Below are 72,089 nucleotides of genomic sequence, written 5' to 3'. Positions count from 1 at the left end.
TTTTGAGATAGTGTGGAGAGAGAGAGATCGACGTGAGTGAGAGAGGGGGGCGGTTTTTCTGTGATCTAGGGTTAGGTTTTGCCTCTTATTTATAGAGTGCAAGATATAATCCCATAATTAAATAAATAAAAGATTTGGAAGAGATTTGGGAGAGGAATGACGTTAATATTGGTGAGAAATGTGGGGATTTCGAATTCCTATGCTATTTATTAGAATATGATTTAATTTGGATATTTCACGGAGTAGAATAAAATATCACGGAGCATAATAAAAATAATAAATCTCCCACTAAGAATAGGAAATAGGCGTGCTTTATTGATTCCTCCACAAAGAATCAATTTCAAATATTATTTAAAATAAGATATCGCAAGATCTCCTTAGATATGGTAAGATATGCTAGGATATTTGAATTTATTTATGGAAGAGAATAAACAAGGGATCAAATAACATAATAAAATAATCACTTCTCCCATAATATAGGAGATTTTTGAAAATCTCCTTGAAACCATCATAGGGGCTGAAAATTTCATGAAATAAATAAGGAATATTCGGACTTTGGATTTAATTTGGATAATTATTCCAAGCAATAATTAAATCCAAGAAAAATAGAATTTCTTTTCTACAAAATAGGAGGGTCGAAAATTCCATGTAAATAAATAATGCTCCTATTTAATTCTCACTCATCCCTTAGGAAAATAATTTACAACAATATTATTTCACCCCGTATCAAAGTATTCACATATTCGCATCACAAAATCCACCATTCAAATTTTACCGCCACGTCACATTTTCAACGACTTTAACCATTCCACGGCCACGTCATATTTTCCACAATATTGACTATTCAATAGTCACGTCATATATTCAACAAGTTTGACTATTCAACTCTATCTCAACTCAAAATCGCAATTAGGTCACAAGAGATCATGCAATAAATTACTCATAATTAAATCCACATATTTCATAGCATTAAAAGCATTTAATGCGAAATTTTTCACGTCTCAAAAATTAGGGTTCGAAAAAGTGGGATGCTACACTTTCTTTCTACTCAAAGCTTGAGTAGCCAATGTTGCAAAGATACCATCAAAAGAAACAAACACAAAATAATGCAGATGTGTATACAAAAGCACGTTAAATTCACGAAAATAATGAAATAATATGGCTATTTAAGTTACAAAAGTGGAGGGCTTATCTTGGAGTACTCCAGTCTATTTTGGTATGACCCAATCTAAGTGACATATTTTTTTATGACAATAATTAACTCACTAATCTCCTTAATTTCTACTTTATTATTTCTGGGTAGTGATAAAATGCAAACCCATATATTGTACAAACTTCAAACTTTTTCAACACAATATCAACATAATGTCAACACAGTATAAAATTTCAAGATTCTGATATCAATACAATATCAATACAATGTCAACACAATTTCAACACAACATCAACCGTTGACATTGTGTTGACATTTTTTGTTGCTATTATTTCATGATCTGTTGATATTTTCTAACGGTCCAGATCATAGTTTGGAGTTTGTACAATATTTAGAGTTTGCATTTGATCACGTCCCTATTATCTCTTTACTTTATTCTCTTTTTTTATTTATTACTTTAACCTCTTTCTTTTTTATTTTCTCTTTACTTTCTTACTTAATTCATTCTTTTAGTTTTGTAATTTAATAATACCACTACTTAAATATCAATGCAAAAATAGATGTCTCATTTAGGCCGGGATGGAGGGAGTATCATTTTCATAAAATTCTGCTTAAAAAAAGTGCATCACTTATTGTGGATTAAAGAGAAAGGGTGAAAAAATCCATAAAGAATGAGAGAGAGTTTTCACTATATAAACTTTTAAAGTACCTTTATATGCTCACAAGTAACAATATCGACTGCAATGGGACGAAAATAGGACGAATTTTGGAGCAGGATTAGCAAATGGGTCGAAAATGAATTACCACTTTTGTCTGATTTAAGTTCTTAATACGTATTCTAGTTACGTTAATTCCCTTTTCAGAATTAAAAAAAAAATTGTGTCTGATTTTCAGGTACTTTGATTTCTCTATGAGAAATTTTCTGTTTAATTATTTCACTGCTTACATTGTTTTAGTAGTTCACTGTTCTCATTCCACATCATTGAAAATCTAACGTCCTTTTAGTGATATATGTAAAGCCATTGCACCTAATATTGATGTTGTATGCATGTAAATTTAAAGCAGAGTTATGAAGATTGTTGTAAATATGGTAGAATTGTCATTATAAGAAACTATGCAGGGATGGAAGTATGACTATTGATTTATTGATTACTTCGAAGATTAGACCACTTCTTACATATGCATACCAACTGGCATTTGACGGCTTGATAGTTAGGATATCTTTTAATTAGAACATCTGTAGATGCTTATTTTAATAAGATTTAGGATTCTAGAATTTGAACATTTAGGTGACTTTCTATCTTTAGTTGATGAGAACAAGACAAACACATAAATTCTGGTTGTTTAATATCCTAGTTGTTGTGCTAACAGAAAGATGGTGGAGTTGTTTGGGGGTTACTGATTTAGTGGTCGATAAGTTTACCCTAAATTTGTTCAAAGACTGATAATAGAATTAAACAATTTAAAATTCCAACTGGAAGGTTTCTTCTTGGCATTTTCTTGACAGCTGAAGTCTATTTAAGTTTACTATATGAAAGAATCCTTATTACTAATAATCATTGTTCAAGCAATGAAGTACCTTCAGGAAAGTTTCTATGTTTGGTGCATTTTGCTTTTGTCAAAAAGTAGATATTATGTCTAGACTCTGACGGCTGAAGTTATGATTCGTTTATTGGGTCCATTCATGTAAGAGAACATTCATGCTTTAGGCTAAAGTTAAAAAAATTCTAAAGGCAAGCATGTCCTTTATATTCCATTTTCTTCAAAGTCCCAGTTTGTATATTACTGGAAATTCCATACTCCATAGAAATAAGTTTGAGAAACCAAATATCATGATAAAAGAATCTGTGGAATCTTGTATTTCGAAGTTAAAGTTAAAAATATTTCAAGCACAAACTTTCAGCTCATCATAGAGTTCTTTTTCACGTGATTTCAAAAGCACAACCATTTCTTCTTGAGTTATTTAAGAAACTACTCCCTCCGTCCCCACATAATTTTACACAGTTTGACTTGGCACGAGTTTTAAGAAATGTAATAGAAAGTGAGTTGAAAAAATTGGTTGGATGTGTGTCCTACTTTTAAAGTATTGGTTTTATAATAGAATGTGAGTAGGAATGAGTTAGTGGAATATAGAGTCCACTATCAAAAATGGTAAAAGTGAAATGGGTAAAATTATGTGGGATGGACTAAAATGGAATATTGGGTAAAATTATGTGGGACGGAGGGAGTATCATATTTGTTCTTTAGGGTCAGTGTAAGGTGACCACTTTCCACGAGCACGAAAACTGGTCAACTCATTCGATGACTCACAGCTCTTATCATGTACACTAGTCCTAGTAGGGACGCACCCTAGCTAGTAGGGACGCACCCTTACTAGGACCCGAATTCGATTAAACTCATAGTAAAGACTCACTCCCCACTAAGAAATCATCAATATCATCATCTCAACAACCTCAACATCATCATCTCAACAACCTTAACATCAACAACCTCAACGGCATGTGAACCGAGAATGTTGCCACAAATCGATCACCAGACCGGCCAAACCTAAAGACGGCTCACGATCCCCAATGGTGTACACTAACCTGAGTAGGGACTTACTCCCCTGTTAGACACAACCATCTCCATTATTTCCCTTACGCTACTAGTTGCTGGCCCAAGTTCAACAGAACCATCTCCATTATTTCCTTGGCCCAACTTGGCCCAAAAAAAACTAAGTAAAGGACTTCTCTTCTCCATCTTCTCTCCGTCGTCTACTCTCTCTAAAAAAAAGATCCTCAATTGAAATCAACTGTCACTTGATTCCTTCTATTTTTTTGTTTTCTCTTTCAAATTCAGTCGACATCTCTGATCCGAAATCAAAAGAGAACTCTCCTCCATTTCTCCATGTCGATCTCGCGGCTCAGTTCCCTCTTCTCCGTCGCTGCCGAGTTCGGTCCGAGCAGCTGCGGTCAGCCACCGTCAGTCCATCTTTCACGTTTCCCCTTCCAAATCAAAGGCTCGTCGTTCATGCTCTGTTCCCATCTCTCTCTCGGACTTGTTGACGCCACAAAGGTCGCCAGGCTCCTTGTTTTTCTCGGTTTGGCGGCCCCGAAAAACAGCACCGCTGCCCAACTTCTCCACCTCTCTTCCTTCCGTCATCGCGCGGCCACTGCCGGAGTTCATCAGCCGATTTGGGTGAGATTTACTATTGGAGTTGATGAATTTGTTTGAAGGCTACCGCTCTCTAACCCTCGGTTTCTCTTTGGACTTTGAACGAAAAAAAATCTGACTTTGGTAAACTCTAATCTAATTCAGTTCTTCCATACTTTCTCTTCGCAGGATTTAGTTTTGAAAAGTGGGAGAACGTGTGATGATGAAAACTGATCTCAGAGGTAGAATACATATATCATATATGTATTGTAGGTGGTTGTGTGACTCATGGCAGATCATGGTCAGATTTCTTGGTAACAGATTTTTGGGGAGGAATATCTCATGGGTTTAGAGCATTTTGGGAGCCCTAGTGGCACTGAAGATTCCCTACGGATTTTCCTACACCATCCCCTACTCCACCCCTCACATACATAAGTAATGGCTCCACCATCATATTTTATGTTTGTAAGGGGTGGAGAAGGAAATGGTGTAGGAAAAGCCGTAGGTGATCCTCACTGCCCTAGTGGTTTCCATATCAGTATGCCCCTTCTTTCTGCAATGGTTTGGCCCTAATGGATGCCCTATCAATTAAAATCATTTTCCTTTTATTTTTTAATACTCCCTCCGTCCCATGTTATTTGCACTTTTACTTTTTGGCACGTCACAAACTCCTTACACTATTTATAGTTTAAGTTAGAATTAATGCATTTAGTTAATATGTTAGATTAAGTTAAGAGGTCCTTTATCAAGTGCGAGTAACATGGGACGAAGGGAGTATTATTGTTTTTTATTTTTGTATTTAATTACTAAAATATCAAAATATATTACTCCATTCGTCCCCCAAAATTCGTCACCATTTGATCCGGCACGGGTTTTAAGAACTGTAATAGAAAGTGAGTTGAAAAAGTTAGTGGCTTGTGGGTCCTACTTTTATATATTAGTTTTAAAATAAAATGTGAGTGAGAATGAGTTAGTGGAATGTGGGGTCCATTACCAAAAATGGTAAAAGTGAAAGGTGACACATTTTTAGGGACGGACGAAAAAGGAAATAAGTGACAAATTTTCAGCGACGGAGGGAGTATATTAAACACTACAAATTTTAAAAAAAACAAATACATTACTTAATTAAAAAAAACTACACTACTAAACTAAATTACTAAATTAAAAAAAAACCTAACTAGTCATCTAAATTTAACCTCTGGCTCAAATTCTTGATCATCCTCTCAGTCCTACGTCGGTTATTCGGATCGTTTTCCTGATGAAGGTTGTTTTGTGCGTCAAGTATAAACCTATACTCAACCACATCACGAAAACCACCGAACTCCTCGATCCCTAAGGCCATGAGCTGAGCAGACAGAGGTGGCGTAGTCTGCGGGGGAGCCGATCTAGACGCGGCCGCCTTCACCTTCCCTTTAGCCTGGGCTTTAGCAACCTTTCGGCTAAGTGTTCAGATCCACAGGAGATGGGCCACTACTCGTGTAACTGCCAGCGCGGTGTTCTTCGTCCGCTTCGCAGCTGAGGATCCAAACGGTATCCCTCCGTTGAACTTCCTCTTGTCCTTAAAGATCAGCCAAACATTTTACAACTTGAACTGCCCGTACTCCGAATGGTACTCGGCCATCGACTTCCGGAGGACATCCTCCATGCTCTCACCGCTGCCCCTTCCGTCCCTGTTCCTGTTGTAGATATAGCTGAAGTTGTTGATGTGGACCTTGATCCGATCTCAACACTTGCGCAGCTGGTTTCACCTCGTTGTATCAGGCCTCAATGCGATCACATATCCTGGCCAAAGTCTGGTTATTGGAGCTTATCGAATCCTCCGATATACCGACCTAACACTGAGCCACCTTTACGTACTCCTCCAACTCGTAGTCAGTACGCCCCGTTGCGTAATCTTCGTTGGGCTCGTTGGATGAGAGTGGGACCTGGACGGATGGCGCCTTTTCCTTCCTCGCCATCTTTTTCTTCTTCCTCGGAGGCTCGAGGCAGGAGGTTGCCCACAACTGGGTTCCATGTCCTCAACCCGATACACGTCGGTGTTGAAGAACGGTTCGAACTCAGAGTCAAGAACGGTTCCATGTCCACAGCTCGGGCGCTTGCAATGGATGCCCGAGGACGCCCGAGCCCGATCTCTGGCAATCGGGCACTCCATCAGGCATCCATTGTGGATGCTCTTAAAATTAGAGTCAGGCTTCTCCAAAATTTGGACTACGAAATACATTTTCAATAAGGGAATTGGCTCAGAAAGATAGAGAAAGAATAATTGCTATAGGCCCAAAAATAAAATCCTTCTCTCGACAAAAGAAGAGAAGGCGATAATTTTTTTTTTCTGGGTGAACAAACGATGTCCTTCCTAGAACAAATAAAAAGGTAGAAAAAAGTCGGGGTATTACACATATCTCACATTCTTCAAAGTTAGCAAGATAATCATTCTCAAACTTCAAACACAGTACCAATTCCAAGAATTTTACACTTCTTGTCATTATCCATTGAAACAAAAGCATTTTCAACAAGTTTGACGCAAGAAAAATCATTTTTTAAAGAAGAAATGTGAAAGGTGCATCCATAATTAATTAGCCAAAAATTTTGAGTAAAGAAGTACTCAGAAGCAGAACTAACAGAAAACAGATCATGATTCATTAAACACATTCCATCAGAACCATCATCTTTGGCAAGATTAGCAACATGCTCTATTTGGTTGTTATTATTGTGGCTTTTAACATTTTTTGGGCCTTGTACATTTATCTATACATATATAAAAAGCGAGTTTTGGCCTTTTCTTGAAATATTTATATGTTTTGTCCTTATTCTGAAATATTTATAAATTATGGACCAATTTGAATATTTTAAGTAACTCATGAATATTTATTTAGATATTTTAATGAGCATTTGACTAATTCTTAAAGCACTACAATGACTCATTGGTGGTTACAAATATTTAAATAGAATAAAGAGCATTTAACAAATTTTGTAACCTATATTGTCTTGATTTAAAATTATGATGTTTTAATTCCATGATCTCTCATTTACTAATTTTGTACCTATAAAAGGCATAGAATTGTGGATGAAATACAATATACACACTAACAAAACATTCTTCATTCTCTCTCAAGCTCTCAACATTTTATTGCACATTTTAGGAACATTGTTTTGCTCGATTTTGGGGCCCCGTCAAGTTTATAGGTGCCTAGCAGGTTTGAGATGTTATATACGTTAGGAGGAAGTCGTTTTCATCTCTGGGAAAAATATGTCAATCCGAGAGCACTAACCGTGATGTAATTTGTCTTGCGGAAAGATGGTTTTTCTTGACTAATTTTCATTGTAATTTCCATTTCATTTATTGTTGTTTTTTTCTTTTGATTACAAAAGTTAGAGTACCGCGTGTATATGGTTCCAGAATTTTATCCCAATATTTCTTACAGTTCTTAGAGAGAGAAGAATTGTAACATCCTTAACTCAAACATACATAGTATTTATCTTCATCTTTACATAATTTATTATTTTTAGTAGAGAAATATGAAGGATTGTTTTAAACATATTTTTCAAAAATGTCAACACTTAATGTAGTCTCTTTATCATTGTCTAAATAATTGTGTTTGTCTCAATTCAATTTTAAATATGTTTAAGTTAATGTCTTTAGGTGTAAAATGAATTGAGGAGTACATATTTATTGAATTTTTATTACATAGTAGTATATTTTTCTATTTTAAATCGTATATAATTATATTGTTTCTTATTTTAATTAATCGATTAACAATTTAAAATTGTATGACAAAAAAATATTCCGTCGTGCATCGCACGTGGGTTAAGACTAGTTTTTATAATATCCCACTTCCCACAATCAAAACACTTCCTTTTAACTTTGGAGTCTTTGCTTTTTGATCTAGATCTGCCCCTGCCTTACTTTTGACCATTCCCATACAAGTTCCTGCCATCCGCTCTAGATTTAGACCTTTCTCTAACGTCTAAAGGCTTAGTTTGAGAAGATTTAGTGTCAGAGTTTTGCTTAATTTCCATTTCCTTTTATTTAAAGAACTGATTATAAGGTTTAGAGGGGCACTATCCATGTCATACTTAATGGTAGCCTTTTTTTTTTAATTAACTCCTATATGAAGGAGAAAACTGCAAATAAACTCTTATAAATAGGAGGAAAATTACAACTGATGTCAAAAGGGCTCGAAACCGACACCTCATACATCATACAATAATTCTAACCTCTTTGCCGCTTGGACAAAGGCTCTGGACATACTTAATGGCGGCCTTAACATCACTGAAAGTGTCAGGGATAACATTCATGAGGGCAATGCTAGTGTACTCTGCTGGGGTTTGGTGCCCCTTGCACAGCGGAAAACTTGTACAAAACAAATAAATCAGACGCGGATCTATTTGACCGATTATGCGATTAATCAATTCACATGTTAAACAGATAATTGCATGCTAGAGCGCAAATAATTCATACTTGGAAAATATAAATCCTAAACATGATTTCTACGATTTAGAGTTACCGATTTTGATTCTCCAAAGAATCGACAGGGTGGGCTGATCTTATCAAAATACTAGGACTCGAATAAAGAAGACAGAAGATTCCTCACGGGGGAGGAGCTAAAAATCTCACAGATGAGAAAAATCAAGAAAAATAGTCCCCCTCTCTTATTTGAAGGAGGCGCTATTTTCTATGAAAAAAAGTGATTTATGTCTCATTTATTCTCCTGTTTATATTAAGTTCCTTTTGGGCCCAAACATGGATCTATGGAAGGTTTTGGATATGGGCTCCTCCAATTAGCTTTTTACTAATTAAATTGAATCCATAATTTAATACAAGCTTATATTAAAATATTACGAGCAGCCACTACAGAAGTAATATTGACCTCCCCATCCAAATCCGAAATTACAAGTAATCCGGATTTCCGTTATTTATATTATTTATTTCTCGAGCATAAGATATAAATGTCCATTAATTAATAAATGTCTACTATGGACTTAATTAATTAATATCTTATTAATTCCAAGAGTGGACTTAGCAAGAAACACTTATTTATTATTCATAGAGTAATAAAACTCCAACTGGCCAGCTTTCCGAATAATAAAACCTTGTTCGAGCTCCTCTTTTATGACATTCTCAAACGAGACTCACCTTGCGCACGATTCAACATAATAGCAATCATAGCACCGCTAGATATTAATCATCACTGCCAATATATCAGGATTATTGGGTTGCAAAAAACCCGCACCATTTGATAAGTCAAAGTAGTGCATAATTAATATTGTATGCTCAATGCTAACATATGTAGATTAAGAAAGAGTAAAGGCCAAAATTGGTCCTGAACATATGCTCATTTTATCTTTTTGGTCCTAAACTTTATCTTTTGAATTTTTTGGTCCTGAACATATGGAAATTTGATTATTTTGATCCTCCGTTAACAATTCTGTTAATATTTAACGGTCAACGATTTTAATCACAATTTTGACCAACTTAAGCAATTTTTAATTATTTGATTATCAAAATTATTTTTTAAAATAAAATCATAAATTATTTATTCCAAATCCCTTTCATCTTCTTCCTCCACTTTCTTTCAATGGCAGGGAGGGAGCTGAAGATTTTCACCGTGAACCCATCACTGCCTCTCCGGCACGTCGTCGCTCCGCCGCTGGGCCTGATCTTTTTTATCTTAACCCCCACCGGCGCAAAAATCTGCGATGGCAACCTTGTATGGGCGACTTGTGCCTGCTTAATTTCCTTATATGGGTCAGAATTCAATTTCAATTTGAAAGCAGAGTCTCATCCACATAAAAAACCCAGGCGAAATTCGATCGGAGATGGCTCAGTGTCTTGAGGGAAAGCGAACGGCAAAACGAAGGACAAGAGAAGGAGCTGTTTCAATAGAATCATAGCGCACCAATGGAATAATTCCTTTTGGTCCAAGGTTTAAAATTGGGGATTTTTAACTATTGAAGAAATGCTTTTCGTGACGTGAACAGAAAATCTCTGTTTGTTTTTTTTTTTTTTGTTTTTTTTTGGATTTCAACTTTTTTTATGACTTCAATTCGTTGCTATGAAAATGGCGTGCGGGGGATAAGATAAAAAGAGGAGGCCCAGCGGCGGAGCGATGGCGTGCCGAAGAGGCAGTGACGGGTTCACGGTGAAAATCTTCCGCTCCCTCCCTACCATTGATAGAAAGTGGAGGAAAGAGATAAAAGTGATTTGAAATAAATAATTTATGATTTTATTTAAAAAAATAGTTTTGATAATTAAATAATTAAAAATTGCTTAAGTTGGTCAAAATTGTGATTAAAATCTTTGACCGTTAAATATTAACGGAATTGTTAACGGAGGACCAAAATGATCAAATTTCCATATGTTCAGGACCAAAAAATTCAAAAGATAAAGTTTAGGACCAAAATGATAAAATGAGCATATGTTCAGGACCAATTTTGGCCTTTACTCGATTAAGAAATAGTATTTATCAAGACCTAGTCTTTCAGTAGATAGCATAAAGAAACATCTTGCTGTTAGATCTGTTCAGTGCTATACCACACCAATGTCATCTTATTTCAGTAACGTTTAGAAATATGCGGACTGACATTGCAACCTTTCACGATAGGTAGCCAAAGCCTATCTAGGTTGTGAAATTCTTCTTTTCTTTTGCAAAGCATTGCATAGAACTGACCGTGTTACCTTAAAGTGGACGTCGCCCACAACCGGTCTACTAAGCAAAAGACTTAGGCTTTGTTTACTTCTTATACATTTAAATGTCTATAAAATATCTTATAAATGCAAAAGCAAACACAATGTAATAATATATTGATTCTATTCGTGCGAAACTGCTCAAATAATAATGAATCGGGTTAAAAGTGGATTGTAGAGTTTTTCGTATACAAGCAAGATTCTATTCGCGTGAAACTGCTCGAAACATGCTTTTCAGTATACCAAACCTAACAATCTCCCACTTATACTCAAAACATGCTTTCGAGTATACCCACTGTCAAAAACTCTCCCATTTATACTCAAAGTAGGTCTTTGTACTAGATATATTGAACTACCATTCATTTGACTAAGTGAAAGAAAAATCTGCTTGGTTGTTCTCTGATTATATCTTTTTCACCATAATGTCTATGCTACTTACTTGATCTTTAATTAATTTCATCTCCATATGTGATTGCTTAGCTTAATAAACTTGTGAGTCACTTGAGTTAGCCTTCACTAGAGTAATCAACAATAATACTCATAGGCATACTCAAACTTACGATTAAAGCTATTGGGAAGATATTCCTAAGGTAAACACATATTCAGAGGATGACTTACTCGATCACTGATTAGTCATAAAACTAAGACATTGTAACCCCAAGGACATTACATGAATGACTGGTAAACTAGAATATAGCAATTAGTCTTTCTCAAGCACTATGGTATACTCTTTACCTCAATCAAAGTCATTTGCCATGGTTAATATGATATACACTTGTCATGCATAAGCACAACAAATATCAAACTTAGTACACATTATAGCATACATGAAACAACTATCTCCGAAACTAGTCTCATAATTCTTGATTTCACTAAGTGTCACTGACACTTGACTAGAGATAAGACAATTCCAACTTGAAAGGTAAAAACCTTTTCATGGAATTTCTAATGCTAAAATATTCCAAGCAATGTACAGATATAGGATTCTTAAGAGAATCTCAACATTCTTTCTTGCAATCTTAAACACTTAGATGCTTAGAATATAATTAGTTTCTCTTAAATTCTTTATCTTAAACTGGGTAGACAATCAGTTTCCTACGCCAGACGCCAATCTTAGTTGTTTGCAACTTTTGTAGATTTCATCGTAGAGTACCAATAATACCATATTTAATGCACTTTCAACTTCCTTGTGCTTACAGCACTGATATGGGCAAAAGTCATATTCCAGACATTTGACAATTTTGATAAAACACATATACTCTGATTTAGATGATTGCCTAAGACCACGAAGGTCTTTATAAGCTTTCAATCATGCGTTTCTTGCCCTTAATTACATATCTATTAGGACGTTCTAGTAGATGATTTCCTCAAGACTTCTATTTATAGAAGGCTGTCTTGACAATCATAATACATACATTCTAATTTATTTAAGTTCTAATAGACAATAGGATCGAATAAATCCTGGCACAACGATAGCGAGAAGATAATTCTCGTTGGGCATAACCCATTGTCATTGTCTAGCCATTTGAAATCCACATTTATACTTGCAAATATACTTTCTCCTACTGACTGACACGGCCTGTAGGTATTATTGCAAGTCTTGTAAAACATGTTGTCTATCTTAGATTGTATTATGGAATCTATCACTTTTTTCAAAGATGATTACTTCTTGGTAATGTTGAAAGTCTGATATCTCTCTCTTTATCTTGAGAGTTATCACGTTGTTAGGCTTGTAGTTCATCTCTTGATCTTCATACAAGAATTCTATCTTTGAAGATTACAGAACTTATAACCTTGCATCATTTGGGACAACCTTAAATCATACCTCAGTACTCAACTCCAATTACTTGGATACCTTTCCAACATGTGTTGGAACAACATTACACAGATGTGCTAGACTAGAGTCGCTCTAGTCCACATCTCGTGTTTTGTAGAAGGTATTGATGCTGATAGTTTCTTTAAGGTGCTTCTCGTTGTATCTAACGCATATCCCATCAATGATAAGATTTTAATGCGTACAACACATCACTTAATCAAACTTGTCTTAGAAAGACTTTGATTTCTTATTACCAAATTATCCCATTCTTTAGAAGAATGCTTGGATTCGTCAATGGAGATTAGACTCCCACTACTGATCATAACACCTTGCTCATCTTCTTATGGTGTAAACCATTAAGACTTGCTAATCTTTCTATGTCGCACTTCTATAAGTATTCCGAGTCAAATGATTCTAACTCATAGTGCATCAAACAGACATTCTTGACTTTCAAGCTATTTAACAAACAAATCGTAAAAATCTTGATAGTCGAGATTAGTTTGAATAATAGCTAAGTATTTTCTTGGTCATAAGATTAAGAGCCATAAATACTTTATCATTCATTGTTTAAGAAGTTGATGAAGTTGATGTGTTGTTTAATACTCAGTCTTGTTGCATTTATATTGTTTCAATACTATGATGTCATAAACATAATCATAAAACAATAATTGAGTATAAATAGCTCCCACTGCAACACATGCCTAACTAGATCAAGATCTCTTATTTAGAGGTTGCATTTTCATGTAAATTACCGTCCTTCTTTAAAAGGTCACTCCAACTCACAAAGCATCTCTTCTCGCTTTAAACAAACTTTGACGACAATTCAGGCTTTCCCAACTTCCATATCTAGTCTTTTGTTCAAATGAACTTGAACTTAGGAAAAAATGCAGCCTTTATGAATTCGTTGTTAGAGTTTGTATACTAGAAATCACGTTTCTAGTGATTGAATACTGTAGAACTCTTATTTTATTTTCCAAGGAATAAAACATATTATTTTTGTCATAATGTTGTTATGTGTTACATTTAATGGATATTAATTGCATGTTTAAATGTATAAGTTAACTTAACAAAGTCTAAGTCTTTGTTTAAGTAGACCGGTTGTGGGCGGCATCCACTTTAAGGTAACACGGTCAGTCCTAAACAAAGGAAAAGAACAATTTCACGACCTAGATGGAATTAGACTATCCATCGTGAAAGGCTGCAATGTCAGTCCGCATATTTCTAAGCCTTAATATGAAATAAGATGACATTGGTGTGGTAAAGCACTAAACAGATCTAATAGCAAGACTTGTCTTTGTGCTATCTACTAAAAGGTGAGGTCTTGATAAATATTTGTTTCTTAATCAATGTAGGTTAGCATTGAGCACACGGTATTGATTATGCATTACTTTGACTTATCAAATGGTGCGGGTTTTTCGTAACCCAATAATCCTGATATATTGGCTAGTGGTGATTAATATCTAGCGGTGCTAGGATTGCTATTATATTGAATCGTGCACGAGGTGAGTCTCGTTTGATAATGTCCTCAAGAGGAGCGCGAAACAAGGTTTTATTATTCGAAACCTAGCTAGTTGGAGTTTGATCATTCTATGAATAATTAATAAGTGTTTCATGCTAAGTCCACTCTTGGAATTAATAAGAAATTAATTAATTAAGTCCTTAGCAGAAATTAATTAATTAATGGACATTTTTATTTTAAGCACGGGAAATGAAAGTTAAAATGGAAACCCCGATTACTTATAATTTCGGATTTGGATGGGGAGAGTTCAATATTACTTCTGTAGTGGCTGCTCGTAATATTCCAATATAAGCTTGTATTAAATTGTGAGTTCAATTTAATTAGTAAAAAGTAAATTGGATGAGCCCATATCCAAAACCTCCCATAGATATCTGTCTGGGCCCAAAAGGAACTTAATATAAATAGGAGAATAAAGGAGACAGAAAAATAACAATTTATTTTTTTTTTTAAATTTGCGTCCCTCTCTCCTAGAAGGGTTTGAATTTTTCCTCTCCTCTTAAGAGTAGAATTTTTGTCTTCTTTATTTAAGTGCTAGTATTCCGGTGATATCAGTCCACACTGATATTGGTGCACAGTTTAGGAACCAGAGAGAAAATCCGTGGTCTAGTATTCAAAGCGTCACGTGGAGAAGTAGCTAGCCATCATCAATTCTTTGGAGAATTAATAAGGTATTATTTCTGCTCCGTAGAAAAGCATGTTTTAGGTTTCAATATACTTAAAGCATGATTAATTCAAGTTATGAGCATGATACATATGAGAATTACGCAAATAGATTTTGTCTAAATAATATGCTAAACAGATCTGATTTTTATGTGATTTATTTGTTCGATTAATTATTAAATTATGGAATCGAAACGCTTCTGCTGCCAGTTCCTTCAATTGGTATCAGAGCCAGTCTTTGGCTCTGATTATTTGAATTTAAATTTCGCGAAATTCATGTATGCATATGTTATTTGATTACGAAGCATGTTCTTGTATTTTATTGTTTAATTGTTATGCATGATGAACACAAGAACTATCGAATCAAAGAACTTGAATAAATCGATCATACGATATGAGCGATCTGTCGGCGCTCGCGCCGAGACGGATCGCGCCACGCATGATCGAGAAAGGGTTGTCAAGCGAGTGGGAGCATAGGGTGCGATCCACCGGCGATGCACGAACGAGGGTGGTCTCGTGTGCACCGCCGGTGAGACCGTCGGACCTTGTAAATCCCGGCAAATTGCGTTGGGCCAGTGGGAGCATGAACACAAACGTGCGGCGACGTGAACGCGAGCAGTGGGGCTCTTCCACGCCACCGTCATGATCGAGGAAATCTTCGGTGCTCTGGAACCAGGCTGTTGACGGAGCGATTGGGTGGCGAAGCCACCGGATATCGCGGAAAAACCCTAACCCTAGTCACCCCAGCCCTAGCGATGCGGCACCGAAAGCAGCAACACCGTTCGTTGCGGCTGCTGGTTCGTGTAACACCATCGGGGCGGACGGAACTCAACGGAGGCGTGCCGCATGAGCTACGTAGCTGGACGATGTCGACAGAGGGAGGAATCGTCACTTTAAGCGACAAAAAGGGAATGAGGAAGCAGCCGCGATAATTCGCGGGCTGCCGGCGGTGACCTAGTCAAGAACCAGAACCGGGAGGTGGTTCGGCGGTTCTAGAAGGCCGGTTCAGGTTCAAGAAATATACAAACCGGAACCGGCAGTTCAAAACCGCCGGTTCACCGGTTCAGCAGTTTCAACGGTAAGATTCCAGCTAGGTCATAGGTTTTCCGGGTTTTTTAGGCCTAGGGTTGCAGACGGTTCACCGGTTTACGTCAGAAACCGGTTGTTCTGATAAAAAACCGGCAGTTTTCATCAGAAACCGCCTGTTTCCGACGGTTTAGGAACTTTTTCAGGTGGCAGAGCTAGGGTGCAGCGTGTAGGCCTGCAAAATGGGCAGAAACCAGCAGAAAACCGGAAGTTTTCTGCAGAAACCGTGGACTAAACCGCCGGTTTGGTCTGAAACTGCCGGTTCAGGCGGTAAACCGGCCGAATTCAAATTTTGAATTTATTTCTTTTTTTTTTCTTCCAATTTTTATTCTATAAATACCACACTCCCCCCATCATTTGTACTTACCCCATTCTTGTGTTGACGAGAATTTCTTCTTAATCTCAATTTCTCTATTATCTATCCTCGATTCTCTAATTTGCTTAAGTTTCTTACATTATTGTTATTGTGATTGTGCTCTCTTTTTATTATTTGCTTACCAAGTTACCATCCATAATCTCCATAATCCATATTGATATTCTATAATATTACTTTCACTTTGCAATATGTCTTCTTCTCGTGGTGGTGATCGGGGAAAAGGAATTGCCCAAGATCAAAGTACTCGTTCTCAAAGATCCCGGCGACCTAGTCATCGAGAAGTTTTGGATGAGGTTTCCCGACGGGAGGCTGAACGTTTGCAAGTAAGTTCTTTCTTATTTTATTTTAAGCATTCATAATTTCATAATATTGAGTTTTTCATTTTTTTGGTTTATGTTCCTAATTCATATCTTCTACTTGTAAAATATCTATAGATTGAAGAAGATAATAGGTGGCGGGGGCAGTGGCAGTGGTAGTGGTAGTTACCGCCGACAAGATGATCATGACGACGAGTACGACATGGCTATATCGTCGGACTCAGACAACAATGATGATGATGGATCTCGTTCTCGGGTTCCGTCTAGCACCGGCAGAAATGAGGACATGTCTCCTTCTTCCCCTCCAAAAAGAACATTGAAATTCGACATTTTTGTTGAACATTACAAGAAGGTACCGGTGGTAATTTCAGACCTAAATGATCCTCTCTCTGCAAAAGTGACATCGGGGTATCAAGCATATTATAACTATTGCCCGAAAGTCTACAAATTTGGGAGTGGTGGAGGATATGGCACCCTCTGTCATCATTTAACCACAAAGCATCCGGTAGAGTGTGGCACTACCTCTACCCAAACCCAATTAAACTTCTAGCCCGGTGGCTCAGGAACGTCTCAATCAGGTGTGCCAGCTCTTTTTAAATAAGATCTTATAGTTACTTCTGAAGCTTTGACTAGATGGGCTGCAATGAAGCATTTTCCTTTTAACATTTATGATAACAAAAAATATGAGTATAGTTTTCAGCAAGCTTTTAATGTAGCAGTCAAGAAAATAAGTCGAATGACCGTTCAACGATCAACCGGTCGACAATGTGCCGGGAAAAAGGTAGAGTTAGCACGTTATCTACTCAACTTGGGACATAAAGTGAACATTTGCTCAGATGTATGGACTGATTGTTTTAACAGACATTCATACATGGGCATTACGGTTCATTTTGTGGACAATAGTTGGACTTTGAACAAGCGTTTGATTGGTATTAAAGATTTTTCCCCACCACACACTGCACCCGAAATTGCTTCTTTAATTATTCAATTTTTTAATGAGTTTCAATTATGCAACAAGATATTTTCTGTGGCTTTTGATAATACTACTACTAACACTGCAAGTATTAGTGATTTGATTGCGGCTTGTAGTCCGATTATCAATGGTAAGTATTTTCATCAAAGATGCATATGTCATATTTTGAAATTATGTGTACAAGATGCGCTTGAATTGTGGTAAAAGCATATTTCTCCTATTAAAAATGCGGTTAGAGCCGGAACCCACGAAGAAGAACCAAAGGACCACCGCACATAACCGCCCCAAGGAGAGCAGGAGAATGCCCCGATCGACCCCCAACCGACCAGTTAGTTTTCTTTAATTTTAATTTTTCTTTTATTTTGTTTTTTTTACTTTTGTTAAATGATAGAATTATGTGTATTAATTATAAGCAAACCCCATACATAACACTTAGCCTATTTAATAGTCTAAGTGTGAAAGTAAAGGGTTTGCTACTTCGACTGTGTTTTTATTATGTTTTGTGTTTCATAAGCATGTTAACTCACACTTAGCCTCGTGTAGTCTAAGTGTGAGAGTTTATATGTTTATATAACATGTTTTCTTTGTTTTATAAATCTAGGTATATACAAACTCTCCCACTTACCTTTGCATGTAAGTGTGGATTTTTAGATAAAATATGTTTTTGTTGTAAATGTGTTCGTATCGGCATTCCCAATTTTCACTTCATGCCCGTATCGGGGGTTACACTTGTGAAGTGAGAGGGGGACAATGGCGTATGACATGTATATATGTGTTATTTGAGTCGGGCATATTAGTTTTTTTTTTAGGGTTTGTTTGGTCTGGAATTATTTACCCCCGTCCCCCAAAATTTGCTACACTTTAACCCGACACGGTTTTAAAAATGTAATGAAAGTGAGTTGAAAAAGTTGGTGGAATGTAGGTCCTACTTTAAAGTATTAGTTTTATAATAAAATGTGAGTGGGAATGAGTTAGTGGAATATGAGGTCCACTTACCAAAAATGGTAAAAGTGAAGTGTATCAAATTTTTAGGACGGACCGAAATGGTAATATGTATCAAATTTTCGGGACAATAGTATGTGTTATGTTTTTTTTATGAATGGGCTTAAACTCAGCCGCCTGAACCGACGGTGAGGGAATTAGGAGATAAGATGCGGAAAATAGAAACCACCCCTCCGGTAACCCCAATGGTATAGATGATGCAAGTATGAAGGGAAAAAACTCATCCCTTGGGTCGACACGAAAGCCCTCTTAAAAGGTGAGTTAGAAACCCCAAAGTGGACGCTTTCCACTAAAAAAAAAAAAAACAGGCTACCACATGATGTCTAGCAAGGTGACCTGTAGAAACCCAGGCGGGGGAAACCCCCTAAAATAAAAAAAAAAAAAAAAAAAAAACCCCTACCCTTAGAACCCCATTTTCTCCCTTGATCTATACCCCGAAATAACCCATCGGCCAGGTTGTGCGTGAAAGCATAAGGCAAGGAAGGCTGCCCAGAGGACAAAAAAAAAGGGAACCCATTGAAGAAAAGAAAAGCAAAGAAAGAAGGAGAAAATCGATCGAAAATTTCCGGACCCAAAAATAGAAGAAGAAATAAGGGTGGCAAAGCCCTGAGAAAAAAATTGAAGAGAATGGTCCGAGATACTTGACCCAAAAGATGAAGGAGAAAAGGAATAAGGGTGGTGAAGCCCAAAGAACACGACCGGTTGGGCTGAATGTCGAAATTGTCAGTAGAAGAGGCCTTAGCCGGCGAATGCACAGTTCCCCCTCATCAAATAAGTAGTTATTTTTTGAACCCTAGAGCCTTAAGGAAAAAACCCAAACATTACAAACCAATAGCCCCATAACAAGCCTTAAAGACCTTCGGAGCGCATTTAGATCCGAGTCGAAACATCCCTGGTTTAGCATTGAGAAAACGTCTAACATCCTGTGAGGGAAAGAGCGCGAGTGAACCCGTGTTTTGGGATGATTGGGTGATCCAAGCGATATCGCCGGGGAAGAAAAGGGGCCGGGGAAATTCAAACTGTGGCTTGCGCTGATCTCCCCAGGGAAAGGGTGGTTGAAAATATAGCCATTCTATGTGTTTAAGTTAACTATATCTTTAATATGTTTGTGTCGTTGTTTGTTTTCTTTTCCTTTGCGTCGAGTCTTGAGTCTAGTTAGGTAGAGTCGGTCGGGGAGTAACCAATTCGACACTTATTTCTTTGTTTGACTTCACGCTTAGGCAAGCATGTGGTAAGTGTGGCTGGTTTTATGGTCGTATTCTTAGCCATTCTGGCCATATGTCGTAAAAGCATGTATATCTGCAAAACATTTGCTCAAGTGTGGGGATTAAAGGATCCAAGTCGGTTAGAGACGATTCGGGGCGCAAATGAAAAGGTCGCAAGGGGCAATCGACCGGGATATGCCGGAAAAGGCTCGAGATGAGAAGAAGGATAGCTGGGATGATCATTAACAAGGCAGAAAAGTCAAAACTTGAAGGAAGTCTACCCTAAAAGCAAGGCAAGCCTCCCCTTTAAAAAACCGGAGAGAGAAAGAGGTTAGCCTTAGAGTTGGTTCCTTAGAGTTCAAAAAAACCAACCACCACACTTAGTTAGAATTCTCTCTAGAAGATCGTCCCTTCAGCATTGTCCAACCTCTCGTTCCTCGCTACGGCCTATGGTCATTGACGTCCCAAATTCGGCGGAGAAGTCATCGATCCACCGTTTCCCGCATTCTTGCCCTAGTAGTATAGCGATCAGATACACTCCAAATTACATACGAAAACCAAACATAGAGACCAGAACCAGACCTTCAATATACTTATAAATTTATTGTTCAAAACATCAAGTCTTTTTTTGTAAATTTTTTTGTAATTTGTAAATAATTTCGTTGTAGTGTCATTGTATTTAAATTTATTGTTAAAGACTTCAATTCTTTAGTGATTTGTAAATTTGTAATTGTTGTAGTTGTAATGTATATCAATAAAATTGCAATTTTCATCGTGATTTCGTGATTGTTTGAATTTTTTTACGCAAATTTGGTAGATAAATAAAGAAGAAGAAAACAAAAATAAGGAAAAAGAAAAATCGAACCACCGAACCGGCCCGGAACCGGCCGTTTTTGCCGGAAACCGGCGGTTTTGAACTGGCGCCGGAACCGCCGGTTTTTTTAATAGGAACCGGAACCGCATAGAACCCTGCCGGGCCGGTTCAGGTTCATGCAAATGTTGAACCGTGAACCGCCGGTTCTAAACTGGAACCGACGGTTTTTGAACCGTGTGCACATCTAGACTGAGGTGCATCTTTGCATGTATGGTCATAAATGCACTTTTGTGCAATTACATGCATAATGCATTTATTGTAATTAAAGTTATACACAGATACATAATGCATTTATTTTACTAGTTAAAATTATTAATATAACTAACGATTGATAGATATTAATTATATAAATGGAATTACTAAACACTAAATAAAACTACGAAGTAATTATAAGTTTTGTGATATTTTCTATAGAAACAAACCATGTTTAAACTTCACTAAAGCGAGAGTAAAGATTACTCATTCATTTATACGAAGTTTTGTGATATTTTCAATAGAGTCGTGAAGATTATTCATATTTAAACTTTTATTTTAAAAAATATAATAGAAAGAGAGTGAAAAAGTTGGTAAAAGGCATGGTATACTTATATATATTTCATCCATCTCTTTTTTAAGTTAAACATTTTTAATTCAGTATGGAATTTTATTTATTAGTAATATTTATGAGTAAAATAAAAAGAATAAATTAAAGTACTAGAAAGGAAAAAGTAGGGAAAGTCGTTTTTCTATATTTAGAAATATATCATTTAGAATGAAACATCTCAAAAAATAAAACACTTAGAGAGTGAGGTAGAGGAATTATTTATTATATACATGTGAGTGATATAAAATTAATAATGGAATATAATTTATGTTAAAGAAATAATAAATGACACATGTATTTGCGTAGAAGCGAAAATAACTGAGGCATTTAGTGAAAATAATAAATTGAGAAAATCAGTAATAAGTATTACTTGTGAATGATATAAAAGTTATATAATCTTTTTAAAAAAATATCAACTAATGAGATATGATTGTATCATTTAACACAATCTCATAATCAATAGAGTGACATGGGCAATCAAGTGATTGGAGGTTGGCCTCCATTGAATCAAAGTTAAAAAGAGAGGAAGAACATCAATTCTATTTTTCTAATTGTGTAATGACATGGAAGTCATTACACAATTAGAAAAATCAACTAATGAGATTGTGTCATTTAACACAATCTCATTAGCTGAATCAATAGAGTGACATGGGCAACCAAGTGACATGGAGGTCAGCCTCCCCCAATCGATAAACTTGTTCTAAGAATATTTTCACTGGCAAATCTAGCATAAAACTAGAGAGTATAACTGTACCCCCAAATAAATTGGCTTTAAGCTAGTATTGAACAGTACGTAATAAATAAAATGCCTCAGCGGTCTACTAGTTCCGAGTTCATCCTTTTGTAGCTATCTAGTTTACACTTTTTTATTCTTTAGTTGTGGTTTGGTTCCACTTTGCAAGAACTACGAACCATTCTCTTGAAGCTCATCCTCTTCATCATAAATGATCCGCTTGCCCCGAAATTACCTGGACCAGTAGGGAAATCCCAATTCATTTTTCGTCATACAAATTTTAATATACTTTAAAATTGATATTGTTTTAACTATTGCAAGTCATACCAATTTTTACTTTAATTTTTTGCGTGTTAATTTTTATTTTATATACCTTGAAACTAATATTATTTTACATAAATTTATTTTTATGTGTTATGTTTATTTATTATAAAATTCACGTCCCAATTTAAAAAGTCTGAATCCGATCAATATCATAAATTAATAGACCAATATTATTATTAGTCTAGATTTGCGGGTGTGAATCCAATATTAATACATCAATGCTATTTTTAGTCTGGATTCACATTTCCAATATCATAAAATTAATATTATTTTTATTTTAATATCATTTTATCCTAAAATTTGCATCCCTGATTTAAAAAGTGTAGATTTTGCACACCTAATTACTAGACCAAATTTATTTAAGGAAACCTTTTTCTCTTTAATGAGGTGGGTCTCATTCTCTGCTAACAATACTGTAATAACTTTTTTCTTTCTGTCTTCTTCTTACTTTACCAATTGTGCATTAAAACTCGTGCCATTTTTAAATGTTTTCTATTTTTAGAGACGAAGGGAGTACATAAAAAAGATATGATCATTTACTAGTCAGTGTCAAATAAGAAATAGGGTTCTTAACAAACCTGTGTTCGTGTGGACTAAAATGATTATCGAATTTCTACATGGGGAACAAAGAAACTCATCATTAAATTGTACTATTGTGATACATTACGAAAATGAGAGTCACTCACGTTCTTAAAAGGACGTTGTAAAAAAAAGGGGATTATTCAATTATATGATAGTGATAAAATGCATACTCTAACTATTTAAAAAAATCTAAATTATAATCTGAATCGTTAGAAATGTCAATAGATGACTAAATAATAGCAACTAAAAAATGTCAACACAGTATAAACCGTTGACACTATGTTGATATTTTTATTGTTGTAATTTTATCATATGTTAAATTTTCTAACTATCCATATCATAATTTGAAATTTATATAATATTTAGAGTTTGCATTTGAAAACTCTCTCTTCAATCGTACGAGGACAAGATATGACTATTATCACATTGATGTGATATAAAAAGTTCGGTCCCAACTCATGCCATAATTGATAAGGAAGGGGAACCAAATCACATGTTCTAACTTTAATCATAGTAATCTAATTTAAGTCTTGAAGAAATTGCACTATGCAAAGAAATGATACATCAGTCATTCTCTTCTATATAATGATATAATCCATGCAAAACCTTTCTAAATCCCAAACCCAAACAAAGATGGCACCAAAAAACCTCAAAATCTTGTCAAATCAATGCGACCATCACATCACCACCAACGCCCTATTCCTCATCATCCCATCCCTCCTCTTCGCCGCAATCCACCATCTCTCAATCATCAACCTCAACCACCTCTACAACGACAGTTATTACCTAACCGCCGCCTATGGGCTGCAGCGCCGGCCTCATCGCTGTCGACCTCGCCCAAACGCCTCCTCCAGGTTTTATACTAGTAGTATTTTAAAGAAGAGATTTTGACAAATAAATCACGAAAGATGGTCAAATTCTGATTTGTCATATACTTTTTAAAATGTGAAAAACAAATCACAAGATTTGAAATTTTTGCAATAATCTCATCCTTCCCATTGCCCCAATTCCCCAAGGACACGAAAAACATGTTGAAAAAAAACTACGTTGTGAAAAGCGAAAGCGTCGAATTTAGTTTGAAATGACGTTTTGTCCACGTGTTTTAAATCAGTAACGCGTAATTCGCTAGAAAAAGGGTAAGATGAGATAATTGCATAAAATTCAAATCGTAATATATTTTAAGATTTTGAACTAAATGGAACAAACCGGAATTTAAGAATCTTTCACGATTTATTTGACAATTTAAATCACATAGTTTGCCAATCCCATAAAGTTCTAAAAGAAATATTAAATCTAAACCGAACCCGTATTTCATATTATATCTCCTATTTTGTGAATGTATATTGCGCTCATAGATAGAGCGGATGCATGTTATATTTAAATAATGTTTCTCATATTGCTTGATTATCTCTGATTTTGTATATTCATTCACCGCAATGAAATCTATTTTATGCTTTTAATTATACATTAATAGACAACTTTTTTGTTTTTTAAATAAATTATTGACACTTCAAAAAAAAGATGAAATGATGAAATAAGTTGGGGTTGAGTTTGGTGTCGGCGCTATTGCAGATGTTGCGGCTGCAATTTAATATGTTGACGTGGCTGGAATAAAAAAGGTGAAAGATGGATTTGAAGGACGGGTTTTAAAGCCACTACTACTAGTTCCCTAATGGACAATTGCTGTGAATAATCTTATTTCAATGTAATTTAGAAACCACATGAAACCCTCACCTTCTAAAACTTTTAGAGTTATAAAAATGTATGTCATGACTCATGAGTTGAATGCATGAATTTTATTTATAATCTTCGAGATGCCACAAGATTTAATGAAAGTCCATGTTGGAATTGTAAGAAAATTCCAGAGGAGCTATATAAGAATCGTGGTTTTGTTTAGCTAGCTACAAATTGTTTTGAATATCCAATTATGATGGCGATAAATAAATTCCAAAACAAGGGTTGTATTGTCCGAGACATGGAAATTATAGTTCGATAAAAACAAAACAATCAAATGCTAATCTAGTAGTAGTACAATTTGGAGCTAGAGACATGACCGTCTTCTAGCATCACCAATGTCTTCGAAATGATATCCTGATAGGATTTGGCTTGATTTGTTTTCCCACATATCACACATACGTGGAGTTTCTCATATTATTCAATGAATGAATATATAAATTTACGTCTCTTTCTATTTTATTTTAGTACTTTGTTTAAAACTTGAGTTATCGACGGGATTCCACCTCCAAGGACTTCTTGTTTATCGTCTCCGGCATTGTGATAAGGGAAATACCTTTATCATATTCCTACCTGAGAAAGGGTAAATGTAATTTAGGTCTTCCAACAAATGTAAGGATCTAGAAAATATTATATCCATATTTGTAAAATTCAACCAAACCTTACAAAGAATTACTCTCTCCGTCCCACAAAAGATGTCACACTTGTGGGACGGCACGAGAATTTAGGAGGTTTTGTTTTGTATGTTAAATGGAGAGAGAAAATATAATTTTTATATTCATGTGAGAGAACTTTTTCCAAAAAAAAAAATGTAACATCTTTTATGGGATAAACTAAAAAAAGAAGTGTGACATCTTTTGTGGGACGGAGGAGTACTACTTAAACTTCGAGAGAGTAACATATGCATGAATTCAAAAATATCAATAGAATCCCCACAACTCTTAAGGCATTAAATGTTGTCCAAGATTGCGAGGTGTGCATTTAATGCTCGTAATACATATATATTTGGCAAAAAGATAGACATGTGTATTTAATGCAATTATTTAGAATTTGGAAATCCAAAACGATTTGATTAGCTTCAAGCTAAGAGATTTGACAAGACTCAAGTAAGAGGGTCTACAATTTTGCCATAATATATACGAGCATTTTAAGAAAATAAATTCATTTTCTTTTTCTATTCTCTAAAAATAGAAACATTCTGTTTAAGAAAATTTCTTTCATTTTTAATAAAGTAAGACTCATTCTATTCACACATTTTTTTTTTTTACTTGCCTAATTTTTGTAGTATTAAAATTTATGCCATTTCAAAAATCTATATTTTTAAAAGACGGAGGAGTATGTATTTTCATCACAATGCACAAAATAGTGAAACACCTAACTCAGTAACACTTTTCATTGCCCTACCATCAAAACATTGAAACCTTCAACCATTTCAAATTGTTAATCAAAGATGTGCAAACAATTGGACAATCTGTCCTCAAACCCAACAGTAGAGATGTCAGTGCAATCCGTAATCCGTGGGTTGGTCCGAATAGCCTTCCAAATTTATAGTGTTAGGGTTGAAAATTTATAGCCCAATAAAATTACAACCCGATTAGCCCACACCCGATTAACCCGCAACACCGTTAGGGCCAATCCGAAAAACCGATGAGCTGACCCGAAAACCCGATAAAATTTCTATTGTTATATTTATTTGACTCATAATTCGTCACTTTATTGATTATTTTTATAATATATATAACTACAAAACTAACTTTCAATTTTATATTAAATATACAAATTATATATCTAAATTTTATTAATAAAATAATAGATAAATAAATTAGAAACTTCAAATTCACTAAAAAAATATATAAATTTTTAAAACATGATTTAAATTTTCTTGAAATGTGTTTATACTTCGTTTTGCACAAAAATCTCAAATATTAATATTTGTTAATATTTATATTTGAGTTTCAGCATATATCTCAAATTATCAAATTTATCATAATTAAATGTTTTACATTTTATAAATATAACTAATTTTCATCATTATTTATTGGATTGATCGCATGTTAATTTTATCTGCAACAATCCGATTAACCCGTTGGGCTAGCCCAAAACCTGAGCTTTTAGGGTTAGAGTTGAACTTTTATAACCCAAAAAAAAATCACAACTCGACTGACCCGAAACCCAATAAGGTTAGCCCAAAACTCGCTGGACTGACCCGATTGACATCCCTACCCAACAGTCTCTTCCTTTCCACTTTTGATATGAAACCTTCAATTATATTCTTTAAAATACAAGCGTCCTTTAAAAAAATATTACTCCCTTCGTCCCGCTTAAGATGACACGTTTTCCTTTTTAGTTTGTCACAATCAAGATGACACATTTCCTTATTTGGAAACTTTCTCTCTCCAATTAATACACTCAACCAATTTTCCCATTCCTATTAAAATATTCACCTTTCTTTCTCTCTCTATTTTAATACTTCCACCCACCTTTTCTCTCTCCAATTAAACACATTAACCAATTACTTCTAAAATCCCGTGCCGGCTAAGGAATTTGTCATCTTAGCCGGGACGGAGGGAGTAGTTAAAGACTTTGTTTATGCTCAAAGCAGCCAATGATGCAAAGATACCATCAAAAGAAATAAACACAAAATAATGCGGATGTATTAACAATAACAATAATAATAATAATAATAATAATAATAATAATAATAATAATAATAATAATAATAATAATAATATAAAAGCACTTTAAATTCACCAAAATATGGCTATTTAAGTTACAAAAGTGGAGGGCTTATCTTGGAGTCATGTTTTGTTCCAGCGGTAGCGCTTTGGCAGGAAGAGGGTGACGACGGCCCTGAGTTCCCCGACTATGACAAATTTCACAATCCATCCAAAACTAAGTTTTGAGAATAAAATAGAAATATATACTATATTCTCTTTTTTAGCTTATTCATTTCTTTCTTAAATTTTTCTCTCACGCTTACTTTTAACAGTAATTAAATTTACTTAACACCGTTACAGAGTGAATTATAGAAATGGTCCATGGACTATGAGTTTATCTCGCTCATAGTCTCTGGACTTTAAAAATATCATAAGTAGTCCATGGATTAAGGGTTTATTTCGAAATTGGTCCTTTTGGCTATTTTTTTTATCCAAAAATGCCCTTTGAGCATTTGGACAATTTCTTCTTTTCACATTTTAAGTGTTTCAATATGATATTATTTCAATGATGTACTAAATTTGATATTATTTCAAAATTATCTTCTTCTTCCCTTTGCTATCCTTCACTTTTTTTTTTATAATTTCAATATTAAATTTAATTTTATAAAATTAAATTTAAAATTTAGATTTTGAAATGCCAATAAATTATTTTTAATTAAAATTATTAAATTATGTATTTATTATAAAGTCGTTTTCTATGAGTTGGCTGCATAGTTTTCTTTTTATATATATAGCTATGAGACAAGAAAGAATACATAAATTAATAATTTTAATTAAAATAATTTATTGATTTTAAAAAATCTAAATTTTAAATTTAATTTTATAAAATCAAATTTAATATTGAAATAAAAAAATAAAGTGAAGAAAAAAATAATTTTGGAATAATATTATATTAAAATAATTAAAATGTGAAAAGATAAAATTGCCCAAATGCTCAAAAACGACATTTTCGAATTTAAAATAGCCAAAAAGGCCAATTTCGAAATAAACCCTTAGTCCACGAATTACTGGCGATATTTTTAAAGTCCAGAGACTATGGGCGCGATAAACCTATATTTCAGGGACCAGTTCACTCTTACCTAAATCTTAGTGCCAAAATAGACACATCTTATTCTCTTATTTATGCCGTGATGAAGAAAGTATCATTTTCATAAAACTTTCAGCTAAACTTAGAGCATCTCCAACGAGAAGAGATAAATGAAAGAGGTATATTATCTATTTACCTTCTCATAAAGTTAAATATACCATTTCAAAAATTAACACACTCCAAAGGAAAAAGGTATATAGGAAGGTGAATCATTCTTAAAAAAATAAAATAATAATCCAAAATGTATTAAAAAACATGAAGTGTAATACTTTCTCAAATACATTCCCCTTGGAAGATGATTATTCATAAAAAAAAGACATATATGGTAGTTATGAGATTTTACCTCTCCATTGATGGAGAGATAAAAATACCTCTTTAAAAAGAAAAAAAAATATAATATCTTCTCAAATACTCACCGGAGGATCCACGTGGAAAGAAGGGGTACGGCTGTACACTCAAAGTAGTTACTGTATTAATACTAGTTTTAGTTAATGTTTTTGTAAATCTTTGGTCGTATCGTGGCAACTCCCTTACTGCCTTACACTTGCTATCACCTACCCTGTGATTCTGTGTAGCAGCGCATTCTTATAAATTTTATCTATTTTATATAATATTATGTTTAGTACAACTTGTACCTCAAATAAAAACTTTTCTATTTTAAATTATTTATTTTAATATTTAATATTATTTATTTATATCGTAATTATTTGTTCAACAATTCCGTACCCCCAAACTAAAAATCTTAGATCCGCCACCGCAAATACCTTTCCCTTTAGAGAACAATTTTTCATTAAAAAAAAAGATAAATATAGTAATTATATGACTTTTTACCTCTTCATTTACCTCTTCCATTGAGATGCTCTAGTAGTACCTTGATTTGGAGACGCTCACAATATCTACTGCAATTGGACGAAAATAGGACAAATTTTGGAGCAGGATTAGCTAATGGGTATTTAATGGCTTAAAGCTTAAGGGCATCCGCATCGCTGCGCGATGTTGTCTCAGTCTCGTCTCGACGAGATGAGACAGCATCGAGACAGCATTGCGACGCTCGTCTCGTCTCGATGAGACGCGACATCTCGTCGCGCGACGAGTGCCGGCTTCGAGCTGGCGAAACACGCGCACGGGCCACGTGGCGCGCGCTGGCGTATGGCGTGACGCCCACCCGCCGGCCCGCGAGTGGGCATCAGAATCATGACGTAATAAATATTTTTTTTTTAAATTCGAAAAATTCGAAAAAAATAATTTTTTTTTAAACGGTCGATTTTTCAAAAAAAAAAATCCTTTTATTATTCTATAAATACTTCATTCCTCTCCCATTCTCCATTTTACACACAAACACTACACTCATCTATTCTTTTCTCTCCAATTGTTGAAAAAATGTCCGGCGATTGAAACTCCAGCGGCGGCGGCGGCTCCGGCAGGCTCGACTTGAACTCGTTCGATGATTGGGCGAGCATGTACAACTTTTTGGGTACTCCCGGTTCGTCACCGGGCACCCAAGCCTCGACGACTCCGCCGGTACAAAACACCATATTTTGATGTGGATGCATACTATCGTCCCTCCCCCCCCCCCCGAGATACGGGCAATCGTCGGGATTATCCCAAATTTCGGAGAATTTTTTGCCGCCTAAACGCACTTTGCCCGACTGGTCAATAGTAATAGGTGGAAGCTTCGGCAGGATCGGCGTCAATGCCGAGGAGGAAGAGGGCGACCACGAGGTTGTGGGAGACGACATCCGTCATCCATACAGCCAAAAGGAGACGCTGGCTCTGTACGACGCTTGGATCAGCGTCTCGTACGATCCTGTCGTCGGGAATCAACAAACCCACAAGTGTTTTTGGAAAAAAGTCACCAAAGTTTACAACGCACGAAGGCCGAAGAACACCTTTGCCCGCAACGTGAAGATGCTCTGCAGTCATTGGGACCGATGCGACAAAGATGTCAAAAATTTTTGCGCGATATACAGGGCAAGAGAAGAGGCGAATTATCAAAGCGGAGCCAGTGGAGCCGACATTCTGAGAGCAGCGTTGCGGGTCTTCAAAGACGACGTCTGTAAAGATTTCAAGCATGTTGATGTTTGGTCGCAAGTCCACCACCTTGAAAGGTGGGCTGGCGTTGTCGAGTCGGGCTCGAAACGCTTGAAGCACACGACGCGTGGCCACTACTCGTCTAGTGATGGCGGTGAAGGCAACACATCACGAGAGGGCACGCCAACCGATGATGCAGATGGGTCTTCCGGTTCACGACGTCAGCCCCAAGGGACCAAGGCGGCGAAGGCGGCTAGAGCGAGGGGGAAAGGGAAGGGGAGGGGCCGCGGCGAATCAAGCCAGGCGGGCTCGGGCTCGGGCTCGGGCTCGGGTTCGGGCTCCGGCACAGGCTCGAACACCCTAATGTCCATGTACATGCTCACCACGATGGCTGACACTTCAAAAATGAATCCTCGCCAATTTGAAGCCCATATGGACGAAATTGAGCCTCTGAAAGCTCAACTTGGTATTCGGGATCGATCTAACTTGGGTGCACCGCCGACTTCGTGGGATGATTCGCCGGCAGAGTAGTTTTTATAGTTTAATTTAGAGTATCTTAATTATGTATTTTTTATTTTTTAGGATTTTAAATTATGTATTTTTTTTATTTTTTAGGCTTTTAAATTGTAATTTTTATTTTATTTAATTAAGTGTGTTTTTATTAATTGAATTTGTTGGAATTAAAAATAAAAAATGAAATTGAATGAATAGTTAAGAGCATCTCCAATGGTCGGCTAGCGACCGGCTAGCCGATTCGTCATATTGGCCGATCGGCTAGCCGAACCATTGGAGTCGGCCAGCGCGAAATCGGCGCGTCCGGCTGGCCGATCGACCGGCGCTTAGCCGATGCGCTGGCCGCCATTGTGGCGTGCCGATCGGCCAGGCGATCGGCCAACGCTGATTTTCAATTTTTTTTTTTTTTTAAAAAAACCTATATAAACGCGATTTTCTCTCTCTCTCTCTAAATTTCTGTACAACAGCAGCATCTAACGATGGACAACAACAACTAGGCCAATACAAAATTAAGAACTAAAACAGAAACATGTCATACAAATGCGAGACCCCCGTTTGGCTAGCGGCAAACTATAACAGATTCAAGGCATACTAACATTTTTTAATGTATTTTTTTAATAAATTAGGAGTAGAGTGGGGCGGTGGCTCGTGTGTGGAAGCCCGAATTTTTTTTTATTATGTAATTTTTTTGATTTTTAGTTAATGTTCTTTTTTTTATTTAAATAAAATTAACGAATTTTTCCCGTATATATGTCGTAAATTTAATTCCGTATTGTAATTTTAATTCCGTAAATGTAGTATTTTTTGAATTATTTTTATTGCGGGCTGGCCTAAATCTGACGTGGCAGGTGGATTTTGAGTGCTGCTGACGTGGCAGGGGGAGAAACTGCTGGCCGATTTCTGGCCGAAGTACCACTGGAGATGCTCTAAGGGATGAGATGGTTAAGAGATGGTTAAGAGATGGAGGGATGCAGGTACTGTCTCTTAGTTAAGAGATGAGCTGAAACGTACAGTGAGGCTCATGAATAGTGAAGAGACGAGACAGTTAAGAGATGCGGATGACCTAATGCGTATTCTAGTTACGTTTATTCCATTTAAGAATAAAAAAAAAAATACTAGTGTCTTATTTAAGGACACATTTTACAATCACTCCTAGATCAAGAATTTTGGCATGATTTTCTGGTTTATTAAGAACGAAATGAGTCGATGCCCAATACAGTTTCATGGACTGAGTTGCGAAGAACGGTAGGCTGGAAGGAGGCGAGAAGAAGTTGCGTGCTCTATACTTTCATGATATGTCAATTTTTGGGAGGATGCAATGGCGATGAATTATGTTGATTCAAGGAATTTTGGTTTTAAATAAAAGGGTAACTTTGCAGCTTCTCTATGAGAAATTTTCTGTTTAATTATTTCACTGCTTTTATTGTTTCTTTATTGAAACTATATAAGAATGCTGCAAATAATAGGTATTAGTAGTTCACTGTTCTCATTCCACATCATTGAAAATCTAATGTCCTTTTAGTGATATATGTAAAGCCATTCCACCTAATATTGATGTTGTATGCATGTAAATTGAAAGCAGAGATTACTTCAAAGATTAGGCCACTTCTTACATATGCATACCAACTGGCATTTGACAGCTTGATAGTTAGGACATCTTTTAATTAGAACCTCTGTAGATGCTTATTTCAATATGTTTTAGGATTCTAGAATTTGAACATTTAGGTGACTTTCTATCTTTAGTGGATGAGAACAAGACAAACACATAAGTTCTGGTTGTGTGATATCAACAGGAAGATGGTGGAGTTGTTTGGGGGTTATTGATTTAGTGGTTGAAAAGTTAACTACAAAAGTTGTTCAAAGACTGATAAATAGAATTAAACAATAACATGCTTTAAAATTCCAACTGGAAGGTTTCTTCTTGGCATTTTCTTGATAGCTGAAGTCTATTTAAGTTTACTATATATGAAAGAATTCTTATTACTAATAATCATTGTCCTTTTATAGGGTAAGTTGAAGCAATGAAGTGCCTTGAGGAAATTTTCTATGTTTGGTGCATTTTGCTTTTTTCAAAAAGTAGATATTATGTCTAGACTCTGACGGCTGAACAGGGGACCTTTTTTCCAACAGCATATGTTAAAGGTTATGATTCGTTTATTGGGTCCATTCATGTGAGAGAACATTCATGCTTTAGGCTAAAGTTAAAAAAATTCTAAAGGCAAGCATGTCCTTTATATTCCATTTTCTTCAAAGTCCCAGTTTGTATATTAGTAGATATTCCATTTCCATAGAAATAAGTTTGAGAAACCAAATATCCCATAAAAGAATCTGATGAATCTTGTTTTGAAGTTAAATCACTTACTTTATGCATGTCCCTGCAATTTTGCGAGATTCGAAAGCTTCACTGTAATTATCTGGGAGATGTTGAATCTTTGAAAGCTTCTCCATCTTAACCCTTGATTAGTGCAAGGATTAGTAGATGACTTTTATCTCTGTATATGCTTTTAAATGGTTTGTTTTGGACTTCAGACTTTGGACTCATGTTTAATAACATACATAGGCATGAAATTATTTCTGTAACTTACAATTGTTTTGCTTAAAAGACTCTACTGATACATAGGAAGATCTCTAGCACTCTGTAGACATAAAAATAAGTTCCATAAGTTGCAGAAACGAGTATTGGAATCTCTATGGGAAGAATATTCAAATTGGGAATAGTAAAGAAAAGGTTTGAAACTAATGTAAACAAAGAGGAGGATATCATTTGTTTGTTCTACAAGTGAAGTTGAAAAATGACATTTTCCTCCTTTTGTGTTTATCTAAAACAGCGTCAGATTCACTACTGAGTTGGTAGCATTCAACAAGAAGACTGATGCATGCTCATCCTTGGTAATATGTGGACTGCAATGACTTCCATACCGTCGGGTGGCTCCAATGTCCAAAACTTAGGAGGCCTTGCAATTGCAGATGCCGAAACATCCACCACAAAAATCTTGGAGCCATCAGCTGAAACAGCGCAAACTTTTCCACGGCCTGCAGATATATGCTGAGCCCCTTTCAGGTGATTCGAAGGCCCAACAAACTCTTCCCAGCAATCATTTTCATAGTCATACTTGCTCAGGCTTCCAGTTTCCTGATCTACCACATACATAAATTGGTCGTCTGTTGTTGCTGGTCCAGTCCATCCCTCAAGCATCCCCCTCGGCATTTGCTCCCATTTATTCATTGAAATATTGTACACAGCGCCTTCTTTCAGCGCCCTCCCCTTTATGTTTACCATGCAGAGTTTCCCTCTGTACCCGATCGCTTCAATGGCTTCTCTACTAAGCTTTGCGTCTTTACACGCTGTCCTCGTCTCCCACATCCACTCTGCTTCCTTCTTTGACATGTCCCATCTCTCAAGAGATCTTGCCACGTCTCTTTGGTACTGTGCGCCCGTCCCACTTGCCACGTACACTGAGCTGCCCATTGATCCAGCGACGCACCAACGCCTAGGAGAGGTAAACGGAGGCCCAAAGCTCCACTTGCTGGAAAGAGGGTTGAATACTAGTGGATGGCTAAGTGCTGGGAGAAAATTGTGAGTGTTGGCAGCTATGAGAAGTAGAAGGCTTGATGCCGTGATAGATTGGACTGGAAGGATCCTTGATATGTAAGAAGGATGCCGGCTTAGCATGCAGAGAGGTGAGCAAGAAGTGGGAGGGCTTGGAAGGGATCTCCACTTCCATGCAACGGGGTCGAAGCAGAAGAAACTAGCCGAGTGGTATTGGCATGCAGAGCCGGGTGCAGGGGAGGTTGGTGCTAGAAGTGCGTAAAGAGAGTAGAAAGGAGGGAAGTTGGGAGAATAGATGAAGCGGCGCCATGAAATGCAGACTCGGTAAAGGAGGGAAGGTGGGAGATTTGCAAGACAAAGGGAGGCTAGATGGTTAGGCAAGCCGGGGAGTAGGACATGCTCGGTTTGCAAGTCGTTCCCGTCGAGGGTGATGTCTTTGTTTTTGCAGTGTTTCTTTGCAGCTTCCATAGAGGTTGTTGCTGCTCTTGTGGGAAGGGGAAAGCTTGTATAAGAATGATTGATGAGGATAAAACGTAATCAACTTTACTTGCCTTTTAAGCATTGTCTTTGGACCAGTTTAATTATGTGCCAAAGTGGAGTAGGTTTTGGATGAACTAATGCAACCATCATTTTTGGCTAATAAATATTGCAAAAGTGTGTAGGACAAATGTTAACCTTCAACTGATACAAACAAATGTCCGTCGATTTGCTTGTTATAATGAGGAAAGTAGGTTTTATTTTTAATTTTACTTGGTTTCCTCTGTTTTAGTTTAAGTTTTTGTACATGTAGTGAGATATATAGTATGATATGAAATGTGAATTAGAGAATTTTATCTAACAATATGTCGTTCTCTTATTTCTCTAACGTGTCACGTGTGTTGGAAAAGGAATATTTTGTCTCATTTTTGAGGATATTTCGGTGGATATTTGAGTAAATTTCAATAGATAAAAGATTAGAAAAAACTGTCAGTGTTACTAAACATTTCATGGAAATTATTGGATTAAATCCTGAACTGTTTAGTGTGTGCTATAAAATATGTAAAGAATTTTAAAAAGTATTTATAAAATATCTAAAATACCTAAAATATTACCATTGTATTATAAATATATTCTCAACAATATATGTGCAATTTCATTATTATTACTATTATTATTATTATTATTATTATTATTATTATTATTTTTCCGATTGCCAAAAAATTTTATGAAGCATTTTATTCCTATAAATGATGTATACTATATAAAAATGACATAATAATAGATGTTTGGTTGGTTTATATAAATATTTTAATGATATTCTAAAGTTGGAGTTGTTTTATCCTTTTCTGTCGTTTTCTTTATTCAACATATATACAATTAACGAAATTCTACTCTTGATTCGTTCTTTTTTGATATTTTATAAATCTTAAATCTGTGGATTAGTTGTTTCCCTATATCAATTGATAGATTGGATTACGAATCTCAACCTCCAACTAGAAAGGCATAAAAAAAAAACCTACACACTAGTTCTGTTATATTACTTCATTTGTCTTCTAAAAACAGAGACATTGATCTCATTTCGTATTCAGGGGCATTCCGGGACTCTGAAATAGAAGGGGTGGCAGACAAGGTATTTTTTTAGTTTTGGGGTGACGTCAAAAGCAAACGGAGGAAGTGGATAAGAAAATTTTAGGTCCGGATAAGGAAAATTAGTCGCATGGAGGGTGTAGTCAACCCCTCCCGACCCCCTGGATCTGCCTGAGCTGCCATTAATAAAGTGGTAGATTGTGAAAAGAATGTGGTCATGTGTCGCAAATAAAATACACAAAAATATTTAATAAGAATGTTCACAAATTTTTTTCTTCAAATTTACATACATTAGTTAAAACATTCATGCAAAGAAGATTACTGAAATCCACGATGACAAAGTGCAACCATGGTGGTAAGAGACGCTTCATCTTCAATAGGTTGGAAGTTCAAGACATATGGAGTGAAGTTTGTGTGAGTTGTAACAAAAAAAAATAAGTACTAAGTATATTATTTAGAATTCTCAATATATTGGTCAAACAAAAACGTATTATCAAGTCAATGGTACTTTGTTACCGTGGCTATAATTAATGAAAATAGGGAGTGAAAATACCCACTTGGATAAAAATTTATATAAGCATTAACATTGTAGTAGATAACACCCACTTGGATAAGCATGTATATAAGTGTAACATTCTGCTTCACTTTTACATATTTAGTTAATAAAATTGTCACACTCAGAATGTTTGTAAGATCAACAATAACAATGACAGACGTGAGTTTTTACAATAAGTTTGCAGAACAATAAATCCACGTGACCAAATTTTGTACGACCAAAAATTAATTTATTTGAAAAAAAATAAGTTTATTTATGCATTTAATTAAAGCATATGTATGCATATATACTACATGGAGAGTGTATAATATTGTGGTCATATATTTATGATTTTGTATAATTTTTTTTATTTTTTTTTAAGCCATAAATGTAATTAGTGGATACTTTTATTTAATTTTAAAAACTAGAAAGAAAATTCAAATATAAAAATAAAAAATGAGGTTAAAGGCTAATAAGTCTTTTTAGCTTGTGCACTTACTATATTTATTATTTTAATATATAATTAATACATCAAATTATTAATATAGTTTATCTTTGGTTTCGTATCGCAAATTGCTTGAAACCATATGCCGAGTTGCTTGCCTATTATGTATTATAGATTATTGCTTGTCTATGTAAAACAGATTGCTTGCCTAGTTTGTCATTTTAACTATGGTGTCAATATAGTGCTCTAATTTCGTATCGCAAATTGCTTGAAACCATATGCCGGGTTGTTTGTCTAGATTTTCATTTTAACTATGGTGTCATCGTAGTGCTCCCCTTAACCTATATATCCATTCACTACAACAAAATTTTTTTTACTACAATGATATTACGCTTTTAATCGGTTATATTGTACTAGAAAAAGTAAATGAAAGGTGTGTCCGACTTTTATATATTCCATATTATTCTAAGTGAAACATTTCTAATTCAGTACGGAATTTTATGTAGTGTTGTTTTGTGAGTAAAGTACAGAGAATAAAGTACTAGAGAGGGAAAAAGTGAGTGATGTTTCTATATTTAGAAATGTATTATTTAAATGAGGCATCTCAAAAAGCAAATGTATCACTTAGAGAGGAATTGTGTGTTAGGTTTGGTATACTGAAAAGCATGTTTCGAGCAAGTTTCGCTCGAATAGAATCTTGCTTGTATACGTAAACTCTACAATCCACTTTTAACCCGATTCAGTATTATTCGAGCAGTCTCGCACGAATAGAATCACTATTATTATTACATTGTGTTTGCTTGTGCATTTATAAGAGGTTTTACAAACATTTAAATGCATAAGAAGTAAACAAAGTCTAAGTCTTTTGCTTAGTAGACCGGTTGTGGGCGTCGTCCACTTTAAGGTAACACGGTCAGATCTATGCAATGCTTTGCAAAAGAAAAAGAAGAATTTCACAACCTAGATAGGCTTTGGCTACCTATCGTGAATGATTGCAATGTCAGTCCGCATATTTCTAAGCCTTACTGATATAAGATGACATTGGTGTGGTATAACACTGAACGGATCTAACAGCAAGACGTGTCTTTATGCTATCTACTGAAAGACTAGGTCTTGATAAAATACTATTTCTTAATCTACATATGTTAGCATTGAGCATACGGTATTGATTATGCACTACTTTGACTTATCAAATGGTGCGGGTTTTTCGCAACCCAATAATCCCGATATATTGGGTAGTGGTGATTAATATCTAGCGGTGCTAGGATTGCTATTATGTTGAAACGTGCGCGAGGTGAGTCTCGTTTGATAATGTCCTCAAGAGGAGCTCGAACAAGGTTTTATTATTCAGAAAACTGGTCAGTTGGAGTTTTATCGCTCTATGAATAATAAATAAATGTTTCTTGCTATGTCCACTCTTGGAATTAATAAGATGTTAATTAATTAAGTCCATAGCAGACATTAATTAATTAATGGACATTTATATCTTAAGCGTGGGAAATAAATAATAAACAAAGTGAAAACCCGGATTACTTGTAATTTTGGATTTGGATGGGGAGAGTTCAATATTACTTCTGTAGTGGCTGCTCGTAATATTCCAATATAAGTTTGTATTAAATTGTGGGTTCAATTTAATTAGTAAAAATCTAATTGGGGGAGCCCATATCCAAAACCTTCCATAGATCCCTATCTGGGCCCAAAAGGAACTTAATATAAATAGGAGAATAAATGAGACAAAATCATTCATTATTATTATTCATAATTTTCGTCCCCCTCTACCTAGAGGAGTTCGAATTTCTCTCCTAATTGGAGAAGGATTTCTTCTGTCTTCTTTATTCGAGTCCTAGCATTTTGATAAGATCAGCTCACCCTGATATCGAGATACAGTTCGGGAACCAGAGAGAAGATCCGTGGTCTAGTATTGAAGATCATCACGTGGAGAAGACGCGAGCAATCGATGATTCTTTGGAGAATCAAATCGGTAACTCTAAACCGTAGAATTCATGTTTTAGGATTTATTTTCTTTGAGCATGAATTATTTGCGTTCTAGCATGCAATTATCTGTTTAACATGTGAATTGATTAATCGCATAATCGGTCAAATAGATCCTTATCTGATTTATTTGTTTTGTACAAGTCTCCCGCTGTGCAAGAGACACCAAACCCCAGCATTGTGTACATTATATATATATGTGAGTGAAATAAAAATTTTATTACAACGAGTAATAAAAATTAGTAAATGACACATGTATTTGCATAGGACTATAGGAGTGAAAATAACTGACGCAACCAAGTGGTTGGGGGTAGGCCTCCATGCAACCGAGGTTAAAGAGAGAGGGAGACCATCAATTCTAATTTTTTTTTTATTTTGTAATAACATGGAGGTCGGCCTCCCCCAACTTATAAAGTTGGTTTAAGGATACTTTCACTAGCGAATCTAACATAGAACTAGAGTTGTACCCCAAACGAATTGACTTTAAGCTAGTATTGAGTAGTACTACCTCCGTCCCCAAATATTGGAACACGTTACTCAGCACGAATTTTAAGAAATGTAATGGAAAGTAAGTTGAAAAAGTTGGTGGGATGTAGGTTCTACTTTTAAAGTATTAGTTTTATAATAAAATGTGAGTAGGAATGAGTTAGTGGAATATGAGGTCCACTAACAAAAATAGTAAAAAGTGAAGTGTGTTAAACTTTTAGGGACAGACCGAAATGGTAAACTGTATCATACTTTCATGGACGGAGGTAGTAGTACGTAATAAAATGCCTCGGTGGTCTTCTGATTGCCTAGTTCATTTTCACGGTTTTATATTCTATTACGTTTGATACCCTTGAAAAGGTCAGAGAAGGCTCTTTTTCTAGATTTATCACATGTTTGATACAATTGTGAATTTTCTTACAAGCCCGGGGAAATCTCTAAGGCCCGAGTATCTATTCGTGCAAACTGCTGTTAGCTTTTCCGAAATATACTATTGAAGCAAGAATTCCCTCACTGCCCTTTCATTTATTGTCTTCACATTTTCTATCTCTGAAATTAACTTCTCTGTAACCCTACACTCCAATTGCCCTCTTTCTCTCTCTAATTAAACGATCGGAACCCTCCGGTGGTAGTGGTTGCGCGCGGTGATGAAAGTGGAATTACTAGAGCTTCTTCAGGGAATTTTCCAGATTTTGTCCTCTTGTTTTTCGAATTTGACTGAGGTGGACTTCTTTTCCTTATTTGGTGAGATGAGGCAGTGATCACAAACAATTTTCTAATTCTAGGCATTAATCTGCACGTTTTTTTTCTTTTCAAAAATCTTTCAAAATTTTATTTGATTTTATCGAGACTCTCATGCTCTGGAAAATATTTATTTTTTGTTCATCTTCTAACTCTAATTTATATTGTTTCTTCAGTTTCTCATCTAATTTGTGGAATTAATAAAGACAGTTAATCAGTTGTTAACTAATTGGAGTATTAATTTTGATAACTTAACCCAAGTGGCAAACTATATAAACTACCCTAACACCCGTGCTATGCACGAATCATTAATTTATATATTTGTTTAAATTTTAAAAAATTAAGCAATACCGAAATGCTATAATTAATATAAATAAATATGTATGCAATAATAATTTAATCTTATAGTACAAAATAATAGTAATAAATTTAAGAAATTAATCGGTAATATAACTCACAAATATTTGTGTATGAGTAATAAACCTAAAGTTAAATTAAATTAAATTTTGTATATTAATTACAGAAATTTTAGAATTTAAATTTCATAAACTCATATATTCAATTTATCACTATAATTAATAATGTATACATTTGTCTGTGCACAAAGTTTATCAGTTTGATAATTCTAATCACAGATTAGGCAATGTCCTAATCCATTTGAATAATACAAATTTGAGATTTTATTCTCTTTGTTATATATTGATAATACTATTTTTCATTATATAATTTATTCTTAATTGGTTTCTCATTAGTCACCTATATAAATAGGTCATTCTAGATTTATTCGACATTAATTATTTTTTAAATTTTTCTAAATTGCTCCAACATTGTTTTGAATAAGATATAATATGTACCTTGTTTTTAGTATACGACACAGAGAAATACATTGAATAAGATATCCATATAATAAGATATCCATATAATATGTACCTTGTTTTTAGTATACGACACAGAGAAATACATTGAATAAGATATTTAGTAAATAATTTAATTCTATCTATTTATGTATTTTATGTGATTTAATATATAGTAATATTTGAAAGTAATATTACCTTTTATTACATCTAGTTCCCTATTTTTTCAATATATATTAAACCCCAATCCATATGCTAAAACTCAAAACCTAAAACTATATAGAAAATTTTGGAAACCCAAAACCCCAAGACCTAAAACCATCTACAATAATTTCTTAGCATTAAATAATTTATCCAAATACAGTTATACAAATATAAATTTAATTAAATGAATTGAGCTAATTTATATTGGAACCCACTAATTGAATTAAGTTAAGAATTCAATTGACCTATTTCTATTTAAAAGAATCAATCAGGTTAACAAATTGATAGCTTCCTCCTCTTCACTCTTGTGGCGTCTCCATCTTCTACTTCATGCTTAATCTTCTGTAATTTTCAAACCAAACATGAAATAGCCTAAATAAGATTATGCCAGAATTCACAAGTAATAAATGATTACATAAGATTTTCAAACATATAAAGGATTGATAAGAAACGAAAACACAAATCCTATTTGTGTTGTTATCCTAACTACTGATCTTGCAAGACCTTGTCGTTAAATGCTCATTTTTGGTTATCGTCGGACACAGAGTGTGCATTCTTATTTGCATTAAGCCTTGCACATTCAAAGGATAATAGAACAAAATTTAGATAATAGAGAAAAAACACCTTCAAAGAATATAGAGACTGCTGCCATGCAAAATTTCCTCCTTTTGTTGCTCTCTTTTTTCTTCTAGTGTCATATCAATTGTATTCGAAGCAGAATCACTAGAAGTAGACATAAACAAAGATAAACATAATTAGAAAGCATAAACAAATAAAAAAAGAACAAAAGAGAAAACTTAAAGAAAATGACCATAAAATTGGAGGTTGAAAATAAGGATTCAATATTTGAATATACATATGAGCAAATGGGTGCAATAATTGGGCATTATTAGCATTTACTAATGTTAATTTCAATTGCAACGGCACATTGATTTAATAATTAATACCAAATTATATTTGCAAAAAAGACGTGCATAAGTGATTCAATTAAGTTTGAAAATCTTTAACGTTCAAGAACGCTAAAGTTGGTCTATATTGTTATAGTATAGACTATAACAATATTTTTTTGTGTGCCGCCATTTTTTTATTCAATAATGTAAGTATATTTAATAAATCTTGCTAGACGCGTGTTTAATCTATATGATTTTTCAGTTATTCAATTACAGAAATTAATAATACTCTTTATAAATCTTTTAGGACCATATTTCAAAATATTTCATTTACTCCACCTACAGTAAGATTAAAAAAATCTTTAAATTTTTTTATGTTTAAAACATTTTTTTCCATATTATACATTAACAATTGGAATAAAATTTAATATAATTTCAACGGCTGATGGTCATGTGTGCATTTAAGTAGTATATTTTTTTTATTTTGAATGTTCTGAATGCATGAGTGGGAAAATTAATACTACAACTACATAATACTAATACAAATTCCTAAAAGTGGGTTACATTTATAGTAGTAGTACATAGAAACCACCGTATGTGATTTAAATTTCTAAATTCATTAAATTTAGATTAATGATTAATTGCAATGGCATCCAAAACTAATAAATAATCAAAATTATGTCCAAAACTCGTCTTATATATTAATATTAATATAGATAAATTGAACATCTAATAATGGGTATAAATGGAATTTACTTGTCAAATATGGTGTAATATTGAACTTATCAAACACACATAAAAATAGCTTCTCTTGGAAAGCATGAATATATTCTCAAATGTTTTCTCATATTTCTTGAGAAAAGTATCAAACACGTTTACTGTTTTATAGTTATTCCTCCTTAACACATAGTAGTACTACTATATTTCTAGAATACTTATTCCATTTGTAGCTATCTAGTTTACATTTTTTCATTCTTTAGTTGTGGTTATATATAGTAGCTATTTTTTTACGTTATAAATTTTTTTACTTCAATTGCGTGCTAATTTGTATTTTAATATAATTTAAAAATAATATTATTTTAAATATTACGTAAAACCAATATTTAGTTTAATTTTGCGTGTTAATTTTTATTTTAATAATACATTAATACTAATACTAAATATTTTTATTTTTATGTTTTTTTTATTTCTTATAAAATTCACATCTACAATTTAAAAATCCTGGATCCGACCAATATCATAAATTAATAGAACAATATTATTTTTAGTCTAGATTTGGGAAATATTAAGAGCATCCACATTCGTGCTCTTTGGTAAGAGCACGGATGTGGGCCCAGACACACTTTTATTCATTTTCTACTCCGTGCTCTTAGGCAAGAGCACAACACCCACATCCATACTCTTCCGCAAGGACAAGCTCAAGGGTCCCACCATCCCATTATTTAATTTAAATACTCCAATTACTAAAAATATTTCTGCAATATAAAACTTACATAATTCTAAAAAATAAAAACTAGTACATGATTAAAATCCTAAAAATTAAAAATACATAATTAAAATCCTAAAAAATAAAAATATATAATTAAACCCCTAAAAATTACATAATTAAAGGCTAAAAAATACCCCCGTGGAGACTTGTCCTCTATCCCCAATGTTCTTCGGAGACCCGTATCATTGCAACATGTAATTCAAGTTGATTGGGAGTCATCCGAGACCTATCAGCCATATTGAATTGAGCCAAGAGAGGCCACAACGAGTTGGTGGGGGTTGAGGTGGAACAAAGGGAGCGGGAGCGGCGGCGGATGGAGTCGCGGCGCGACGACGGTTGGCCGTCGCCTTCTTTCTTCCTTGCGGCCGGCGTTGGGAACTGCTCGGGCCAGCGTCGGGGCTATTCAAGTTAGTTGCGGCAAGCTGGGTTGCCACCTCATCCTCGCCCGCGTCGGATAGGGATACCGACCTCGACCATTTGCTGGAGAAGCTGGAGGAGGATGCTAAGCCTTCCTTATACTTCGGATGATGGCGCACCTCCTGCCAAGAGCTGAGGTACTTGAACAGTTTGTGATTTTGGGATTGGTAGGTCGTCATGGTGGCAATGATGATGTCGAGCTCGCTCCTGCCGCTCCCCGCCGACCGCTTTTCCTGGAGGTAATACCCCTGGAACTTTTGGATTTCTTCGTTGACGCTGAAAATGGTATTGCACACCATACTATCATTGCGATAGATGGTTCTATCCGGCCGATTTTCATTGGAGTGACGCGCCACCAAAATCTATCCCCGCTTTGGTTCGTGCAAACGTCCGGATCTTCGGAGATAATCAAATAGGTTTTGAATAACTGCTCCATCTCCGCCAGAGTTTACGGGGTGTGGACACCACGAGTAGGAGGAGTAGGAGTAGGAGTAGGAGTAGGAGTAGGAGTAGAGCCACCGCTCCTTCCCTAGCCACCCGGAACATGAGAACCTTGGGTTTGAGGAGGGGCCGATAATTGCATTTCCTAACTAGGGAATGGTTGTGAGCCGAACCATTCGTGGTTCCAACCGCGGGAGTCAGAGGGGTGATCGCCGGAGCCGAACATTTTTTTTGTAAGAGTGAAAGATTGAGAATTGATGAGAGAATTTAGATGAGAATTGTGTAGTGTAGTGAGAAATTTTTTGTGTGGAAGTGGGAGTATTTATAGATGAAAATGTGAATTTTTGGGAAAAAAAATTGAAAAATAAATTAAAAGTGGGTAGAAAACGGATATAATTTATTGGAAAGTGGAAAAATATTTTTTTTATTTCAAAACAATTTTTTTAATTTACATTCGATTTAAAAAAAAATTGCCAACGGTTATGCCGTTGGCTAATCGCGTGCTGCCACGCCAGCCTGCTCAGCGGCACGGACGTGCTCTTATTATCGAGTAGCGTCGTGCCAACGGCGGACAGCCGAGTGCTGCACCGTCGGCACGGATGGCGTCCATCGTAAGGACACCGCTGCGGGTGCTCTAATAGAACAAGTGTTTAAGTTTGGGGGAGTTGACAAACTCATAGTTTAGGATGGTCTTAGAGGTGTTTAACCCATGTTTTTGTTGAATTAAGGTGTTTATAATAGGTTTTCACTCATATAGTCATCAATTAGATGAAGTAATGAGTTTGTCGGAGTTTTGAAGTAAAAACAGGTCAAAACGGAGCAAAATGGAGCAAATGGCTGATTCCAGAGAAGAAACCCGACCGGGTGTTTTCCATTCTCGGAAAACCCGGTCGGGTGTTTCGTGCAACTAGCGGGTTCCAGAGAGAAAACCCGATCGGGTGTTTTGCCACCTGCAAATCACAGCTTCAAATATAAAAGGGGTTCTCACTCATTTTCGAACCCCAACTTTCCCCACTGCAAATTGAGAGAAAAATCGAGAGATCCAAGAGGATTGAAGGCAAGGAGGCTTCCATCTTCAAGAGATTGAAGAAGAAGGATTCTCCCCAACATCAAGTCCACCTTAGGGAGTTCTATTATCTTTTCTTACTATGTTTTCCTTTAATGTTTTTGTATTTTCCTTTGTCTTAGCTTCCACTATGAGTGGCTAAGTCTTTATTAGGGATATTGGTGAAGTTTGTATGGAATCCATGGGTTAAACCTTGATTTATGCTTATCTATCTCTTTTGTGGTGGTTTTGTTGGTTATTGTGTTTTTTCATTGTCTAATTGATTAGCTACCAATTGGATATATTTGTTCTAATTATTGCCATTGAGAGATGCTTGATTAGATTGTTAAATAACCAACAACTCCATGCGTTGTATGTGCTCGAGAGAGGCATAGCTAGAGAGAGGGCTCGGGTCCGTAGGTTTTAGGAGTCGGTTTCGAAGTGTAGGGAAGAGACTCCGACATTATAGGCCGATCAACGCATTAGGTGCACCCGAGAGGGGGTCTAACCAATTAACCCGACCTTCCTAGCCACACATAAGACCATTTAGATGAGCATGATCCCTAGGTGAACACCCGTGATCCATACCAACGGATCCATATCCCCACCTTCTCAATTTGAGTGAAAACTAACCTTTGTTTGCTTTATTTTCCTAATTTGCTATTTGTTTACTTGTTCCTTGATTTTAGTTAAGAAAAACCAAAAACCCCTTCTATTAGTCTAAATAGTGTTCAACGTTGCATCGTAGTACTCAAGCCGGCATTTAGTCTTCGAGGATCGATAATTTCAACTTGCCACGTGCTACATACCCCATACACTTGTGGGTGACATATTTATTGCAAATTTAGCACGAGTCAATATCATAAATTAGTATTGTTTTAATTTTAATGTTGTTTTATCATAAAATTTGCATCCCCAATTCAAAATGTTTCTGGATTCGCACACCTAATTAATACACCAAATCTATTTAAGGAAATTTTTCTCTCTCTAATGAAGTGAGTCTCATTCTCCACTAACAATATTGTAATATTTTTTTCTTACTATCTCCTTCTTATTTACCAATAGTGCATTAAATCCGTGCCATTTTTAAAATATTTTATTTTTCACAGACAAAGAGAGTATATAGAAAAGATATAATCATTTACTATGTCAGTGTCAAATAAGAAATAGGGTTCTCAACAAACCTGTGTTCGCGTGGACTAAAATGGTTATCAAATTTCTACATGGGAAATAAATAAACTTATCATTAATTTGTACTAATACATTATGTAAATGAGTCACTGACATTCTTAAAATTCTTAAAAGTACATTATAAAAGAAAGGGATTATTCAATCATAAAACAAGATATGAATCTTATCACGTTGATGTGATCCAAAAAAATTCGGTCCCAACTCATGGCATATTTGAAAATGAAGGGGGAACCAAATCACACGTTCTAATTTTAATCTCAATAATCTAATTTAAGTCTTAAAGAAATAGCACTAAGCAAAGAAATGACACACCACTCATTCTTTTCTATATAATGATATAATCCATGTAACACCTTTCTCAATCCCAAACCCAAATCAAGATGGCACCAAAAAACCTCAAAACCTTGTCAAATCAATGCTACCATCACCTCACCACCAAAGCCCTATTCCTCATCATCCCATCTCTCATCTTCGCCGCAATCATCAATGTCAACCACCTCTACAACGACAGCTTAACCACCACCGCCGCCATCTTGTCCTTGTGCATATTATTGTCTTACTTCCTCCGTCCGAGAAAAGTTTACTTGGTGGATTTCGCATGCTACCGACACGACCCGGCCTTCTCGACCCACCGGGATGCCATCACGGAGAAGATGTCAACCCTGCTCAACCCGGAGAGCCTCTCCTTCACTACCAAGGTCATCGAGAGGTCTGGGGCCGGAGAGGAGACCTTTGTCTACGGCCTCAGAGACTTCCCGCCAAAATCATCGTTCGCGTGCGCGAGGGAGGAGGCGGAGATCGTACTGTGTGGAGCCGTGGATGATCTGATGGCCAAGACTGGGGTAGAGGCTGCTCAGATAGGGGTGGTGGTGGTGAATATAACGACGTTCAATCCGGTGCCGTCGCTGTCTGCCATGATCGTCAATAGATACAAGCTCAGAGAGGATGTGCTCACCTACAACTTGGGGGGAATGGGCTGCAGCGCCAGTCTCATCGCCGTTGACCTCGCCAAACGCCTTCTCCAGGTTTTATACTATCATAGTTTTTAAAGAATGACAAATTGCCAAATAAATCACGAAAAACTATAATGTTCTGATTTGTCCTAAGCTTTTTAAAATGTGGAAAATAAATCACGAGGTTTAAAAGTTTCGCATTAGTCTCATCCTTCCCATTCCGACGAATTACACGCTGATTTAAAACATGTTAAAAAACGAAAGGTCTAACTAAGTATGAAATGACGTTTTGTCTGGTGTTTTAAACCGATTATGAAATTAAGGCATAATTCTCTAGAAAAAGGGTAAGATGGGATAATTGCAAAAAATTGATTTATTTTTCATATTTTGAACTACATCGGATAGACCAGAATTAGAGAATCTTTTGTGATTTATTTGACAATGTCATTTAAGGAATAATTTATATTGAAATCACATAGTTTGTCAATATCAATGGATTTCTAATTTATATTTTTTGTTGTATGTCAAAGTGCTTGCGTCAATCATATGTCAAATACACCAATTGTTGATATATAAAGCCTAATGATAGTGCACGCACGCAGGTTCAAAGCAATAGTTACGCCCTAATCGTGAGCCTAGAAAGCTCAACCAGCAGCTATTACCTTGGCCACGACAAATCAAAGCTCCTCGCCAACTGCCTCTTCCGCATGGGCGGCGCCGCCCTCCTCTTATCCAACCGCCGCTCGGACCGCCACATCTCCAAATACGAGCTGAGCCACACCATACGCACCCACCGCGGCGCCGACGACCGCTCCTACAAATGCGTCTTCCAAGAAGCCGACAAAGAAGGAGCCCTCGGCATCACCATATCCAAAGACCTCCCCTCCGTCGCCGGCGAAGCCCTCAAGGCCAACATCACCTCCCTGGGCCCACTCGTGCTCCCCATCTCCGAGAAACTCACCTTCCTCGCAACGCTCATCGGCCGGAGATTTCTCAACATGAGAGGGCTTGCCCCCTACGTGCCGGATTTCAAGGCGGCGTTCGAGCATTTCTGCATCCACGCTGGCGGGAAGGCGGTGCTCGATGCGGTGGAGACTAGTTTGAAGCTGAGGGCGTGGGATATGGAGCCTTCTAGAATGACGCTTTATAGGTATTGTAATACGTCAAGCAGTTCGGTGTGGTATCAGCTGGCTTATGCGGAGGCGAAGGGCCGGGTTCGGAGGGGAGACCGGGTTTGGCAGCTCGGGTTCGGGTCGGGTTTCAAGTGTGCGAGTGGTGTGTGGAGGGCGTTGAGGACTATTCCTCCGAATGAGGTGGATAACCCGTGGCTACAAGTCATCGATCAATTTCCTATTTCTCTGCCTAACTAAACCCGAACCTGAACCCGAACCCGAAGACGTGTTTCATGTTGTATCTCTTATTTTGTGAATGTATATTGCGCTCATAGATAGAGCAAATGAATGTTATATTTAAGGAATGCATGGCAGATTGCTTGGAATCATATGTCGAGTTGCTTGCCTATGTATTGTATATGTATTGTAGATTGCTTACCTATGTATTATAGATTGATTGCCTATGTATCGCAGATTGCTTGACTAGGTTATCATCTTAACCATAGTGCTCCCCCTTAACTTATATATCCATTCACTACAACAAAAATAAATTTGCTACAATGAAGTCTATTTTACGTTTTTTATTCATTTAAAGACAATTTTTTTTTGTTTTTAAATAAATTACCAACACTTTAAAAAAAAGATGAAAATGGTAAATAAGTTGAGATGAAAATGGTAAATAAGTTGGGGCTGAATTTGGTGTTGGTGCTATTGCAGGTGCTGCGGTTGAATTTTAAAATGTTGACGTGCCTAGGAAAAAAGGTGAAAGACATATTATAAGGGCGGGTTTTAAAGGCACTACTGCCTAGTGCCCTAATGGACAACTAGTGTGAATAATCTATTTTAATGTAATTCAAAAACCACGTGAAACCCCACCTTCTAAAACTTTTAATAAAAACGTATATCATGAGTTGAAAGCATGAATTTTATATTATAATCTTCGAGATGTCAAAAGATTTAATGAAAGTCTATGTTGGAATCTATCTATACTAATATAAAAGCCGAGTTTTGGGCATAGTTTTGAATATTCATGAATTCAGGGTATGAATTTTAATATTACTAAAATTTAAGCACGATTCAAATATAATAAGCCGTTACCATCACAACTCTATTTAATAGTAAAATTTATGAATAATTAGCAAACTATATTTTAACATACGCTTTCACAACTCAATGCTAACATATTTTACATAATGAGTTTACCGTTACATTTCTATGTAGAAAAAATGGGTCACTGCAGTTAAAAACTTAAATTGACGTGAATATTTATTATAATAATTATTATATCTGGCAGGTAATATTATATGCTATGATTCCAAAGACATCAAATTTTGAATTATAAATTTAAAGCTTTTTTCATTGTGTCATATATAATATAACGGTGCTCAATTGAATAATATTAATAAATGAGATTACTACTAAATCAGATTGGAATATGCATTTCAAAGTCATTATCGTTACAATTGTATTGAGAAAAATAAGTTACTACCGTTACAAACTTAAATTGATATTTTAAAATTTTTTATTTACAAACACTTCCACTTCTCACAATAATTTGAAAGGTCGCAAAGTGCGACATTTATTACAGTATTAATATAATTAAATGTATTAATATTAATTGAGTTACCATCAAAATTTTCTATATAGTTATAAAAAAAATCAAGATGAGCTATAATACAATTTGTTCTCCGTTCTTGTCCGTGGACGTAGCCAACACAACGTTGGTGAACTACGTCAATTTGTGTCTCTTTACGATCTGTTCTTTATTCTTGCATGTGGACGTAAATTTCAATTATTCAATTACCCTATTCCGTCACAACAATGACAGTCTTCGAGCATCATGCACAAATGTCTTCGAAATGGTATTCCTACATGAGAGAGGGTAAATGTAAGGATTTAGAAAATATTATTTCCATATTTGTAAAATTCAACCAAACTTAATAAAGAATTTCCTTAGCGAGAGTAATAGATCCCTGAATTCAAAAATATCCATAGAATCCCCACAACTTTTTTAAAAATAAAAAATAAAAAGAATAAACTCCTAAGAAAGGAAAAAATTACAACTGATGTCAAGAGGACTCGAACTCGACACCTTATACATTAATATCTAAGCATCTTGCCTCTTGGACAAAGGCTCTGGACAACCATAAAATCCCCACAACTTAAGACATTTAATGTTGTCCAAAGTTGAGAGGTGTGCAAATGCTCTCGTAATACAGATTTATTTGGCAAACATATAGACATGTATTTAAAGCAAAACGATTTGACAAGACTCGAGGAAGAGGGTCTATAATTTTGCAATAATGCATGCTCACTCCTCTTAAAAATAAAAATTCTTTCATTTTATGTCCATCCTCCAGAAGTAGAAACTTTCTATTTAAGGAAATATTTTTCTCTCTAATAAGGTTAGACTAATTTTCCACTAACATATTTTTCTTTCTATCTCTCTTATTTTCCTAAGTTTGTATTCAAACCCGTGACAATTCAAAAGTTACTCCCTCTGTCCCACAAAAGATGTCACACTTGTGGGACGGCACGGAATTTTATGAAATTTTGTTTTGTGTGTTAAATGGAGAGAGAAGATATAATTTTTATATTCATATGAGAGAAACAAAAAGAGAAATATAACATCTTTTGTGAAAAAAACTAAAAAGGAAAATATGACATCTTTTATGGAACGGAGGGAGTACAATTTATAAGCGACGAGATGGAGAATAAAAATCTTCACAATTCACAAAACACGTGACACTTTTCATTGCCCCACCATCAGAACATTGAAACCTTCGATCATTTCAAATTATTAATTAATGGAAAAGAGGTGCAAACAATTGTACAATCTATCCTCATACCCAACAATATCTTCCTCTCCACTTTTGGTATGAAACCTCTAATTATATTCTTTAAAATACATGCGTCATTTAAAAAAATTAGTTAAAGACTTACTTTCTGAAAGCAGCCAATGTTGCAAATATACCATCAAAAGAAATAAACACAAAATAATGCAGATGTGTATAATAATAATAATAATAATAATAATAAAGATAATAATAATAATAATAAAGATAATAATAATAATAATAATAATAATAATAATAATACCTCTTTATTTTATCTCAAGTCTAATATCTATGTATAATATATACTCAACTTGTTGAAATTATGACGTGGCTATTGAATAGTCAAAGATGTGGAAAATATGACGTGGCCGTTGAAAGGTCAATGCGTTGAGAAAATGAAGTGAAAGTGAAGAAATGTTTGATTGGTGAATATTTGATGCGGAGAAATATAATTGTGGTGAATTATTTTCCTAAGGGATGAGTGAGAATTAAATAGGAGCATTATTTAAGCATGTGGAATTTTCGGTCTCTCCTATTTTTATTATTGGAGAAGGAATCCTATTTTTCTTGGATTTAATTATTTGTTTGGGATAATTATCCAAATTAAATCCAAAGCCCGAATATTCCTTATTGGTTGATGAAATTTTCGAACCACCACTTTGATTTTTCCTATGAGATTTTCGAAAATCTCATATATTGGAGAAGAGAGAAATTATTTATTATACTATTTGATCTCTTATTTATTCTATTCCATAAATAAATATAAATATGCTAGAATATCCTATCATATCTTGCCATATCTAAGAAGATATTGCCATATCCTAATTTAATTAGGATTTATATTAAATCCCTTATGAGAATGAAACTACACGCCAATTTTGATATATATATATTGGGGAGATTTAATTATTTATTCTTACTCTGTGATATATTATTCTACTCCGTGAAATATTCAAATTAAATCATAGGCTAATTAAATAGCCTAGGAATTTCGAATTCCCCATTCTTCTCAACCTAATTAACGCCACTTCCCCTATTATCTCTCCCAAATCTTTTTATTTATTTAATTGTGGGATATTATTCTTAAATCTATAAATAAGAGAGAAGACCAAAACCCTAGATCATAAATCACGCCTCCTCCCACTATCAAAAACCGTCTCTCACTCTCTCCCCACTCTCTCCAAATTTTCTTCATCTTTTCTCCAAGATTTCTTCATCAATTGAGAAGAATTCAAGTTGAAGTTCAAGAATTTATTGAAGAACCAAAGCTATAACTTGTTTCTACCGATCGTTCTTTTGGAAAAGGTACTTTAATTTTGATCTTCTCTTCTTCTACCGATTAATCGGTGTTCTTGAGTCCACATGCATTTAGATTGAGTGAAGGGGAATTAAATTGATGAATTTGGGATGCATGGATGTGTGTGTGTGTGTGGCCGTGTGTGTGTGTGTGCGCACGCCTCGGCGTACGTGCACATGTGTGGTGCTCGTGTACGTGTGTTGTGTGTGTAGAACACTCATGCGTGACACAATTTAATGGTGAATTTGGAGTTGTTAATTGAATAAAAATGATATGCTAATCATACCTTGATTTTGGATGATGATATTAAAGATTTATCAATGGGAAAAAGGGAAACATGGGAACATGCATGATTTGAAATCAATGATTGAAACTGATTTATGATACGCCTAATTTAAAGGTGATACTTCGCGCTCTCAGCGTGATAAACGAGGAGAAGAGAATACTTTCGAGCTAAGCCGACGAGGTGGGCTTTCTTTTAAAATAAGGACATTGTCCTAAACTGATATTGATGAGAATGAGATATGTGTTATCATGCCTTGATTTGTTTTGTCGTGCCTATCCCTCGTGGCTATGCCACTATTGATTTAATCGAATTCGGATCCTTGTAGAGCCGCAAACTCTACTTGGGTTAGTGTACACCAATGTTAGACCGAGTGTCAGCGTACGGGTTGGCCGGTCTAGTGACCTGGATTGCGGCCGCATTCCTTGTCATGTAGAATGAGGATATGGTAAACGTCGATGTGAAAAATGGTTGCGCGACCGTGATATTTGATAAAGAATATATTTTGGTGCCTCGGGTCTTTCTAAAGTTAAAACCCCGATGGACACTTGAAAATGGCATGATAACTACTATTTGTGATAAAACTGTTTTCGGCAATGAGTCCACTGAGTATGATTATAGTACTCAGCCCTGCATGTGTTTTCCCTATGTGCAGGTTGAGCGGTGGCGAGCGGGCGGCGGTGTTGAGTAGGAAACAATATCATGATCTGTTGGAACTATAAGTGTCGTTGTGTCTCCATACATAGCCTCACTTCTTTCTTGGTCGCTTACGCTATATTATGAAACTTGTGATCTTTTGGTTGGGTTAAACTCTTTTATTTCGTGGGAATATGTTAGATACAAAACAGTTGAGATTATTTTGGAACTTTTGCTATTTTTGAGCATATTTGGTGATAGCCTTTTGTTGGATTCTTTGCTAAGGCATTATTTCTTCCTACTTAATTGTTCATTAAATGCTTTGGTTAAATCCCTTCTTAAATGGAACCCTAGCCTATGATCTTTGATGCATTTAAGTCCGCCTAGTTAACGATCGCCGCATTTATTATACCCTAGGATGGAAGGAGTATCATTTTCATAAAACTCTGCTAAGAGCATCCACAATGGATGCCCGATCGCGCGCCCGATCGGCCGAGATCGGGCTCGGGCGTGGTCGGACATCCATTGCAGGCGTTGGTCACGCCCGAGCGGGACCGAGAGTTCGGTCGCGACCGATCGCCCGCCCGATCGATCTGGCGTGTAATCGGGCGCCCATTGCAGAGGCGCGCCCGATCACGCGTTGGCCCGATCAACGCGTTTTTTATTATTATTTTTTTCTTTTTCTTTTTTAATTCTATAAATATACTTTAATTTCACTCATTTTTCACACAACTCTCACACATCTCTCTCAACTCTCTCTCCATTGCAATATCTCTTTCACTCACTTTCCCAAAATGTTTCCCGGGGAAGATATTGGTCGGTCTATGGAACGCGCAATGTTTGCTTTCGGGAACCAGATTCTCGCCGGTATTCGTGCAATACATGAACAAGAGCAAGCCGAACAGCAGGCCCAAGATTCCATTATTTAAATGAGAGGCAGTATAAACTTATAAAGGACGAAAATAGGACGAATTTTGGAGCAGAATTAGCAAATGGGTCGAAAATGAAGCTATTACCAATTTTGCCTTATTTAAGTTCTTAAAGCTTAATAGGTAATACGTATTCTAGTTACGTTACTCTAATTTCTACTACTTTATTTTCTGAATAAAAAAAAAATTGTCTTGCTTTATTCTTTTTTTTTCTAATTTATTACTTTAATCTTTCTCTTCTTTTGTTCTCATTCCACATCATTTAAAATCCAATGTCCTTTTAGTGATATATGTAAAGCCTTTCTACCGGATATTTATGTTGTATGCATTTACAAGTGAAAGCAGAGTGATGAAGTTTGTTGCAAATATGGTAGAATTATCATTATAAGAAAATTATGCAGGGATGGAAGTATGACTATTGATGTATTGATTACTTCAAAGATTAGGCCACTTCTTACCTATGCACACCAACTGGCATTTGACAGCTTGATAGTTATGATATCTTTTAATTAGAACCTCCGTAGATGTTTATTTTAATAAGTTTTAGGATTCTAGAATTTGAACATTTAGGTGCCTTACTATCTTTAGTGGATGAGAACAAGACAAACACATAGGTTCTGGTTGTATAATATCCTAGTTGTTATCCTATTAGGAAGATGATGGAGTTGTTGGGGGTTATTGATTTAGTGGTTGGAAAGTTTACTCTAAAGTTGTTCAAAGATTGATTACAGAATTAAACAATTTAAAATACCAACTGGAAGGTTTCTTCTTGGCATTTTCTTGATAGCTGAAGTCTATTTAAGTTTACTGTATGAAAGAATCCTTATTACTAATAATCATTCTCCTTTTATAGGGTAAGTTCAAGCAATGAAGTGACTTGAGGAAATTTTCTATGTTTGGTGCATTTTGCTTTTGTCAAAAAGTAGATGTTATGTCTAGACTCTGACTGGCTGAATGGGGACCTTCTTTCCAACAGCATATGTTAAAGGTTATGATTCGTTTATTGGGTCCATTCAAGAAAGAGAACATTCATGCTTTAGGCTAAAGTTAAAAATTTCTAAAGGCAACCATGTCCTTTATATTCCATTTTCTTCAAAGTTCCAATTTGTATACTAGTTGATATTGCATAGAAATAAGTTTGCGAAACCAAATATCCCAATAAAAGAATCTGATGAATCTTGTATTTTGAAGCTAAATTCCTAATTACTTTATGCATGTCCCTGCAATTTTGCGAGATTCGAAAGCTTCACTGTAATATCTGGGAGATGTTGAATCTTTGAAAGCTTCACTTGATTGGCAAGCATTAGTTAGCATAAATTATAAACTCTATGGGCTATAATCTGTACTTTTTATCTCTATATAGTGAACTAATTACTGGATTACTGTTGCATCTCACTTGTGCTTTTAGATGGCTTGTTTCCGACTCATGTTTATTAACATACAATTGTTTTGCTTAATCTTAATCTATGCCGAAACTCTTCATTTCCAGTGTTAATATTTTGAAAATCTCTCATGTAGCAGTTATTTAAAAGTGAGTTAACATTACTCATTAACATGGTTAAGTTATGCAAAATTAAAAGACACTATGATTTATGTAGTTTTTCCTTGGTTGCTGCTGATACATAGGAAGATCTAGCACTTAGTAGACATGAAAATAAGTTCCATAAGTTGCAGAAACAAGTATTGGAATCTTTATGGGGAGAATATTCAAATTTGGAATAGAGAAGAAAAAGTTTGAACTAATGAAGCAAAGAGGAGGATATCATTTGTTTGTTCTACAAGTGATGTTGAAAAATTGATATATTCCTCCTTTTGTGTTTATCTAAAACAGTTTCAGATTCTGTACCGAGTTGGGAGAATTCAACAAGACTGATGAGTGCTCATCCTTGGTAATATGTGGACTGCGATGACTTCCATACCTTCAGGTGGCTCCAATGTCCAAACGTTATGAGGCCTTGCAATTGCAGTTGCTGAGATGTCCACCACAAAAATCTTGGAGCCATCATCTGAAACAGCGCAAACTTTTCCACGGCCTGCAGATATATGCTGAGATCCTTTCAGGTGATTCGAAGGCCCAACAAACTCTTCCCAGCAATCATTTTCCGGATCATACTTGCTCAGGCTTCCAGTTTCCTGATCTACCACATACATAAATTGGTCGTCTGTCGTTGCTGGTCCTGACCATCCCCCAAGCATCCCCCTCGGCATTTGCTCCCATTTATTCATCGAAATGTTGTACACAGCGCCTTCTTTCAGCGCCCTCCCCTTTATGTTTACCATGCAGAGTTTCCCTCTGTACCCGATCGCTTCAATGGCTTCTCTACTAAGCTTTGCGTCTTTACACGCTGTCCTCGTCTCCCACATCCACTCTGCTTCCTTCTTTGACATGTCCCATCTCTCAAGAGATCTTGCCACATCTCTTTGGTAGTGTGCGCCCGTCCCACTTGCCACGTACACTGAGGTGTCCATTGAGCCAGCGACGCACCAACGCCTTGGAGAGGTAAACGGAGGCCCAAGGCTCCACTTGCTGGAAAGAGGGTTGAATAGTAGTGGATGGCTCAGTGCTGGGAGAAATTTGTGAGTGTTGGCAGCTATGACAAGTAGATGGCCTGATGCCGCGATAGATTGGACTGGAAGGATCCTTGATATGTAAGAAGGATGCCGGCTTAGCATGCAGAGAGGTGAGCCAGAAGTGGGGGGGCTTGGAAGGGATCTCCACTTCCATGCAACGGGGTCGAAGCAGAAGAAACTAGCCGAGTGGATTTGGCATGCAGAGTCCGGTGCAGGGGAGGTTGGTGCTAGAAGTGCGTAAAGAGAGTAGAAAGGAGGGAAGTTGGGAGAATAGATGAAGCGGCGCCATAAAATGCAGACTCGGTAAAGGAGGGAAGGTGGCAGAGTTGCAAGACAAAGGGAGGCTAGATGGTTAGGCAAGCCGGGGAGTAGGACATGCTCGGTTTGCAAGTCGTTCCCATCGATGTTTTTGCAGTGCTTCTTTGCAGCTTCCATGGAGGCTGTTTGTTGCTGGTCTTGCGGGAAAGCTTGTATAATAATGATTGATGAGGAAAAAAGGTAATCAACTTTACTTGCCTTTTAAGCATTGTCTTTGGACCAGTTTATGTGCCAAAGTGGAGTAGGTTTTGGATGAACTAATGAAACTATCATTTTTGGCTAATAAATATTGCAAAAGTATATAGGACAAATGTTAACCTTCAACTGATACAAACAAATGTCTGTGGATTTGCTTGCTATGATGAGGAAAGTGGGTTTTATTTCAATTTTTCTTGCTTTCCTCTGTTTTAGACTTTTAGTTTAAGATTTCGTACATACAGTGGGAGGATATGATATGAATTGTGAATTATTCACTGAGTCACATTTCACTTTTACCATAAATGGTAAATAGGTCCTACATTCCGCTAACTCACTTCACTCACATTATATTATAAAATCAATTTTAAAAAGTGGACCCCATATTTCGAAAACTTTACAATTCACTATTCTTTATATTTCTTCGTGTCCACACCAAATGTGATTGTTATCGTGGAACGGAGGAAGTAGAGAATATTATCTAACAATATGTCATTCTCTTATTTCTCTAACGTGTCATGTGTGTTGGAAAAAGGAATATTTTGTCTCATTTTTGAGGATATTTTTGAGGATATTTCGGTGGATATTTGAGTAAATTCAATAGATAAAAGATTGGAAACATTGTCAGAGTTAGAAATATTTCATGGAAATTATTGAATTAAATCCTTAACTATTTGGCGTGTACTAATAAAACATTAAATATATAAAACATTAAATATGTAAAGAATTTAAAAAGTATATATTCTCAATAATATATGTGCAATTTCATTATTATTATTATTATTATTATTATTATTATTATTATTATTATTCCGATTGCCAAAAAAATTTTATGAAGCATTTTATTCCCATAAATGATGTATATAAAAATTACATAATACAAGATGTTTAGTTGATTTATATAAAGAAATATTTTAATAATATTCTAAAGTTGGATTTGTTTTATCCTTTCTGTCGTTTTCTTTATTGATTATTCAAAATACAATTAACAAAACTCTACTCTTGATTCGTTCAATTTTGATATTTTATAAATCTTAAATCAGTGGATTAGTTGTTTCACTATATCAATTGATAGATGGCATTACGAATCTCAACCTCCAACTAAAAAGTGATTAAAAAAAACCTACAAACCCACTAAATCTGTAATCTGTTATATTACTTCATTTGTCTTCTAAAAACAGAGACATTATCTCATTTCGTATTCAGGGTGATTGCAGATTGGGAAATGGAAGGGGGTGGTAGACAAGGTATTTTTTTTAGTGTTCGAGGTGGAGGCGGACATGGAAATTTTAAGTCCAAATAAGAAAAATTAATCGCATGGGGGTGCAATCGACCCCTCCGACTACCTGGATCTGCCGCTGCAAGAGATTGATGTTACATATTATGAATTGGTAGATTGTGAAAATAATTTTTTGTGTCGAGCTACAAGAGATTGATGTTACATATTATGACAAGTAAAATACGCAAAAATATATAATAAAAGAATGTTCACAACTTTTTTTTCTTCAAATTTACACAAATTAGTTAAAACATTCACGCACAGAAGATTACTCAAATCCACAACGACAAAGTGCTACCATGATGGTAAGACGCTTCATCTTCAATAGATTGGAAGTTCAAGATATATGGAGTGAAGTCTGTGCGAGTTGTAACAGCAAAAATATGTACTAAAAGTATGTATTTAGAATTCTCAATCTATTGGTCGAAGAAAAACGTATTATTAAGTGAACCGTACTTTGTTATAGTAGTTATAGTTATTTAAAATAGGGTTATAGTGAAAATACCCACTTCGATGAAAATTTATATAAGCATTAACATTAGTAGATAACACCCACTTGGATAAGAATTTGTATAAGTGTATCATTTTACTTCACTTTTACATATTTAGTTGAATAAAATTGTCACACTTAAAGTATTTGTAAGATCAACAATAACAATGACAGACATGAGTTTTTCCAACAAGTTTGCAGAAACCTCCACGTTCACAGTCATTGATGCAATAAAGCCAACATTTTCCATCATTTTCTGGATTATCATCCACCTTTGGTATGCATTTCCCAACACTTGGGAAATTCTTACAACATTTCCCAGCTCCATCTACACACCCACTGCCTGAATTTACTCAAAATATAACATATTCATAAATCATTATAAATCATTATATTCACATAATAACATACTAATAATTTTGATAAAAATACAAAACTAATATTGAGAAATCAATTAAAACAGAGAACATTAATTTAAACCTTAATTTAATGTGGCTTATGTGTGAATTTTGATTGATTGCTTATCCATTATTATAACATTGAATTCATGTCACTATATACATAAATTGAAGGCATTATAATATTACAAAATGAACATTGTTATAATTCAAGTTATATTGTGCAGATTCCTTCATATGTAAATATGCAATTAGAACTTTTTTCATAATCCTTATATAATTACTTTTAATTTGATATGGACTTATGAAAAATAATTTAAATTGAGTTAGCTATACAAAATACTCTCTCCGTCCCAGTTTCAGAGTCCAATTTTGCCATATTAGTCCGTCCTAGTTCAATAGTTCCATTTAGAATTTACCATATTTGAACATAAAATTTTACCTCATTGTTCATCAAATGTACACTCAAATGCCATTACTTTCATAAAAATAAAACAAAACAAAATCCTAAACATACAAAAAGTCAAAAGGGTCTCACTTTCCATTACCTCACTTCAATTATTATACACTCCAACAATTTCTTAAAACTAGTGTCATAACTAAATCTTACTCTTAAACTGGGACGAAGGGAGTAAATTATAAGGTTTTATAATAAACTTATGATCGAGAACTAACCGAAAAGAATGACAAAAAGCGTGAGAGCTATGAAAACAGAAACATTCCTCATTGCAACCAATCGAGTGTAGAAATATGATCCTTCAATTTATGTTTTCTTCAGCCAAGTGTATAATTATGATCCTTCAGTTTATGATATCTTCAGGCTTAACATTTTCAGAATTTATAAGAAAATGAAATCCATAAATTTTGTTAATATTTAATGATAGATGGAAAGTAAAAAAGCACGTGCATATGGATGATTGCTTACCATAGTAATTGTTGCTACTACTTAATTGACTTGATCTTCAGACAATCAACCTGCCTATGATTGGAATTTGACTATTATTAAGTAAGCTTTAATCCTACTAATAAGGTGACAATTGATATACATTAATTAGTTTAGATGGGAAATAATAGATTTGGAAATGGAATAAATAAGATAAGAATGGAATGAGGTGAATCACACATTTTTATGACTCGTCTATCGGATGATTAAATAGAGTAACAATGAAATTATGAGTATTATCAAATTATTAAATAAATACTCATACTTCAAAATATTATTATGTCAAATCATAAAACCATGAAACCATACTCCCATCGTCCACAATCAAAAGTCTAATTTTTCAGCAAGAGTTAATTATAAGAAATGTGAAAAAAAATATAAGTTAAAAAGTAAGAAAATGTTTGTCGTAATTTTATATACTATTACTACCTATGTTCCATCCAAACCACTCAATCTCTCTACATTCTTAATATCTACTAAAATATTTTTTAAAATATTTACTACTATCTTTACTATCTTTTTTATAGTACTCACTCCATCCCACTTAAGATGTCCACTTTCTATATTTGGAATATGCGGAGCTTGAATTTGGTTTGGATATCAAGTTGGGAAACTTGGGCTCTTAAGTGCTAGGCTTAACTTTAATATGGTTTGGACTTGCAACAAGTCAACCCATTATAGCACAGTGTGATTTCCTTTTTCTTTGGGGCGACGTCGAAAGTAAATGGACGGAGCAGCTATGAAAAATTTACGTCCGGATCCATGGTAACTGGTCACTGGGGAGGGGCGACCGCACCCTCCTGCCACTCCCTGGATCCGCCAGTCATGTTACAAAGTTCAGTTCATATACATATATATAAAAAAATAAATTCGAGTACGTTTTTTATTTACATAAATAGCATTGCTTGAAGTTAAACTGGATACATACATATGATCACGGGTAAATAAGTTTTGTTTAATAGAAACACAAATAAACAACATTATATAAGCTTAATTTGTGTTCAAATTAAAGCAAAATCCAACAAAATTAAACAGAAGAAATGCCTTGCCTTGGATTAATTGGATTCAATTTCCCTCTTCGATCATCAACAAATGTGTATTACGATCAGTGATAAATCATCTTTTTCTCTAATCGAAATACATACATTTATATGAATATTAATAAAAATGTGACAAAACACATTTTAATGTATGAATAAATGATCATGCGGAGCAGCGGCCTTGATGGGCGGAGGAGACCGACATGGAGGCGTTTCTGGCGGCGACAGGGGGCTTGTGGTCTATGTCGTTGGGACGGAAGAGGCAGTGCTTGATGCAGGCGTAAATGTAGGCCATGAGCCAAAAGAGCCAGGTGGAGCAGATAAGGGCAAGGGCGGCAACAGGCTGCCACGGCCGAGAGAGGTCCGGAACAAAGACGTAGAACACAAGGAGAAGGCCGCCGATGGTCACACACAAGCAGAAGAAGGTGCAGATCAATGGGATGATAAAACTTTTTTCTTCATCTGCTTCCATTAATTTATTTTCCTTCCTCCTCCTTCAATAATGTCCTTTGGCCTCCTCTCCCTATCTCCCCCTGCCTCTTTTAAATGTATATTTTTGGATGTATATATACGGTTCGATTCGGGAGGATTTCTTCTCTCATGCATGCATGCATAGGAGGACGAAGGATGTATTCATATTCATATTCATATTCATATTCATATTCGTATTCGTATTCAACGGGATAAGGCGCTGTTACAACGGCAATTCTAACTTTGGGAAAATTAACGTGGACCCATAGTTTTTCTTCTGATGTCAAAATTCTGGCTCTGTCACGTCCTATTAGAGCCATTATCAATTTTGTTTGGTCTACAACATAATTGCTACAAATTTTGACTATTCTTTGAGTTTGGACACATTTTATATAGTAAATTGTAGCAATAACATTATACGTTTGTAAGGAAATAGACGCATGTCCAAATATTTATTAGAACGAAATTATGACACTGTACTAAGATGATGAATGTCCTTTTGTGACAGAGACATGATTAATTGCTAAAAAGTTCAGGCGAAACTTTCGATTTAAACAATTATTTTGTTGTTAGTATACAAAATCTAATTTTTCAAATCGCAACAAAATATTTTTGCTTCTAAAAAATCTTGCAACTCCCCTACTAGAATGGAGTAGCTAGAATTCTGAAAAACCAATCACCATGAGGAGCAAGAGTAAAAATTTAGTGGTCCAGACTCATGTCAATCACAATTGCATAAAGAAGAAAAAAAAAAGTACTACTTTAATTATGATTGACGACTCGACAAACTAAGTATATTTCTGCACGTAGCCCGTCCCATTGTTTTCATCTCGATAGTTGTAGTACTACTTATTAGATGAAATTATATGGAAATTGTAACGTTACCATAAAAAATAAAAAAAAATTACGTTATACAACCGAGAGTTGCTTCTCAATCCCAATCAAATGATTAAGATTTAAGAGTCATGAGCTTCTCATGATTTCCACAACATATCTTTATTTTATTAGTGAGGTTATGGTTTGTATTTCTTGATTACTTGATGTGTCCTACAAGTCCTTATCTAGTAACTCAAAACTACCCATATTTTTTAGCAATTTTGATTAGTTAGCTGCACGCAATATATATAAAGACTTAGAGAGAGAGAGAGAGAGAGAGATTAATTGTTGTTGAAGAAAGATAGATGAATCCCACAATTATATTGTTCCCTAAAAAGAGTCCAGTTTGATGCAAGACTGTAAAACTTTTGTCTATCAGACTTCCCAAAACCTGCGTGGAAGCTATTCCAATGCCCCTTCTTAAGCAATCGTTTTAACAATTTAATTTAGTATGAGAGAGAAGAAAGATACTCCATGTTTTGATTATAATTTAATTAGTGTTTTAGTTGTAAACGAAATGTTGTTTCTTTTTCATGGAAGGAAATTGTTTTACAAAAGACAAAGCATATTTCCTATAATGCTTTCACATATCTTTAACTAGTATTTCTTCTTAGGTATTTGGAATTTTATAACTAAACCATTGATTTAGACGAGAAATTAAGTATATACGGAGTAGTATAGAGTCAACAACCTTGAATTAAGTTAGGAGGCATGTTCAGCATTGCTCAACCTCTTGCAAGAAACGGTCTCACTGCAAATATTATATAATTTCATATATATGTTCTTGTTTATAGGGTCCTATTCTAATGCTTATAGCACCCTAATCCAAAATCAAGACTAAATCTCCACCCTTGGATTTTAAAATGAGTGGATGAGATTAAAGCTCACAAGTCTCAATAAATAGTAGACAAAATATCAACAAAAGGGTAATATCATCATTATGTTATCATATGATAATTTTCGTGGGTGTTTTTTTATATGAACATTGTGTATTACAAATATCAACAATATGACATTAGAATATCAACACAAGCACAAGAAAATATCAACACATTTTTATTGAGATTGGACATGCATAATATTGAGGTTTTGCCTACAATATATTGAGATTTTTTGTTGCATTTGTTGATAAAAGCTGCTTATCAACATGTACGAAAATTGAAATATAATTTATCAAATTTTATCACCCGAACATCGTCGGAACATATGCAATTAAGATCTCGTTGGAATCCTTATTAAATTATCTTTAATTTGATATATTTTTTGCTAAAAAATAATTTAAATTGAGAGAGTTACGTAAATTTAAAGATTTGAGATGATTTTGAGGAGAGAGAAAGTAGTTAGTTATAATTACTAAATATAGGATTTGACATTAATACCCTTTTAATTTAATTAATAATTATTTAAATTTAAAATATATTACACTTGACATTATATCAACCACAAGATCTTCTAATCTAATGGTTAAAAATTGGTCTCAATTTTGGATTGCTAATTAGTTAGCAATTGATCACCTCCCCTTGTTTATATATATATATATATATATATATATATATATAGGGATGTACTAATATGCTAACTAATTTTAAAGTGCTAACGTACATCCAATCACGTGCTGCCACGTGGCACGAAAAATGCAATATTATATATAGAAAAATGCAATATGAATTTCGACAGATTGCATTTTTGTTATATGAAGATTGCATTTTTTATTGTTGAGTTTTGCATTTTTGATATTGACTGTTTAATTTGCATTTTATATCTATACGGATTGCATTTATATATGTGAAAATGCAAAACTTAACAATAAAAAATGCAATTTATGTGAAATGCAAAACTTAACAATAAAAAATGCAATTTTCCTATAACTAAAATGCAATCTGCGAAAATGCATGAACAACTTCACAAATGTGTTTTCGTGCCACATGGCAGCACGTGGTTGGATGTACGTTAGCACTCTAATTAAGGATGCGCCCTAGTGCTCCCCTATATATATATATATATATAGAGTTGTGATCAATGTCGAACCATTCTTAAAGACCGAACTAGAGACCAAATCTCATCCATCCATTAATCACATCTAATGGTTATTAATAATTACACATTAGCTGATTTTTTTATTTTGTTAAATTGACACAAGGGTAGTTTTGGAAGAACCAAAATGATGCAGCTACGTGTATACACCTCTTCCCTTCCCAAATCCAATCCACTTCTCTCTCTATGTTTCTCTCTCACCTATCCCCGGCGCAACTACCTCCATGGCCTCCCCCGCCCCACCGCATCCGAGTTGAGGAAGAAACACCACTCTGCGGAGTGGATCTTCGATCTGGTGGAGATGGAAAAGCTCACCGACTACACATGGAATGAGGCATATAGCGTCGTGGAACAAGCTAATGGCGGAGCAGAACCGATTCATGGAACAGATTCGCGCCAGTTTCTCGCTGCATCGCGCATCTATGGGGCGTGAACACGGATGTGGTGCAAGCAGCGTACGATCTGAATATGATGATGTCGGCGTAATGGGTGGTAGTGATGGGGAGGATGGTAGATAACATGGTGTTGCACTTGTTGTTCAGCATAGTGTAGGTGGTGCATAAGAAGATAATTGATGAGGTTAGGAGAATGAGCTGGAGGGGATGCTGGACGAGTTGCCGTCAGTGGCTGAGAAGAGGAAGAAGCTGCAGAGCAGCGTCACCTACTTCAGTCGTTGCGATTGATTGGATGCATTTCTGAGTGGAGAAGAAAGTCTGGAAATTGTCATTATTTAGATTTATATATTACTTCAAACACCTAGGCTATAACTTCTTTCAGTTAGATTATTACTTCATTCACCTAGGTTATTACTTCATTCGACTAGGTTATTACTTCATTTTCTGTTCTATTACTTAATTCAAATAGCGCTAAGGATTGAAGTAGTCAGAAAGTTTCACGACTTGAGAAAGAAATAAAGAATATGTCCAAGCCTGACTGTAAATGTGTCAAATGTGGCGAGGTTGGTCGGCTTGATTCAAGGAATTGCGACAAGATAGTGAGGAGGAGGAGGAGGAGGAGAGGAGAAGAAGAAGAAGAAGAAGAAGAAGAAGAAGAAGAAGAAGAAGAAGAAGAAGAAGAAGAAGAAGAAGAACTGATGAGTTTATTTCTTTATAGTAAATTATTCATTCCAGTAGGTTTCGTACTTCATTCATGTAGTTATTTACTTCATTCCAGTTGTTTATTACTTTATTCCAATTGTTTATTACTTCACTATACTTTGAATTTGCATTTATTTAAATTTTGGCACACATTAAATCAAATAGACTATATGAAGTGTTTTATTAATGAAGTATTTATTCTTTATAATGATGTATTCGTATGCTAAGACTGCACTTGCCTATTAATCATGCTTGTGTGTTCAATACTTCATTGTCGTAGTTTATTACTTCATTCCAGTAATTTAATAGTGTGCGTGAACTAAAATTGTTTGAATTTTCTCCAAAATAGCCAACTATTTCCACAGTAGGAGAAAGTTGGTAAACCACGCCATGCTCACTATATAAATCTCATAACCAAATACAAAATCTCAATTACAAAAAAGAAAAACACAAACTTTTCCAATACAATAAATCATCCAAAAATGAAACACCAACGCATCTCAATAGGATGAGCCATGATTCTGGCCATCGCCCCTTTGTTAGGCTTGGGGATAGCCCATTCAGCGACTGCACAAATGTCCTCATCAATAATGCCTCAACTACATCTCCAGAAACTCTTCATCCCCTCCTCCGATTTGATTTCTCATTCAGCTGTGAGCTAGAGGATTTTTCCCCAACATTTTGTTCACCTATATACAAGAAACACATAACAACAATTCAGCATTTGAAACATAGTTTATATTACCTCAGTAAAATAGTTTGTAACTTCATCATTTAGGTTCTTTAGTTCATTACAGACATACTTTACATAAAAATATGCATACAAAACAGGTCAATTTATATTACTTCATTCCATGAGGTTATTACTTCACTAATTAAGTTATTTAGTTCATTCAATGTAATTTCTTAGCAAAATATGCATACAAAACAGTGAATTTATATTATTTCATTTCATGAGATTGTTACTTCATCAAGTGGTTAGTTTGTTCATTCAATGTAATTTCTAGCAAAATATGCATACAAAGCATGTCAGTTTATATTCTTCATTTCATGAGGTTATTACTTCATCACGTAGGTTATTTAGTTCATTCAATTGTAATTTTCTTCACCAAAATGCATACAACACAGTTAACTTCATCGTATGAATTTACAATTTCATTATGACTAGGTCATAACTTCATTTTTAAGAAATGAAGAAAGTCATAAACTCGTACATATATACCAACAATAGTGGGTCTATGATAATAAATAAACTTCACAAAAAGAAATGCATATATTGCTTGATTCGGGCTAGAGAAGCTTCGAGAATAATTTGTAGTCATCAAGTTTGATTTTGAAGGATTTCTGGGGGAAATCGTCGTGGTAGATTGAAGGAATTTTTCAGAGTGGAAAAGAACAGATAGAGACTGTGTTATATGTATAGTTTGCGAAGAATTAATTTTGTAATGAACTAAATAACACACATGATGAAGTTATAACCTCAAAGAATGAACTAATATAAACTGAACTGTATCGTATGCATAGATTACGAAGAATTATAATTGTAATGAACTAAATAACGCACTTGATGAAGTTATAACCTTAAGTAATGAAATAATATGAACTGAATTGTGTTGTATGCATAGTTTGCAAAGAATTATAGTTGTAATAAACTAAATAACATACCCAATAAAGTTATAACCACATGTAATAAAGTAATATGGACTTAATTGTGTTTAATAAGGTAGTGAACTGAAGTAATAACTCACTTGAAGTTTGATGAAGTAAAAAGCTATTGTGATGAAGTGATATACTTGTTGAATGAAGTAAATGCACGTACGAATGAAGTAGTGATCACTCTTCCGTAAACTTCATCACGTAAATGATTTACTAGTTCATTTCGTTCGTTCATTACTTTGAATCAACATAAAACAAGACAATAACTATTGATAAGTGATTGTCCAACAGAACATTTATCACGATAATCTTAATCATATGTTATATATTTTGTTTGGTAAGAGATTGAAAGGTTAATAAATAATAAAACGAAACGCAAAAAAAAGTATTTCATTAGTAGAATTATGTGCTTTTGAAATGAGATTTTATTTTACCTCCAAAAATTTAAACGACAACAAACTAAATGAATATATCATAATAAATAACGAGGATGTGGAAATACCTTAATAATGCATGCACATATAGTTATCTTTAAATGAATAGGTTCAGCATTAACATATGAATACATCATAATAAAGATAAAGTACTTCATTATTAAAACAATTCATACAGTCTATTCACTTTAAAGTTTGCAAAAAGTTTAAACAGGTTCAAGTTCAAAGTGGAATGAAGTAATAAAGTACCGAAATGAAGTAGTTAACTACAGGAATGAAGTATCAAACCTATTGGAATGAAGTAATAAATACAATCAAATAAATGTATCACAACATTTTCAGAAAATCAAAATGCTAACAAAAGAATATCACTAAAACAACTCTTCACTTATATTTGCTTCTTCTCATATGTTTTGTCGCAATTCCTTGAATCATGCCAACCAACTATGTGGCATTTGGCACATCTACGACCAAGCTTGGACAAATTCTTTATTTCTTCATATGGCATATCTACGACCAGGCTTGGACATATACTCTATTTAGAAAATAAAACAAGACACTGGTATAAAACATAAAAACTAAATATTGTTAGTCAAAAATCATAATAAACACAAATATGTAATATTGAGAATGGATAGATATTTACTTCATTCCAATAGGATTTTACTTCATTCAAAACCATTAATACTTCATTGGACTACGGGTTTACTTCATTCCAGCATTTGATCAAACAAATGCTATATACATTCGAAAAGCAAAGTTTCCGTACGTTTTCACTATCTATGAATTAATTAATAATGATCAGTTTAAAATTAGACCATCTGTAGTTTTGGTTGAGCAAGCATATTCAAATCCCCTAGTCGAGTCGACATTATCATCAAGCATAATAGATTCATCTTTACAAGTGCAAGCTTTCCAAAACAGTAGTCAAGTCAGAAACAAAAGCTAAGCTCACAAAGTGATGAAGCAAGAAACATGATTGATAGGCTATATCATCTTCTTCACTCTCTGTGTCCACTTTATCTTCACCAAAACCATAAACCTTAGGCTTAATATTCAGCTATTTTTTCATTATATTGGAGAGTCAGAACGACCGACATAAATAACAAAAAAACACACAACTTAATCATCAAACCTCTACATTCTTTGAAACATTTCTACAAACACATCAAAGGCACAACTCCAAGCAACCATCTCTTACCTCAAACTGTTTTCCTCCTCTACTATGTCTCTTCATGCTCGAATCACAATTGAAACCCCACAGATACTGCAACGAATTTAATCACTTATCTATACATACATACGCCCACATTTGTTAGAGCAAATTGAAGGAAGATTCGCACTTTGTGGTTGGTACCAAACAAGTAATGACGGATGAGAATGGAAAAACAATAAAAGTAAAAACAATAAAGCAATAGGTGTCGTTCACCTTCGGTGGACTATTTGTGAGTGTCAACCATTACGAATTAACATCCGATTTCGGATTAGGCTGAAGAGTTGTCGAACTAGGCAGATGGAGATGCCGAATCGGCTGATGGAGATTCTGAATCGGGGATGGTTGTCATCGATTTCAATTGAATCGGCTGGAGATGATCGATGGAGATGTTGAGCGACCGATGGTGATGCTGAATTGACCAATGGAGATGCTGAATGATGGATGACTGTCGTCGATTTCAGTTGAATTAGCTAGAGATGATCGATGAAGATGAAGATTCCTTGATTTTTCAGCTAGGTTTTCAGAGAGGTTTTGAGAGAAGTTTTGAGAGAAGAAGAGACAGAGAGACGAGAATGTGAATGAGTGAATTTTTTGAGATATTGAATTCTAATTTTTTACCCTAATTATAAAATGACGTAAATACCCCTATGTTGAAGTAATTTGTCTACCTAATGAAGGAGCGAAATTAATAAAGCATTGTCTAATCTCATCCATTAAAAACTAGATCTAAGGGCCCAAATTTGATCTCTAGTTCGGTCTTTAAGATTGGATTTGTGAATAATGGGACTCTATATATATATATATATATATATATATATATATATATATATATATAGTTTGTGTTAAAATGATAACCCCTCTTAAAATGACACCAAACCACCGAACCATACCAAATTAGGGCTTTTAGATCTAGTTTTTTATGGATAAGATACAGAAATATATAAATTATTTTCGCCTTCATCACGAGCCTATTTTAATTCATCCGAAGGTAAATAAGTCATACTAACATGTTACGAAGATTTAACTTCGTTCCATAATATATTACTTCATTCTAGTAGGTTTTTACTTCATTCCAGTAGAGGTTTTTACTTCATTCCAAGTACGTAAATGTGGTTTCACCGTCGGGTGCCGTTCTTTCTCTCTACAATATCTATCACCAACGCCATGTGTGCTAATATGGTTTACCAAACACATGGAATAATGTAATAAATTATTGGAATGAAGTATGTGTAGTAACATTTGGAAGTATGGAATGAAGTAACGAACCTATATGGCTGAAGTAAAACGGGCTTGTAATGAAGCGAAAAAAATTTACGCAAGCAACACATCTCATCAAAAAAACTAGATCTAATGGCCCAGATTTGGTCTCTAGAGTTGTGATCAATGTCGAACCAATTTTAAAGACCGAACTAGAGACCAAATCTGGGCCATTAGATCTAGTTTTTTTTATGAGATGTGCTGCTGTGAAAATTTTTTCGGCTTCATTACAAGCCCATTTTACTTCATTATATAGGTTTATTACTTCATTCTGTACTTCAAATGCTTCTACACATACTTCATTCCAATAATTTATATTATTCCATGTGTTTATTAAACCATATTAGCGCCATGGCGTTGGTGATAGATATTGTAGAGAGAAAGAACGGCACCCGACGGTGAAACCACATTTACGTACTGGAATGAAGTAAAAACCTACTAGAATGAAGTAAAAACCTACTAGAATGAAGTAAAACCTACTAGAATGAAGTAATATATTCTGGAACGAAGTTAAATCTTCGTAACATGTTAGTATGACTTATTTACCTTCAGATGAATTAAAATAGGCTCGTGATGAAGGAGAAAATAATTTATAAATTTTTGTATCTTATCCATTAGGTCTTTAAGAGTGGATTTGTGGATAATAGGACTCTCTCTCTCTCTCTCTCTCTCTCTCTCTATATATATATATATATATATATATATATAGGTTTGTGTTAAAATGACACCGTGACACACGCTTATACAGCAATATTATAAACGCTACACAACAATATTACAAACACTACACAACAATCTATATTCTTCTGTATAGTGTGT

At 35.0% G+C, this 72,089-nt stretch overlaps 3 protein-coding genes and 1 long non-coding RNA gene across 4 annotated transcripts; 2 read left to right on the top strand and 2 right to left on the bottom strand.

Moving 5' to 3' along the window:
* The first annotated feature begins 4,052 nt into the window (after window positions 1-4,052).
* LOC125205923 lies at window positions 4,053-4,892 on the top strand. The gene is made up of 2 exons (XR_007173868.1): window positions 4,053-4,330; window positions 4,475-4,892. It is a non-coding gene; the product is annotated as an uncharacterized LOC125205923 (long non-coding RNA).
* Window positions 4,893-33,633: 28,741 nt separating this feature from the next.
* Window positions 33,634-35,246, bottom strand: LOC125219876 (F-box/kelch-repeat protein SKIP25-like). Its single transcript, XM_048121967.1, has one exon. It carries the CDS (start codon window positions 35,118-35,120, stop codon window positions 33,960-33,962), a length of 1,161 nt encoding a protein of 386 aa, XP_047977924.1. The 5' UTR covers window positions 35,121-35,246; the 3' UTR covers window positions 33,634-33,959.
* A 12,082-nt stretch (window positions 35,247-47,328) lies between these two features.
* LOC125198740 (3-ketoacyl-CoA synthase 20-like) lies at window positions 47,329-49,445 on the top strand. Its single transcript, XM_048097034.1, has 2 exons — window positions 47,329-47,973; window positions 48,504-49,445. The coding sequence occupies exons 1-2, from the start codon at window positions 47,329-47,331 to the stop codon at window positions 49,269-49,271; spliced, it is 1,413 nt and encodes a 470-aa protein (XP_047952991.1). The 3' UTR covers window positions 49,272-49,445.
* Window positions 49,446-56,634: 7,189 nt separating this feature from the next.
* Window positions 56,635-58,010, bottom strand: LOC125213862 (F-box/kelch-repeat protein SKIP25-like). Its single transcript, XM_048114627.1, has one exon. The coding sequence runs from the start codon at window positions 57,999-58,001 to the stop codon at window positions 56,856-56,858; it is 1,146 nt and encodes a 381-aa protein (XP_047970584.1). The 5' UTR covers window positions 58,002-58,010; the 3' UTR covers window positions 56,635-56,855.
* Window positions 58,011-72,089: the final 14,079 nt, after the last annotated feature.

Source organism: Salvia hispanica, chromosome 1, assembly GCF_023119035.1.
Source record: "Salvia hispanica cultivar TCC Black 2014 chromosome 1, UniMelb_Shisp_WGS_1.0, whole genome shotgun sequence".
NCBI lineage: Eukaryota > Viridiplantae > Streptophyta > Magnoliopsida > Lamiales > Lamiaceae > Salvia > Salvia hispanica.
Note: the sequence above shows the minus strand (reverse complement) of the source record. Positions and strands in the feature narration are given on the sequence as shown.

Bases quoted from the DNA above. Each gene is read 5' to 3' on its own strand.
- LOC125219876 (XM_048121967.1), bottom strand. From the start codon at position 35,120: ATGGAAGCTGCAAAGAAACACTGCAAAAACAAAGACATCACCCTCGAC.
- LOC125198740 (XM_048097034.1), top strand. From the start codon at position 47,329: ATGGCACCAAAAAACCTCAAAACCTTGTCAAATCAATGCTACCATCAC. The intron at 47,974-48,503 runs GTTTTATACTAT...GCACGCACGCAG, and splicing joins TCGCCAAACGCCTTCTCCAG to GTTCAAAGCAATAGTTACGC.
- LOC125213862 (XM_048114627.1), bottom strand. From the start codon at position 58,001: ATGGAAGCTGCAAAGAAGCACTGCAAAAACATCGATGGGAACGACTTG.